The sequence below is a fragment of the Octopus sinensis genome, linkage group LG9 (assembly GCF_006345805.1).
Source record: "Octopus sinensis linkage group LG9, ASM634580v1, whole genome shotgun sequence".
Classification (NCBI taxonomy): domain Eukaryota; kingdom Metazoa; phylum Mollusca; class Cephalopoda; order Octopoda; family Octopodidae; genus Octopus; species Octopus sinensis.
Window position 1 is genome coordinate 30,993,616 of NC_043005.1, and position 71,283 is coordinate 31,064,898.

Genomic DNA, 71,283 nt, shown 5'->3' on the forward strand with positions numbered 1-71,283 from the left:
TGCAGTCCTGAATCTGATAAAAATCGCTGTCAATATCACCTATCTATAGAGAAAAAGTATTCACTTCTAATAGGCGGATTCTTCAGAGCAATGTACTTAAACTTTCATTTCAATTAAATCAAATCAGCAGTCCTGAATCTGATAAAAATCGCTGTCAATATCACCTATCTAAAGAAAAAGAAAATATTCACTTCTAATAGGCGATTCTTCAGAGCAAATAGTATCCCGCCCCGAAAGAACATCTTTGGCTATTAATGAAACGTTTCCATTTTAGAAAGTAAGTATTTAAATGCCTAATAGTTTAGAAACCTTTTAGAACCGTTTCTTATATTTATTCTTTTACTTATTTGACTGCGGCCGTGCCAGAGCACTACCTCAAAGAAATCGACACCAAGTTTTTCAATGTAAGCCTATCGTCTCCTTTTGCCGAACGGGGTGCCAATATACGACTGGTTTCTATCAGTTCCGTCCACCAAATCCATTCAAGGGATATAGAAGTCATTGAAAAATACCAGCTACCGATATTAAATTTTCTAAATTTGTTGAATCTAAGATTCGTTATATTTTCAGTCTGGCTATTATTTTAACAATAACTTTATTAGTGATGCTAAATATAATAGGAGGTTGATTTATTCAAATAACAGGCGGGGGTTTTCAGTTGCGCAACAAACGTCGTTCACTCCGCGGTGTTACGGTAGGAACTCGTTGAGGGGGCGAGCCTTCTTGTATTCATCTCAGGAAGAAAACAGCAGCAGTAGGCGGCTGTAATAAATCAGCGGGTTTATTTTGACTGGAAATGATTTAAAGCAGTTTTATGATTTTAAAAAGAAGCAGTGAACAGCCATTTCTGTATAAAAAAATAAAATAGGGTCCCTAGCACATCGCACGACCACCTGATACCTTCCTCGTTATTTTCTCACTGTAGTTTTCCAATATCTTAAAATTTACAACCCGCTCCTTCGTCGCTGCGGGTTGTCGAACATGCAAATTGAAATTAAATAGACAAAGGATTTGCATCTTACTAGGTTGCCTCAATTTCAAACTTTAAACTTTCTCATTTATTCACCTATACCTTATCTCTCTACACAAAATTATCGAAACGTAGGAGTGACACTTGAAAACTTAGGGGAAGGGTAGATTGAGATGGACAATATAAATTTTTGGGGAAAAAAAAAGCTTTAAAACTTAATTGGGGAGATGAATTAGAAAGGATTCAAAAGACAAAAATCGCAAACAAGAAGCCGAAAGAAAACAATACGCAAAGTGTGAGTGGCCCTGAAAAGGACCGTTGATACGATAAAGCACAAATGCCTCAGTAATAAGTAAGTAATTTACTTGGCTGCCTTCTGAGTCTTCTTGGGGAGAAGGACAGCTTGGATGTTGGGAAGAACACCACCCTGGGCGATGGTCACTCCAGACAAAAGTTTGTTCAATTCTTCGTCGTTACGGATGGCCAACTGCAAGTGACGGGGAATAATTCTCGATTTCTTGTTGTCTCTGGCAGCATTTCCTGCCAATTCCAACACCTCAGCAGCCAAATATTCCATTACAGCGGCCAAGTAGACTGGGGCTCCGGCACCAACACGTTGAGCATAGTTTCCCTTACGGAGAAGACGATGGATACGACCGACGGGGAACTGAAGCCCGGCGCGGGATGAACGGGTCTTGCTCTTTCCCTTTACTTTACCTCCTTTACCACGTCCAGACATATTCAAAGATTGACAGTAGCGTTCAGCAAAATACTCCAAATAATACTTTTTTGAGCTTCTTTTGCCTTTAAATACAAGTTAGGAGGCTCCAGCAGTCACAAGCTGCTAAGCGAAAACGAGCGCGGGATCATGTCACGTGATTAGGCTGCTGTCAAAATCCACCAATGAAATTGAAAGGCGCGCAATGTCAGCTAGTTGCTCCGCTGAGCCTACTTGTCAATTATAAATAGAGTAGGCAAGCAGTTTGACCGTATGTAACTGACATTATGCCACCAACACCAGCAACTGCTTCGAAAGGAGCCAAGAAGGCTTCCAAGGCTAAGGCCTCTCGCCCTACCGGCGACAAGAAGCGAAAGAAGAAGAGGAAGGAAAGTTATTCCATCTACATCTACAAAGTAATGAAACAAGTCCACCCCGACACTGGCATCTCCAGCAAAGCTATGTCCATCATGAACAGTTTTGTCAACGATCTGTTCGAAAGAATAGCCTCTGAATCTAGCCGTTTGGCTCACTACAACAAACGTTCAACCATCAGTAGCCGTGAGGTTCAGACTGCTGTCCGTCTTCTCCTCCCTGGTGAGTTGGCCAAGCACGCAGTCTCTGAGGGTACCAAGGCTGTCACCAAGTACACTAGCAGCAAGTAAATCTTAGTCTTTGCTCTGCGAATAACGGTCCTTTTCAGGACCACCTATGTTCTCATGATTGTTACTTTCGACTTTCTATTGATTTGCGTTTGTATTTGTAAAGTGTCTTAACGTTACCTAAAACTGTATTTATAGCAGAATTCTCCCTGGCGTCCAGGTGTATTTCATGCAAAACTGGTTCTTTCTAAGGATATTTTGGTTTGGCTATGTCTGATTTTATTGAAGTTGGCACTGTCATGCTTTTATGTAAAAATGTTAGGCACGCACTTTATCTCGGCACTACTAGCGAACAGTGCGCACTGGCTAGTCGTAAGTAGTCGGTCCTACAACGACTTGCGCGTATACATGTTTGTATTTCAACGCTGAGTACATATCAGAAAATGGTTTTTTTTATATTTTTCAAACAAAGTAAGTAATTTAAAAAGAAGTTTTTTAACCCTAAACGTAACCTTAGTTGTTTATAAAAAATAATTTATTTACTTAGTTAAAAAACTTATTTACTTTGTTCAAAATTTGTGTAAAATAAATGAGGGATTCAGCCTGTTTCTGACACCACCTTAACAACTCTTCTTTTAGGCACATTCTATAGCACCCTCGTCCTACAAGGTCTTTGGGTCAATGTATCACTCGGGAACAATAGAAAAATTAACCAGCCTGGTGTGGGGAATATGCATGCACGCTGGCGACCCTCTGGGTGGGGAGGAGACTTTCGGAAATTCACATGATCCGGGGATATATATTGATTTTTCTCTAAGGAATCCCGTGTTTTTGGTTACGGAGGATCCGATTCTGAAAAAGCATTTTCAACCCCACCCATCACTTCATTTTTCACTTTATCCGGATTTTTTAGAAAATATTTTGCGAAATACGTAGAAAATGAATTATTTGCAATATTTCAAGAAAAAAGAGTATATATACCCTCAGGCCTTCAAGCAGACTGCTCACTTGCTAGAAATAACAGCTAAATTTCACAAAACTGCGGTAACATAAATGAAATTTCGAAAATGCGATTTTTGAAAATTTTTTCGGAATCGGATCCTCCGTAACCAAAAACGTGGGATTCCGTAGCAAAAAAAATCAATATATATCCATTTTACCCGGAGTTAAAAATTTTCTTTTGTAACATCGTATAGAGACAAAATCACACGTTAGCACTCAGGCGAAATGATTAGCAACATTTTATCCATCTTAACGTTTTGAACTCAACCGAGGTCGACTTTAGTATTCATCCTTTCAAGGTCGATGTGATCGATGAGCCCCCTTCCTACAAAATTTCAGGCCTTGTGAAAAAAAAAAATATTTCTAACAAGCTATTAATTTTTGGATATAGGATCCACAGTAGCCGACTGGTAGGCTAAGTCGATTTAATACGATGTAACTAATGGCTGCATTTTAAACTCTTGATAGTTTGGGTGTAAAATTTATGAGCAACTGGTAAATATTGAGATTTGCGCTCCTTTCACTTGCTTTTGTTTACCATTTCCGGGGCTACAAGTTGATGCAACAGATGACGATTATTTTAATCTGGCGCCTTGTGATTTCATTGGTTAAAATTCAAAAGTCAAGTGACATGGATGCCTAATTAGCAACTACTACGTCATGGAGCCGACTAAAGCTTATTTAAAGGTAAAATAAATATAACCAGCTAAATTTGCTGTTCGCTGCATAATCTGCAACCAATTTGAATAAATTTTAATAAACTGACCGTGGTAAAGGAGGTAAAGTAAAGGGAAAGAGCAAGACCCGCTCATCCCGTGCCGGTCTTCAGTTCCCCGTCGGGGATTGTTATTTTTTCTTTATATGCATGTAATAAGTGGAAACCCGATTCAGTGGACTTGATTTGGTAGCAATTTAAATTTTGAGTAGGTGTTCAAAAATAATACATTACATACTATCAGCTTCTTTTGTCAGTTTGAATATTATTTGCGTATAAAATGGGACCGTTATTTGAAAATTTGATTCTGATCGTCAACGCAAACATTGTACACGTTTTCATTATAATTAAGTCTACTGTCCATTGAACCTGCTAGAAATAGCAGTCAAAATCAACGCATCTAAAGAAAAAATTCCCCTAACAACTGATTCGTCAAAGCAAATCATATCCCGCTCCGAAAGAGAAAATCTTAGCCTACTAACGAAACGTTTTAGAAATAAACGTTTATTTAAATATCCAAGTGTACTTTAACCTCAACATAGCTTTTAAATTTAAATAGGAACAGGCATGGCTGTGAGTTAAAAAGCTTGCTTTTCAACCACATGTGTCTGGCACCTTGGGCAAGTGTCTTCTATATCCCTTGAGTGGATTTGGTAGAAGGAAACTGATAGAAACCCGTCGTATATGTGTCTGTTCCCCGCCACCATCGCTTAGCAGCCGATATTAGTGTTTACGTTCCCCGTTCGGCAAAAGTTGACGATAGAATAAGTACCAGGCTTACATTGAAAGTCCTGGGGTCAATTTCTTTGAGGTAGTGCTCTAGGATGGCCGCAGTCAAATAATAAGTAAAAGAATAAATATAAGAAACGGTTTTAAAGTTTTTTGAAGATAAAGTAAACTATTAGGCATTTAAATACTTATTTTCTAAAATGGAAACGTTTCATTAATAGCCAAAGATGTTCTCTTTCGGGGCGGGATACTATTTGCTCTGAAGAATCGCCTATTAGAAGTGAATATTTTCTTTTTCTTTAGATAGGTGATATTGACAGCGATTTTTATCAGATTCAGGACTGCAGATTTGATTAATTGAAATGAAAATTTAAGTACATGTACCGTATTTCTATATGGTAATATTGCGTTGACGGTCAGAAAAATTTTCAAATAACGGTCCCCTTTTATACACAAGCAATTCATTTACAAATTTTATCAGACCAACTGTTTTCAAACTGACAAAAAAATAAAAAAACGTACGTAACGGGAAAATGACAGGAACAGAACGATGTACGGTTATAATTTTATTAAACTGAGTTTTGACAACCACTACGCAAACAATGCTCAATTCAAAGAGTACTACACGGTGACTGAGTACTTACTACAATACAGTATGTATATTAGGGAGTAATATTTATGTAACCTCTTCAGTGGACAGTAGGCTCAAGAGAAGAAAAAAAAACTTATATTGTAATGGGAAAATGGAAACGGGTTGTTTAATAGAACTTTTACAAAATGTTTACCCGAGTCTTTTCCATCCCCAATAAGGTCGGTTACGCACGGCATTTATAAACCTCTTTTTGAGAGGATTCAAGATTGAAAAAAATAAACTTTAAAATCAATTTACGAAGTCTGGATTAGGGGCATTTTAAAAGTCCGAATTGTTTGCTTAAATCCCAGCAATGTGTTGAAAGATTGAAACAAATAAGAATATGAGACATGCTAAAAATAACAGCTAAAAACCCTTAAATAGTGCAAATTTTATTTTGGTCCTTGCATCGTATGAATTCCTGCGTAGAATACACATTCGCAAAACTTTTTGAAAATTCCAAATTGAGGGGTTATATGCAGTGCATAAAGCAAGATTCAGTCCGAATTTCTAATTCAGTTAAGATACACAATATATTTCAAATACAGAGTAAACTTCTTAAAACCTTTTTCTTTATACATAGACGTAACGAAAGAAACTGAGATATATCGAAATTTGCCCATTAAAATCTAAACGTACGACTTCGTGATAACATCAAAATATCGCGCTCCAGTGTAAGATAAGGACTAAGGAACTTCTCTAATACACATAAAAAGCAGTTACACTCACAAAATGAATGTTAATCAAAACGACCTTAAGACGACTACATACGTGTACCTAAGAGGATTGACCATCACCGTTCGGGTTCCATTCGTTTATGCAAGGTAGTACATTAAGTATAAAGACAGCAGAAACCTGAAAAAATGTAACTAAGCGAAAAGCATATCAACCGAGGGGACTTTCGATATAATATAGGGGCCCTAAAAAGGGCCATTCTACAATGCTAAAAGCAACTTAAGCTCTCTCGCCACGGATACGACGGGCAAGCTGGATGTCCTTGGGCATGATGGTCACTCTCTTAGCGTGGATAGCACACAAGTTGGTATCTTCGAAAAGACCAACCAAATTAGCTTCGCTAGCTTCTTGAAGAGCCATCACAGCAGAACTCTGGAAACGAAGATCAGTCTTGAAGTCCTGAGCGATTTCACGAACAAGTCTCTGGAAAGGAAGCTTCCTGATGAGAAGTTCGGTGGATTTTTGGTAACGTCTGATTTCACGAAGAGCAACGGTACCGGGCCTGTAACGATGAGGTTTTTTCACACCACCAGTAGCTGGGGCACTTTTCCTGACTGCCTTGGTAGCCAGTTGCTTACGTGGAGCCTTTCCACCGGTGGATTTACGAGCAGTTTGCTTAGTACGAGCCATCACGATGTGTCAGCGAACGGAGAATGAATAAATTTCTTTATTACCCATAAGGGGTTTCACAGATGGGGACAATACAATGATTTGGGGTCATGTGGATGAAATGGAATTATTTACAGTGAAATCGAATGAATTATTTATAATGAAATCGAATGAGTTACAAGAACAAACGAACAAAAATGGACATATGAAGTCAAAAGAACAGGATAGCTGACCCCACAAGCCCTGTTATTTTAACTGAAACCTTTGGTAAGTTCATGGCGTGTTCATGCAAGGCCTTTCACACCTAGCATCCGTGCAACACGCATCCATCTTTTTTTGAATACGCGCTCTGACAGACACATTTTCTCCAGCCCCACCTTTCTTTTCAGATGGAACTCGAAAAAGTTCGTTAGGGCGGTGCCAGAGATCATGGTGTCTGTCATTATACCTTTCACTCTAGTCTTCCATATAACCCCTTTCGCAACTGCTACTATCACGAGAAAGCAATGCTTACCTTCGTTCGTCATGAAACCAGGCGGGTCGATTTTTAAGATTGACTCAGACGACCGCTGTACTCTTCTTCCGTCCAACAATAGGTGTTCGGCATAAGCCCACACGTCTGAAATATCCGGACACTGACCAATAGCGTGCAGGATTGTTTCCACGTCTCGCTCGCATTTTGGACAGACCGATGGTCTTCTGTGACCATGTCTTGTGAGTTTATCTCGAACGGGTAAGGCTCTTCTGTAACATTGCCAGGCCAAGGACTTCTGAAGATTATCCAGTGTCCCTGGTCCGAATGTCCTTTGGAACAGGCTGTCTAACTGATTACCATCGAGACCCAGGGTCCTTCCCAGGGTATCATCATTTCCGGCCTCTACCAACCTGCTATAGAACGCTGCAGTGGTACCAAAGCCGCCGGCATTGCCCGAGCTGCGGAAGCGTAAGAGAGCTCTACGGCACTCCGAATACCACATACTTAATCTTAGTCTGCGACGGAACCAGGTTTCTCTACCACCAAAACTGGCTAAGCTGGGGAACAACTGTTTTGCGAGCGGGGACCACACCTGTTCACCTTCCAGGTAGAGCCAAAGATGCCTCAACCTCAGTGCATGCTTGCGCATCAACAGCTAAGGCATCTCTAACCCACCCTTTAACGGCTTTTGACAACAAATAGAACGTCTCACAAGAGGAGTGGAACCCTTCCACAAAAAGCGAAAGATTTGCCTCTCCATCTTGCTCAACCACGAATCCGGACAAGGGACGACGGTTAGGCGGTATATGATGACCGATGCCATGAACACATTGGCCACCTTCGCCTCCCTTTCAAGGATAGCCACCGCCAAGACCAAGTCTTGACCACGTGAGCCACCTTGCTCGCGACCTCATACCAGTTCTTTTCTATCTGGAGACCTGGACCAAACCAGATCCCTAGCAATTTAACCGGGCCCTCTGTCCAGCATCCCATGATGCTATTCGAAGGCATCGACTTGCCAACCCAGGTGCAGAGTTGCAAGCCGACTGACTTTTCCCGGTTGATTTTTGCTCCTGTCACCGTCTCGTACTCCTTGATGTTGTCTCCTACATTCTGTAGGAGTTCCACCTTGGTCACGATGTTGGTGATGTCGTCCGCATACGCTGTAACAGATCCTCCTCCTGGATTCGTCGGGATGACGCTCTTCTTTCGCAGTAACGGCTCTAGAGCCATCACGTATAAGAGCGGGGAGAGCGGACACCCTTGACGAACTGACCGTTTGATGCGGAACGGCCTAGAAAGTAGAGCGTTCACCCGAACGATCGAGTCAATGCTGTCGTACAACTGTATAATCCACCTGAGGAAACCAATACCCAGCCCGAACTGTGCGAGCACAGACACCAAGTAACGATGGTTCACCCTATCGAAAGCTTTACTCTGGTCTAAATGGACCAGTGCCCCACCCTTGCCAGAGTTATTCCCGAATTCTTCTTCGGTGTAACGTATATGTTGAAGATTATCCTGAATAGTTCTTCTGGGGACTGCACAAGTTTGTGCCTCCCCGATCAGGCCATCCGCGACATGCGTCAACCTTTTCGCTAACACCTTGGCCAAAATCTTCACCTCTGCGTTCAGCAGAGTGATGGGCCTAAAGTTATCTATTCTATCCCCCTTGCCCGGGTCCTTCCTGATCAGCGTCACCACTCCCCAGCATACAGACCTGGGAATCCTCCCATACTGATTCCAGTTCGCGAAAACGCTGGCCAGTATTGGCCGGAACAAGTCAGGCATACTTTTATATATTTCGGAGGGTAAACCATCGAGTCCCGGCCCCTTACCTCTGCCGCAGTCGGCTATGGCCTCAGTCACCTCCTCAGGCGTGATTGACCCTTCACAGCTCTCCGCATCCCGCCCCGAGAGGCGCGGCAGCCAGGCGAGGAAGACCGTAAGGTCTCCCCTCTCATCCGGTCCACCTTCACCCCCGAAAAGCTGGGCGAAGTGCTCCTGAAAAGTCCGACACATCTCCTCGGGTTCGTTTACCACATCGCCCTTCTCGTTCGTCACAGACTTAATTGTGGAATCGTTTCCGCATTGAGCCTCCACAACTCGTGCCCATCCGGCGGCCTTAATTCCTTCGCACCCCATTGCGCGAACTCTAGCTTTAACGATACAACCTATGTGCTTGGCTTTGAGGTGCTGGTTTAATTCCAGTGTCTTCGCCCTCACCTGAGTCCCGTCGCCAGATCTAAGGGCTTCCTCTAGGGCCTTAACTAGCCCCTCTTCTTTCTTACGCCTTTTATTTGCTAGTCCTATACTATATCTAATGGACTCGTATTTTATGGCTCTTTTGAACGCTAACCACCATTTGTTGTTAAGAATGGAACCGGTTAACGCCCTCTGAATTAGTAACGTAATCCGGCTTCTGTACTCCTCAATCGTCAAAAGGGACTTATTGAGTTTCCAGTAACCGGATCCTTTTCTACATAACTTATCTAGGTACAGCTTACCGGTGACCATCTTGTGATCACTGTAACTGACCAAGTGAAACTGTGGACACTTAACTATGTCTTTATCTAGTTCTCTAATAAAAATCCTGTCTATGTAAGATTTGGAAGACCCGTCACTATTTGACCACGACCACAGTGGAGCGTCCGGGAATTCCAGTATGTAAGGATCTACTAGCTGAAAGCGACTCAGTAGATCTCGGAAGCCACTGTTCGGTTTCCTATCATTTTTGGAGCCAACACTATCGACACGCGCATTGACAATAGTGTTAAAGTCCCCTAGCATCACTATGAATTTTAACGTCCCTAGAAATTTCTCCAGGTCTCGAAAGTAATCAGTCTGATGTGAATGGGGTGCGTACACCGCCACCAGCCTGATCTCCTTACCACAACTGAAAGTCAGATCTAAGACGACCAGCCTGCCCTCTGGGTCAACAAAAATTACCTTTTTCTCTGAAACTCTATTCCTTTTAAGTAGGACCAAGACCCCACTTCCGCCCTCCTGCCGACATGGAGAAATAAATTTCTCGTAGCCATCCAGGAGCGGGAGTAGATCTCTTGGCCCTTTCAACCGAGTTTTAGTAGCTACAACAACATCCAAATCGTGTGACCTGGTGTCATTTAGGAAACGCCCCTGTTTCCAGTTCGTCATCAGGCCACGCACATTTAAACACCCTACTTGAACAGCCATAAATCACTTACTTTGTTTCTTCTGAGTCCGGGGGGCGGGGGAGAACCGCCTCCTCTTTGTCTGGGGCCCGTGGAGTCGGCTGGATCAGGCCTTCGTACAGGCGATTCGAAACCTCCATCTGCAGAGGGCCCACGTCCTTCCTGAAATTGTTTGCCAACACATTTTACGTCCTTTGGCTTATTTTATAAACTTTTATCTGTCTTTTTTTCATCTTGTCAGCCACCTCTATCTCCTGCAGGTGCTGTGTTTCGATGCGCCTCGTCACCTCACCGTCCACCGTTCGAAACGCGACGAAGGCATTGTTCTCCGGCTTTTTTGCCTTCTTGATCTCTCGCTTTTTTCCTTCCTTTCTTCCTTTTTCCGGGGAGGGATTCCTATGTTTTCTTTTTGTTGTTGCTGCTATCCATCCCTCCCCTTCTTTCTCCTCTGGTATTGATGTTGCTGGTTCTGCCGTCACTGGTACTGCAGAGGCCTCAGCGGAGGCTGGAGGTTCGACCGTTTTGCCCTTCTCTGCCGGCTCGCAATTTTTTCTGAGGTGTTCCTTTTTGCCGCATAGGAAGCACCTATGTTGGCGGCGCTCTACCATTACTGGTAGACGGTTGTCGCCAATTTCTATTATTTCTGCGATTTCTTCCAATGTGGCTGGTTCGGCCTGTAAGGTAATCATTACTTTTTGGCCGACTCAGAATTTCGTCTTCTCCACCACTGCATCGATGATGTTGATTTTTGCCTCGAGGCCCAAAGTCACAGCCGCCACCAGCTTCTCAAACTCCATCTCAGGCGGCACCTTCGTTATAGTAATTTTCGAGGTCCTTCTGCCCATATATAAGGGCAGAAGCAGTGCCTTGTCCGTCTTTAATGGTTCCACCGAATGGAACCTCGCTTCCTCCTCCGTGCTAAACCTCACCTCAACCGTGGCAAACCTCTTTCCTGTAGTTATAAATTTTACTTTATCCCTTATGGGATTTAGACATTTCTCGATCTGATCCTCTTTTGTGAATCCGATCGTTTTTTCCTTAATGTTGAACGTTTTGAAAGTTAATGTTGAACGTTCAACGCTCTCTTGTGACTCCTTGGATTGCTCCACCTTGGTTTCGGATCCAACTCTCGTAATATTTTGCTTTAACTCATCCAGATTTTCTAGATTTATATTTATTCTTTTCCCGCTAGCTGCTGCAGCAAAATTTAGTTCTTTCTCGCGCCACCCACCTCAAGGCTGGGTGCCTCTATACTTCTCCTTGCTATCGGCTTTTTCTGTTTATTTTGTATATCCTCCTCCGAGTCCGACGACAATCTTAGGTTTCGGATTTCTTCCATTCCGACCAGTCTTCCTCTCTGGGCTAGCCATTATTTTTGCCACCCTTACGGGCAAAATTCTCACAAGAGCGCTAGTAACAATTCAACGTCAAGCACGGGTTGAGTTTACACAGTTACACAGATGTCAACTAACGATGTCAGATGACAACTAACAATCACAATCAAAACAGGGGTGGGGTAGCTGTCGTTTTCTAAATCTAAAGAAGCTATCTTCCCGCCCAATCTTTCTTTCTCTAACGGTCACACTGTATAAACTGTGACCATTTCTCACTAATTTTCGTTCGCTGACATATCGTGATGGCTCGTACTAAGCAAACTGCTCGTAAATCCACCGGTGGAAAGGCTCCACGTAAGCAACTGGCTACCGAGGCAACCAGGAAAAGTGCCCCAGCTACTGGCGGTGTGAAAAAACCTCATCGTTACAGGCCCGGTACCGTTGCTCTTCGTGAAATCAGACGTTACCAAAAATCCACCGAACTTCTCATAAGGAAGCTTCCTTTCCAGAGACTTGTTCGTGAAATCGCTCAGGACTTCAAGACTGATCTTCGTTTCCAGAGTTCTGCTGTGATGGCTCTTCAAGAAGCTAGCGAAGCTTACTTGGTTGGTCTTTTCGAAGATACCAACTTGTGTGCTATCCACGCTAAGAGAGTGACCATCATGCCCAAGGACATCCAGCTTGCCCGTCGTATCCGTGGCGAGAGATCTTGAGTCGTTGCTTTGTCAGCATCTTTTTAGGGCCCCTATATTATATCCTAAGTATTCTCTTTCGATCATTTGATATGCTATACGTTTTTGTTTACTCTTTTCTTTAGCTGTATTATATAAGTTTAATATAGATTGGCTATGATGGATTCGTGGGCCATACTGGAGCACCGCCTTTAGTCGAGGAAATCGACCCAGGACTTATTCTTTGTAAGCCTAGTTTTTATCGGTCTCTAGCCTTACTGCTGGTTATGTGGACGTAAACACCAGCATAGATATTGTCAAGCGATGTTACAAACACACATACGGCGGGCTTCTTACAGTTTCCGTCTACCAAATCCACTCTGTTATATAATCATCACAACAAACATGAACAATCAACGTCGCCCATTGTCTCCTTTGATAAAAGGACTTTCACTTTGTTTCCCGCGAAAACAATTAACTTGTACAACAACGGCAGTCGAATAAAGTATCTCGTATCGTTAACACGTTGTTTCAGTCTCTCTCATTTTCTTAATCTTTCATACTAAATACTCACTACTTCCTTTAATACTCAATACATTATATATATATAACAACAACATGGTGTCAGAATACTAAAAGAACCCAAAATACAGAAACCAAAGGAAAAAAGAAGTTGAAATCATACTTCAAAGACGAAATGGAAAATTTACCGCATCCAAAAGACCTAGACTTTAATCAGGAAAATCTAGCCGCAGCATGGAAAAAGTGGAAAAAAGAATTCAATCTCTTTTTGATAGCAACAGAAAGTGACATGAAGCCAGACAAAGTAAAAACTTCAATGTTTTTAACTTGCATCGGTTCCAAAGGCCGAGATATCCATTCCACTCTGGATTTCGATTCACCCGACGAAGAAATGAACCTTCAGACAGTAATCGAAAAATTCGATGCATATTGTGAACCCAGGAAAAACATAACTTTCCTAAGACACAAATTCTTCACATGTGGACAAGCGGAACATCAAAAATTCGATGAGTACGTAGTAGAGTTGCGCCAAAAGGCACAACAGTGCGAATTCGGCAACCTCACAGACAGTCTCACCAAAGATATTCTGATATGTGGAATCAGAGACATGAGATTAAGAGAAAGATTATTGAGAGAACCAAATTTAGACCTACAAAAAACAATTCAAGCAGGTCAGAGTGCAGAGCAAACACGACTCCAATCAAGGATGCTAAATGCCACATCCGAAACAAGAGATAACGAAATCTCGAGGGTATATAGTCAACACGACAGAAAAGGCGCCAAAACTCAAATAACCCGCCATATGCAATCCAGACATCAAAACGAACAAGGCGGAAGTGACAGAAAGCCCGCGAAGTTTCAAGCGCCAAGTCAACACTACGTCACTAACTGTCACTATTGTGGTTATAATCACAAAAGAAATAAATGCCCAGCATTTCACAAGACATGTGAAAAATGCAAGAAACAAGGACACTATGCAAAAATGTGCAAATCAAGAAAATTTGTACATAAAGTAGAGATACATACCGACGATGAATCAGATGACGATACACATGCACTCGAAATGATCACTGCAAATAATTCCCGCGTGCACAAAATCGAAAAGTTCAAGACTCCAAAAGACATTTGGACGGTCGAACTAAAAGTGAACAACTCGAATGTAACATTCAAAATAGATACAGGAGCAGACGTAGCCGTACTGCCATTCAGAGAATATAGAAATATAATTCCAAAACCACAACTGCAAAAAACCTCAACTCGATTATCAGCTTATAATAACACAGCTATAAAAGTGCTAGGAAAATGCACAGCAGTCATTAAATACAAAGAATTATCAAAGCAAATAAAATTCATTGTTGCAAAAACAAACTCGCACGCAGTTATAGATGCAAAGACAGCTAAAGATCTGAACCTAATTCAGAGAATTTCAAAAATAAATTCGTCGAACACAAACGACATATTAGAAAAATATGAAGACTGTTTCGGAGAAATCGGCACTTTGTCAATAACACATCATATCACAGTGGATCCACAAATAACTCCTGTAATTCATCCACCAAGATCGGTTCCTTTTTCTATAAAAGAAAAACTCAACAAAGAATTAAAAAGAATGACAGAATTAGATATCATAAAACCTGTTAGTGAACCTACAGACTGGGTAAATTCCCTAGTCATCGTTGAAAAAGCCAACGGAAAATTCCGACTCTGTTTAGACCCCAAGAATCTAAACAAAGCCATAAAAAGGCAACATTTCAAACTCCCTACAGCGGAGGACATTTTTGCACAAATGCATAACCCTAAATATTTTTCAAAACTCGATGCATCTAATGGATACTGGCAAATTCCAGTTGACGAAGAAAGCTCCCATCTTTTAACGTTCAACACACCTTTTGGAAGGTATCGCTTCACACGACTACCCTTTGGAATTCACAGCGCCAGTGAAGTTTTCCAAAAAGAAATTTCAAAAATAATAGAGGGCATAGAAGGAGCAAGAAATTCACAGGATGATATCATAATCTGGTCCAACACTTTAGAAGAACACACAAATAGACTACAACAAGTTTTCGATCGAATCCGAAAGCACGGATTAAAGTTAAATAAATCAAAGTGTATCTTCTATGAATCACAAATCAAGTACCTTGGGCATATATTAACCAGCGAAGGGATAAAACAAGATCCAACCAAGGTACAAGCAATCATTCACATGCCACTGCCAACAAGTAAAAAAGAATTACAAAGATTCCTAGGTATGACAAATTACCTATGTAAATTTTTATCTAATTCCTCCGAAGTCACAGCACCATTGCGCCAGCTTCTACAGAGTGACACGTTATGGTCATTCGACAAACCACAAATCGAAGCAATAAAAAAGCTAAAAGAAATGATTACCAGAAAACCAGTGCTACAATTTTATGATCCAGATCTACCAATAAAAATAACTACAGATGCTAGTAAGCATGGGCTCGGAGCGATACTTGAGCAGAAACACAACGAAAGATGGCTACCTGTTTCGTTTGCATCTCGTGCAACAACTCAAGCGGAACAAAACTCCTGTCCGATAGAGAGCGAAGCTCTCAGTATAGTTTTCGCATGCAAGAAATTTCATCACTTTATATACGGAACTCATTTCAGAATCGAAAATGACCATAAACCGTTGAAGCAAATATTCAAAAAATCGATCACTAAATGCCCCCCCAGAATCCAAAGATTTCTACTAACATTACAAAGATATGATTTTGACCTAAACCACATACCTGGTAAAGAATCAATTGTTGCAGATACCCTATCACGTGCATACCTTGAGCAAAATACTCCAGAAGTATCAGACGAAGATATGAAATCGCACATTCATGCAGTAATAAAAAATTACCCCATAACCGACACTAAATTAAAAGAGTATAAAGAAGCCACTGCAGACGACCCGTCTCTACAGACACTCGTCACATATACAAGAACAGAATGGCCCCCAAAAGACAAAATACCAATAAACATCAAACCATTCGTATCCGTTCGTGATGAAATATCAATCGTCAATGGTCTCGTTCTAAAAGGTTCAAGAATAATTGTACCTAAGTCATTACGTAGAGAAGCTCTACAGGAAATACATACCGGACACATGGGTATCGAAAAATGCATAGAGAGAGCGAAGGAATGTATATACTGGCCCGGCATTAACGCTCAAATCAAAGACATGATTAACACATGCTCATACTGCATTGACTACAAAAATCAACAAGCAGCCGAACCACTAATAAATCATGAAATACCTACTACACCATGGACCAAAGTGGGTACAGACGTATTTCACCTGTCTGGAAATTCGTATGTCACAATTATTGACTATACAACAAGATTTTTTGATCTACACGAAATAAATGATTGCCAGTCAAAAACCGTAATCAAAAAATTAAAAGAAACTTTTGCTAAATTCGGAATTCCGCAAACAGTTGTAAGTGACAACGGTCCAGAATTCAATTCGGCTGAATTAAAAAAATTTGCAAAAAATTGGCATTTTCATCACACGAAGACAAGCCCGCATTATCATCAAGCGAATGGCATGGTTGAGAGAAATATACAGACAATAAAAAAGACGCTAAAAAAGGCATTCAAAAGTGACGAAGAACCTCAGTTAGCGCTCTTAGCATTACGCACGACTAAATTACAAAATGGTGCACCATCCCCTGCAAATCAAATAATGAATAGAACATTGCGAACAAATCTCCCAAACATATTACACGACAAAATTGGTATCAGGCCTCACGAAAAGAAGAAATCAAACATAACAACAGAACTCCCAGAGTTAAAACCACACGACACGGTTAGAATTAAGTTTAACAACAATTGGTTTAGAAGGGGCAAAATAATTAAAAAACTAGAGCAACCTCGTTCATACTTAGTAATAACAGAGGAAGGTAATACAGTCAAACGAAATAGACAACATATTCTTAAAACAAACGAACACGTTCGCATAACAGAAGAATTAGATTATGAAAATATATTTCCAAAGTCAACAAACACGCATGAAAAAACAAAAACAGCACAACTACAGAATTCAACACTACAAAATAATAAAACCACAAAAAGTGGACGACGAATAATTATTCCCTGTAGATACAGATGATATAAAAAAAAAATTTAAAAAAAAAAAAAAAGGAAGATGTTATATAATCATCACAACAAACATGAACAATCAACGTCGCCCATTGTCTCCCTTGATAAAAGGACTTTCATTTTGTTTCCCGCCAAAACAATTAACTTGTACAACAACGGCAGTCGAATAAAGTATCTCGTATCGTTAACACGTTGTTTCAGTCTCTCTCATTTTCTTAATCTTTCATACTAAATACTCACTACTTCCTTTAATACTCAATACATTATATATATATAACAACAACACACTCAAGGCTTTGGTAGGCCCGAGGCTGTTAGACAGTGTGACTGAACCTCGTTACATGTTATTCTGTTCATTGTGAGGTTCTTTAAAATGGAATTGTCGAAAAACACCAGATACCTAAATTAAATTTTCTAAATTTGTTGAATCTAAGATTCGGTATCTTTCAAACCCACATACGGTAGGGGTCGTAGACAGTCGGCTATTTCTAGTAAGGCGGTCCTTCGGACATCCTATGTGGTGATATCACCGTAAAGAACATTTCTGAGAAGCATTACAATGATGCTGCCCGCGCTAGCATCATTGTTAGGAAGGTATCGGGTAGTCGTAAGATGTGCTATACAAGTAACAACTAAATGGCCCTTAGATCTCTTTTTTTATTAATGGTCTTACTTAAACCAGAATTCCGCCTATAAAGTGTACAAAATGGCTATTATTATAACAATAACTTTACTAGTGATGCTATAATAGGAGGTTGATTTATTCTCAAAACAGGCAGGGTTTTTCAGTTGCACAACAAACATCATTCACTCCAGCAACGCGGTGTTACGTTAGGAACTCGTTGACGGGGCGAGCCTTCTAGTATTCATCTCGAGAAAAAACAGCAGCAGGAGGCGGTTGTAATAATTCAGCGGGGTTTGTTTTGACTGGAAATGATTTAAGGCAGTTTTATGATTTTAAAAAGAAGCAGTGAGCAGCCTTTTCGGCATAAAAAAGAAAAATTGGTCTCTAGCACATCGCATGACCACCTGATACCTTCCACGTTATTTCTCACTGTATTGTTTTCCAATATCTTAAAAGTTACAACCCACTCCTTCGTCGCTGCGGGTTGACGAACGTATGCAAATTGAAATTAAATAGACAAAAAACAAAGGATTTGCATCTCACTAATTTGCCTCAATTTCAAATTTAAACTTTTTCATTTATTTACTCATACCCTATCTCTCTACACGGAACCCATCTTCTAAAATGAATCCGAAGGAAAAAAAAAGTATCGAAAACGTAGGAGTGACACTTGAAATCTTAGGGGAAGGGTAGATTGAGGTGGACAATATAAATTTATTTTTTGGGGGGGAGGGAGCTTTAAAACTTAATCGGGGAGATGAATTAGAAGGGATTTAAAAGACAATCGGGCAATCTTTCGTCTCTAGTAGACCTTTCCGTCGATTTCCGTAAAAAACTTCTTTTTTTTTTTACATATGGGCTTGCGGGAACTTTTGAAGTAATGAGAGCGAAAGAGACTAAGAGAAAGCGATTGTATGACGAGGGAAGTTCTTTTGAAGTTACCGTTCAGGGGAAGCATTGATGTACATGTGTGTGTGTTTGATGGGGTGTGGGAGACAGACAGTATGTTGTGTAAGTGAAGTGCTTCTGTTAGTGTGTGTGAAGAGACAGAGAGAGTAATGTGTGAAAGAGAGATAACTGAAATTTTTTACTCGGTGTATGTGTATATGTATGTATGTGTGTGTGTATGTATGTATGTATATGTGTGTGTATGTATGTGTGTGTGTATGTATGGCCGAGAATATCTATTGAGAAGAATATCTCCTCATTTTATAATTCTCCCGTCTTTTTCTTACCATTTCACCATCGTCACATCAACAGACATTAAGGCTGCACAGTAGCAGTCGACAAGGCATGTATAACGATTAAATAAAAAAAAGTTTGTCTATATCTTCGATCAGTCATTATTCCAGTGAGTCAACCTCACTATTTTCTACATAGCAGACCGTTACATAAACAGCAAAGGTAATCTTTCGTTTTAACTCGAAATAATGTAAACACTGAATCGGCCATACATACATATACACACACATACATAGATACATACACACACACCGAGTAAAAAATTTCAGTTATCTCTCTCTTTCACACACACTAACAGAAGCACTTCACTTACACAACTTACAGTCTGTCTCCCACACCCCATCAAACACACACAGATGTACATCAACGCTTCCCCTGGACGGTAACTTCAAAAGAACCTCCCTCGTCATAAAATCGCTTTCTCTTAGTCTCTTTCGCTCTCATTACTTCAAAAGTTCCCGCAAGCCCGTATGTAAAAAAAAAAAGAAGTTTTTTTACGGAAATCGACGGAAAGGTCTACTAGAGACGCGCAAACAAGAAGTCGAAAGAAAACAATACGCAAAGTGTGAGAGGTCCTGAAAAGGACCGTTGATACGATAAAGCACAATAACTTTACTAGTGATGCTATAATAGGAGGTTGATTTATTCTCATAACAGGCAGGGTTTTTCAGTTGCGCAACAAACGTCGTTCACTCCAGCAACGCGGTGTTACGTTAGGAACTCGTTGAGGGGGCGAGCCTTCTAGTATTCATCTCGGGAAGAAAACAGCAGCAGGAGGCAGCTGTAATAATTCAGCGGAGTTTGTTTTGACTGGAAATGATTTAAGGCAGTTTTATGATTTTAAACAGCAGTGCACAGCCTTTTCGGTATAAAAAAATAAAATAGGGTCTCTAGCACATCGCACGACCACCTGATACCTTCCTCGTTATTTCTCACTGTAGTTTTCCAATATCTTAAAATTTACAACCCGCTCCTTCGTCGCTGCGGGTTGTCGAACACGCAAATTGAAATTAAATAGACAAAAAACAAAGGATTTGTATCTCACCAGTTTGCCTCAATTTCAAATTTTCTCATTTATTTACTTATACCTTATCTATCTACACGGAACCCATCTTCTAAAATGAATCCGAAGGAAAAAAAAAAGCATTGAAAACGTAGGAGTGACACTTGAAAACTTAGGGGAAGGGTAGATTGAGGTGGACAATATAAAAAGCTTTAAAACTTAATTGGGGAGATGAATTAGAAAGGATTTAAAAGAAAAAAATCGCAAACAAGAAGTCGAAAGAAAACAATACGCAAAGTGTGAGAGGCCCTGAAAAGGACCGTTGATACGATAAAGCACAAATGCTTCAGTAATAAGTAATTTACTTGGCTGCCTTCTGAGTCTTCTTGGGGAGAAGGACAGCTTGGATGTTGGGAAGAACACCACCCTGGGCGATGGTCACTCCAGACAAAAGTTTGTTCAATTCTTCGTCGTTACGGATGGCCAACTGCAAGTGACGGGGAATAATTCTCGATTTCTTGTTGTCTCTGGCAGCATTTCCTGCCAATTCCAACACCTCAGCAGCCAAATATTCCATCACAGCGGCCAAGTAGACTGGGGCTCCGGCACCAACACGTTGAGCATAGTTTCCCTTACGGAGAAGACGATGGATACGACCGACGGGGAACTGAAGCCCGGCGCGGGATGAGCGGGTCTTGCTCTTTCCCTTTACTTTACCTCCTTTACCACGTCCAGACATATTCAAAGATTGACAGTAGCTTTCACAAAATACTCCAAATAATACTTTTTTGAGTTTCTTTTGCCTTTAAGTACAAGTTAGGAGGCTCCAGCAGTCACAAGCTGCTAAGCGAAAACGAGCGCGGTCTCATGTCACGTGATTAGGCTGCTGTCAAAATCCACCAATGAAATTGAAAGGCGCGCAGTGTCAGCTAGTTGCTCCGCTGAGCCTACTTGTCCCTTATAAATAGAGTAGGCAAGCAGTTGGACAGTACGTAACTGACATTATGCCACCAGCACCAGCAACTGCTTCGAAAGGAGCCAAGAAGGCTTCCAAGGCTAAGGCCTCTCGCCCTACCGGCGACAAGAAGCGAAAGAAGAAGAGGAAGGAAAGTTATTCCATCTACATCTACAAAGTAATGAAACAAGTCCACCCCGACACTGGCATCTCCAGCAAAGCTATGTCCATCATGAACAGTTTTGTCAACGATCTGTTCGAAAGAATAGCCTCTGAATCTAGCCGTTTGGCTCACTACAACAAACGTTCAACCATCAGTAGCCGTGAGGTTCAGACTGCTGTCCGTCTTCTCCTCCCTGGTGAGTTGGCCAAGCACGCAGTCTCTGAGGGTACCAAGGCTGTCACCAAGTACACTAGCAGCAAGTAAATCTACTTAGTGTTTGCTCTGCGAATAACGGTCCTTTTCAGGACCACCCATATTCTCATGATTGTTACTTTCGACTTTCTATTGATTTGCGTTGTCTTTGTAAAATGTCTTGACGATACCTAAAACTGTATTTATAGCAGAATTCTCCCTGACGTTCAGGTGTATTTCATGCAAAGCTGGTTCTTTTTAAGGATACTTTGGTTTGGCTATGTCTTTAATTTTATTGAAGTTGGCACTCATGCTTTTATGCAAAAATGTTAGGCACGCACTTTATCTCGGCACTACTAGCGAACAGTGCGCACTAGCTAGTCGGTCCTACAACGACTTGTGCGTATACATGTTTGTATTTCAACGCTGAATACATATCAAAGAAAATGGGTTATTTATATTTTTCGAACAAAGTAAATAATTTTTTAAAAGGTTTTTTAACTCTAAACCTAACCTTAGTTTGTTTATAAAAAATAATTTATTTACTTAGTTTATATGTAGATAAAACGCAAAGAAAAAACATTTTCAAAATTTCAACCCCACCCACACTTCATTTTTCACTTTATTCGGATTTTTGTTTTTGCGAAATACGATTATTTTGAAAAAAAAAATATTTGCAATATTTCAAGAAAAAAAAAGTATATATGCCCTCAGGCCTTCAAGCAGACTGTTCACTTGCTAGAAATAACAGCTAAATTTCACAAAACTGCGGTAACATAAATGAAATTTCAAAAATGAGATTTTTGAAAATTTCCTCCGTAACCAAAAACGTGGAATTCCGTAACAAAAAAAAATCAAAATATATCCATTTTACCCGAAGTAATGACGGAAAAATCGCATCTTGTGAATTTTCCGAAATTCCCCTTTCCCTACCCCCAGGGTCGTCAGCGCGTATTTTTGTTTTCATGTTCGTTTTCCACACACTTGTTAACACCCCAGGCTGGTTTAATTTTTTTTTTCCTGTGTGAGGATCTTTATATTAACCGATCTTTGAGGTTTGCAACAACCTCATCAATTTTACTGCAATCAGATATTGCAGTATTCTCTTAAATAGAATTTCCTGATAACACCATTACGGCTCATATACAGTATATGCAAAATTTTGTTTTGTAACAGTATAGAGAGACAAAAATCACACGTTAGCACACCAGGCGAAATAATTAGCAACATTTTATCCATCTTAACGTTTTGAACTCAACCGAGGTCGATGCGATCGACGAGCCCCCTTCCTACAAAATTTCAGGCCTTGTGAAAAAAAAAATGATATTTCTAACAAGCTATTAATTTTTGGATATAGGATCCACAGTAGCCGACTGGTAGGCTAAGTCGACTTAAAACGATGTAACTAATGGCTGCATTTTAAACTCTTGATAGTTTGGGTGTAAAATTTATGAGCAACTGGTAAATTTTGAGATTTGAATTCCTTTCACTTGCTTTTGTTTACCATTTCCTCCGGGGCTACAAGTTGATGCAACAGATGACGATTATTTTAATCTGGCGCCTTGTGATTTCATTGGTTAAAATTTAAAAGTCAAGTGACATGGATGCCTAATTAGCAACTACTGCGTCATGGAGCCGACTAAAGCTTATTTAAAGGTAAAGTAAATATAACCAGCTAAATTTGCTGTTCGCTGCATAATCTACAACCAATTTGAATAATGTCTGGCCGTGGTAAAGGAGGTAAAGTAAAGGGAAAGAGCAAGACCCGCTCATCCCGTGCCGGGCTTCAGTTCCCCGTCAGCCGTATCCACCGTCTTCTCCGTAAAGGATGGTGAACGTATTGGTGCCGGGGCCCCAGTCTACCTTGCTGCTGTAATGGAATATTTGGCTGCTGAGGTGTTGGAATTGGCAGGAAATGCTGCCAGAGACAACAAGAAATCAAGAATTATTCCCCGTCACTTGCAGTTGGCCATCCGTAACGACGAAGAATTGAACAAACTTTTGTCTGGAGTGACCATCGCCCAGGGTGGTGTCCTTCTCCCCAAGAAGGCCAACAAGCCAGCTAAGTAAATGAACTGATTTTCAACAAGAAACCGCCCTTTTTAGGGCCACTATATCTTATGTAAAGTTATCTCTTGACTTAAATTTCATGCGATAAGTGGTTTAATTTCCATTAATTTGTTTAGATTTAGCTTTCACGTTTAGGTAAATGGAGTAGATAGATTGACGTTAAGATAGGATGCACCAGTGACCAAAATGCGCGGAAAAGTTGAATAGATGTCTTCTATAAATTGAATTTGCGGAAACGGTCGTATTCAAAAACTGTGTTAATTAAGTTGAAAGTGAACTTAGATATCTAAATGTTTATTTTCTAGTTTCGTTAGTAGCCAAGGATTTTCTCTTTCGGGGCGGGACATTATTAGCTTTGCAGAATCTGTTGTTACAAGGGAATGTTTTTTCTTTATATGCATGTAATTAATGGAAACCCGATTCAGTGGACTTGATTTGGAAGCAATTTAAATTTTGTGTAGGTGTTCAAAAATAATACATTACATACTATCAGCTTCTTTTGTCAAGTTGAATATTATTTGCGTATAAAATGTACACGTAGTTTTCATTATAATTAAGTCTACTGTCCACTGAACCTGCTAGAAATAGCAGTCAAAATCAACTCATCTAAAGAAAAATTTCCTCTAACAACTGATTCTTCAAAGCAAATCATATCCCGCTCCGAAAGAGAAAATCTTAGGCTACTAACGAAACGTTTTAGAAATTAACATTTATTTAAATATCCAAGTTAACTTTAACCTCAACATAGCTTTTAAATTTAAATAGGAGCAGGCATGGCTGTGAGGTAAAAAGCTTGCTTTTCAACCACATGATTCTGGCACCTTGGGCAAGTGTCTTCTATATACCTTGAGTGGATATGGTTGACGGAAACTGATAGAAACCCGTCGTATATGTGTGTCTGTTCCCCGCCACCATCGCTTGGCAACCGATATTGGTGTTTACATCCCCGTTCGGCAAAAGGTGACGATAGAATAAGTACCAGGTTTACATTGAAAGTTTTGGGGTCGATTTCTTTGAGGTAGTGCTCTGGCATGGCCGCAGTCAAATAACAAGTAAAAGAATAAATATAAGAAACGGTTTTAAAGTTTTAAAAGGTTTCTCTGTGTTTGTTGAAGATAAAGTAAACTACAGTGAAATCGAATGAATTATTTACAATGAAATCGAATGAGTTACAAGAACAAACGAACAAAAAGGGACATATGAAGTCAAAAGAACAGGATAGCTGACCCCATGAGCCCTGTTATTTTAACTGAAACTTTTGGTAAGTGATCATGGCGTGTTCATGCAAGGCCTTTCACTCCTAGCATCCGTGCAACACGCATCCATCTTTTTTTGAATACGCGCTCTGACAGACACATTTTCTCCAGCCCCACCTTTCTTTTCAGATGGAACTTGAAAAAGTTCGTTAGGGCGGTGCCAGAGATCATGGCGTCTGTCATTATACATTTCACTCTAGTCTTCCATATAACCCCTTTCGCAACTGCTACTATCACGAGAAAGCAATGCTTACCTTCGTTCGTCATGAAACCAGGCGGGTCAATTTTTAAGATTGACTCAGACGACAGCTGTACTCTTCTTCCGTCTGACAATAGGTGTTCGGCCTAAGCCCACACGTCCGAAATATCCGGACACTGAACAATAGCGTGCAGGATTGTTTCCACATCTCGCCCGCATCTTGAACAGACTGATGGTCCTCTGTGACCATGCCTTGTGAGTTTATCTCGAACGGGTAAGGCTCCTCTGTAACATTGCCAGGCCAAGGACTTCTGAAGATTATCCAGTGTCCCTGGTCCGAATGTCCTTTGGAACAGGCTGTCTAACTGATTACCATCGAGACCCAGGGTCCTTCCCAGGGTATCATCATTTCCGGCCTCTACCAACCTGCTATAGAACGCTGCAGTGGTACCAAAGCCGCCGGCATTGCCCGAGCTGCGGAAGCGTAAGAGAGCCCTACGGCACTCCGAATACCACATACTTAATCTTAGTCTGCGACGGAACCAGGTTTCTCTACCACCAAAACTGGCTAAGCTGGGGAACATCTGTTTTGCGAGCGGGGACCACACCCGTTCACCTTCCAGGTAAAGCCAAAGATGCCTCAACCTCAGTGCATGCTTGCGCATCAACAGCCAAGGCATCTCTAACCCACCCTTTAACGGCTTTTGACAACAAATAGAACGTCTCACAAAAAGCGAAAGATTTGCCTCTCCATCTTGCTCAACCACGAATCCGGACAAGGGACGACGGTTAGGCGGTATATGATGACCGATGCCATGAACACATTGGCCACCTCCGCCCTCCCTTTCAAGGATAGCCACCGCCAAGACCAAGTCTTGACCACGTGAGCCACCTTGCTCGCGACCTCAAACCAGTTCTTTTCTATCTGGAGACCTGGACCAAACCAGATCCCTAGCAATTTAACCGGGCCCTCCGTCCAGCATCCCACGATGCTATTCGAAGGCATCGACTTGCCAACCCAGGTGCCGAGTTGCAAGCCGACTGACTTTTCCCGGTTGATTTTTGCTCCTGTCACCGTCTCGTACTCCTTGATGTTGTCTCCTACATTCTGTAGGAGTTCCACCTTGATCACGATGATGGTGATGTCGTCCGCATACACTGTAACAGATCCTCCTCCTCCTGGATTCGTCGGGATGACGCTCTTCTTTCGCAGTAACGGCTCGAGAGCCATCACGTATAAAAGTGGGGAGAGCGGACACCCTTGACGAACTGACCGTTTGATGCGGAACGGCCTAGAAAGTAGAGCGTTCCCCCGAACGATCGAGTCGATGTCGAACAACTGTATAGTGTGATGACAATCCCTCAAGGATGATGGTCTTCGCGCAAATTTACTGGTAAGTCTGTAGGTGACCGATAAGACCAATTCTTGCTTGAAAAGATCGGTCGCAGTGCGGACATCTAGTGTCGGAAGGGAGAGTCGCACGTGGTTGTTGTTGGCGCTCCTTCCGTCGTCGTCTTTTCTCCTCCAGCTCTGCAGACCTTTTCGACTCGAAAGTCGCCGTTCTCTCGTGGATGGTGGTTTTCCAGAGTGGTCTGTTTTTTGCCGTTTCCTCCCAAGTTAGTGAAGTCGATGTCACACTTTTTGATGTTCGTTTTCAGGGAGTCCTTGTAGCGTTTCTTCTGGCCTCCTTTTGTACGCTTGCCGTCTTTGAGTTGGGAGTAGAAGATCTGTTTGGGAAGTCGTTCGTCAGTCATTCTAACCACGTGGCCGCTCCATCTTAGTTGGCCTTTGATGACATAGGCTTCGATGCTGGTTATTTTTGCTTCTTGTAGCACGCTGACGTTTGTTCTTCTGTCTTCCCAGTTGATGTTAAGGATCTTCCGAAGACAGCGTGGGTGAAATTTCTCGAGCGTTTTCAGGTGGTGACTATACGGGGTCCAGGTTTCGGATGCGTAAAGGAGGGTTGGAATAATGACTGCCCTGTACACCATGAGTTTGGTTTCGGTTCGGATGTCCCGATCAGCAAAATCTCTTGTTCGAAGCTTGCCGAAAGCTGTTCCTGCACACTTCAGACGGTGTTGGATTTCATCGCTGAGGTCTACCTTTGCGGACAGATGGCTTCCAAGGTAGCAGAAATGGTTCACATTTTCCAATGGAATTCCTTCGAGTTGAATCGATGGCGTGTTGTCAACACGGGTATTGGGAGGAGGTTGGTAGAGTAAGTGAGTCCTCTTGATGTTGATGCTCAGTCCAAGTTTAGTATATGCATGATGAAAAGCATTTAGGATCTGTTAGAGGTGATCCTCTCTGTGAGCTGCTACACTGTTGTCGTCGGCATATTGGAACTCTAGCAAGCTTCGCGCCATTGTCTTTGACGTACTTTTGAGGCGAGCGAGGTTGAAAAGCTTGCCGTCCATTCTGTACGAGATCTCGATGCCAGGTGGAAGGTCATCTCGTATGATGTGCAACACTGTCGCGATAAAGATGGTAAAGAGAGTTGGCGCTATCACGCAGCCTTGATTCACTCCGGAGGTGACTTTAAAGGGCTCAGAACTGCCTCCGTCGGTCTGGACTCTGGCGTGCATATTGTCGTGGAGGAGTTTGAGGATCCATACTGGGCGAGAATATCTCAGAGGAGCTCTCGCAAGACACGATCAAAGGCTTTGGATAGGTCGATAAAGGCCAAATAGAGCGGTTGGTGTTGTTCACGACATTTTTCTTGTAACTGTCGCAGTGTGAAAATCATGTCGGTTGTGCTTCGTGATGGCCTAAAGCCGGTCTGCGTCTCAGGAAGGATCCTCTCTGACAGCGTTTTGAGGCGGTTGTTCAGGATGCGTGCAAGAATCTTCCCAGCAGTTGCTAATAAGGAATTACCCCGGTAATTTCCACACTCAGAACGATCGCCCTTTCGTTTGTAAATGGTAATGATGTTAGCATCCCTGAAGTCGGATGGTACAACTTCATTTGTTCAGATTTTGACCAAGAGTTGGTGGAGCTGGTGTTGGACAAAATCACCTCCCACTTTGTAGACCTCAGCTGGGATTCCATCAGGACCCGCGGCTTTGTTGTTCTTCATCGCTGTGATAGCAATTTTGACCTCTTCGAGGGATGGAATTCGAGCGAGAGAGTAATCTTTGGCCTCTTTAGGAATCATGTCAAGTATGCTTTTGTCGATGGTAGCCTTGTGATTGAGGAGGTCTCCTATTTCGGTGTTGCTTTTCAGGATAGTCGGTCCGTCTTTACTCTTCAGATAGCCTGTCCATGTGTGGAAGGTCCGTATATTTCTTTCGTGGCTTTGAAGAACCCTCTGGTGTCGTTTACATCTGCTAGCTGCTGGATTTCACGAGATTTGTGTCTCCACCACTGGGTCTTCAGGGTATGGGTTGTCCTTTGAACTGCGGCTTTGCACTTTTTGTGTTGCTCACCAGAGCCGCCACTGGAACAACTGTATAATCCACCCGAGGAAACCAATACCCAGCCCGAACTGTGCGAGCACAGACACCAAGTAACGATGGTTCACCCTATCGAAAGCTTTACTCTGGTCTAAATGGACCAGTGCCCCATCCTTGCCAGAGTTATTCCTGAACCCTTCTACGGTGTAACGTATAAGGTGAAGATTATCCTGAATAGTTCTTCTGGGGACTGCACAAGTTTGTGCCTCCCCGATCAGACCATCCGCGACATGCGTCAACCTTTTCGCTAACACCTTGGCCAAAATCTTCACCTCTGCGTTCAGCAGGGTGATGGGCCTAAAGTGATCTATTCTATCCCCCTTGCCCGGGTCTTCCTGATCAGCGTCACCACTCCCCGGCATGCAGACCTGGGAATCCTCCCATTCTGATTCCAGTTCGCGAAAACGCTGGCCAGTATTGGCCCGAACAATTCTGGCATACTTTTATATATTTCGTAGGGTAAACCATCGAGTCCCGGCGCCTTACCTCTGCCGCAGTCGGCTATGGCCTCAGTCACCTCCTCAGGCGTGATTGACCCTTCACAGCTCTCCGCATCCCGCCTCGAGAGGCGCGGCAGCCCGGCGAGGAAGCCCGTAAGGTCCACCCCCTTATCCGGTCCACCTTCGCCCCCGAAAAGCTGGGCGAAGTGCTCCTGAAAAGTCCGATACATCTCCTCGGGTTCGTTTACCACATCGCCCTTCTCGTTCGTCACAGACTTAATTGTGGAATCGTTTCCGCGTTGAGCCTTCACAACTCGTGCCCATCCGGCGGCCTTAATTCCCTCGCACCCCATTGCGCGAACCCTAGCTCTTACGATACAACCCATGTGCTTGGCTTCGAGGTGCTGGTTTAATTCCAGTCTCTTCGCCCTCACCTGAGTCCCGTCGCCAGATCTAAGGGCTTCCTCTAGGGTCTTAACTAGCCCCTCTTCTTTCTTACGCCTTTTATTTGCTAGTCCTATGCTATATCTAATGGACTCGTATTTTATGGCTCTTTTGAGCGCTAACCACCATTTGTTGTTAAGAATGGAACCGGTTAACGCCCTCTGAATTAGTAACGTAATCCGGCTTCTGTACTCCTCAATCGCCAAAAGGGACATATTGAGTTTCCAGTAACCGGATCCTTTTCTACATGACTTATCTTTTTTGCCTTCTTGATCTCTCGCTTTTTTCCTTCGTTTCTTCCTTTTTCCGGGGAGAGGTTCCTATGTTTTCTTTTTGTTGTTGCTGCTATCCATCCCTCCCCTTCTTTCTCCTCTGGTATTGATGTTGCTGGTTCTGCCGTCACTGGTACTGCAGAGGCTGGAGGTTCGACCGTTCTCCCCTTCTCTGCCGGCTCGCAATTTTTCCTGAGGTGTCCCTTTTTGCCGCATAGGAAGCACCTACTGGTAGACGGTTGTCGCCAATTTCTATTATTTCTGCGATTTCTTCCAATATAGCTGGTTCGGCCTGTAATGTAATCATTACTTTTTGGTCGACCCAGAATTTCGTCTAGTCCACCACTGCATCGATGATGTTGATTTTTGCCTCGAGGCCCAAAGTCACAGCCGCTACCAGCTTCTCAGACTCCATCTCAGGCGGCACCTTCGTTATAGTATTTTTCGAGGTCCTCCTGCCCATATATAAGGGCAGAAGCAGTACCTCGTCCGTCTTTAATGGTTCCACCGAATGGAACCTCGCTTCCTCCTCCGTGCTAAACCTCACCTCAACCGTGGCAAACCTCTTTCCTGTCGTTATAAATTTTACTTTATCCCTTATGGGATTTAGACATTTCTCGATATGATCCTCTTTTGTGAATCCGATCGTTTTCTCCTTAATGTTGAACGTTTTGAAAATTACTGTTTTTCGTTCAACGCTCTCTTGTGACTCCTTGGATTGCTCCACATTGGCTTCGAGACAACTCTCGTAATATTTTGCTTTAACTCATCCAGATTTTCTAGATTTATATTTCTTCTTTGCCCGCTAGCTGCTGTTGCAAAATTTAGTTCTTTCTCGCGCCACCCACCTCAAGACTAGGTGCCTCTATACTTCTCCTTGCTATCGGCTTTTTCTGTTTATTTTGTATATCCTCCTCCGAGTTCGACGACAATCTTAGGTTTCGGATTTCTTCCATTCCGACCATTGTCTTCCTCTCTGGGCTAGCCATTATTTTGGCCACCCTTACGGGCAAAAATTGTTACAAGAGCACTAGTAACAATTCAACGTCAAGCACGGGTTGAGTTTACACAGTTACACAGATGTCAGATGACAACTAACAATTACAATGAAAACAGGGGTGGGGTAGCTGTCGTTTTCTAAATCTAAAGAAGCTATCTTCCCGCCCAATCTTTCTTTCTCTAACGGTCACACTGTATAAACTGTGACCATTTCTCACTAATTTTCGTTCGCTGACATATCGAGATGGCTCGTACTAAGCAAACTGCTCGTAAATCCACCGGTGGAAAGGCTCCACGTAAGCAACTGGCTACCGAGGCAACCAGGAAAAGTGCCCCAGCTACTGGCGGTGTGAAAATACCTTTCCAGAGACTTGTTCGTGAAATCGCTCAGGACTTCAAGACCGATCTTCGTTTCCAGAGTTCTGCTGTGATGGCTCTTCAAGAAGCTAGCGAAGCTTACTTGGTTGGTCTTTTCGAAGATACCAACTTGTGTGCTATCCACGCTAAGAGAGTGACCATCATGCCCAAGGACATCCAGCTTGCCCGTCGTATCCGTGGCGAGAGATCTTAAGTCGTTGCTTTGTCAGCATCTTTTTAGGGCCCCTATATTATATCCTAAGTATTCTCTTTCGATCATTTGATATGCTATACGTTTTTGTTTACCCTTTTCTTTAGCTGTATTATATAAGTTTAATATAGATTGGCTATGATGGATTCGTGGACCATACTGGAGCACCGCCTTTAGTCGAGGAAATCGACCCCAGGACTTATTCTTTGTAAGCCTAGTTTTTATCGGTCTCTAGCCGAACTGCTGGTTATGGGGACGTAAACACCAGCATAGATATTGTCAAGCGATGTTACAAACATACATACGGCGGGCTTCTTACAGTTTCCGTCTACCAAATCCACTCAAGGCTTTGGTCGGTTCGAGGCTGTTAGACAGTGGGACTGAACCTCGTTACATGTTATTCTGTTCATTGTGAGGTTCTTTAACATGGAATTGTCGAAAAACACCAGCTACCTATATTAAATTTTCTAAATTTGTTGAATCTAAGATTCGGTATATTTTCAGTTTTTACATTTAGAAAATTGTCTCGGAATCTTTCCAACCCACACACGGTAGGGGTCTTAGATAGTAGGCTATTTCTAGTAAGGCGGTCCTTCGGACATCCTATGTAGTCATATCACCGTAAAGAACATTTCTGAGAAGAATTACAATGATGCTGCCCGCGCCAGCATTATTGTTAGGAAGGTATCGGGTAGTCGTAAGATGTGCAATACAAGTAACAACTAAATGGCCTTTAGATCTTTACCCTTTTGGTAAAATTACAGAGTAACACCCGCACGATTTTCACTAAAAAAAAAAAATCGGATTTTTTGCGTGGAATCAAGTACCCTGACCTCGTAATATGCTGTAAATCCCATATTTTGGTTAGTAAGGGAGGGCAGCCCCCTCCCCCCCGGGAATTTTCACTAAGGAAAAATTTTTTTTTTTAAATTCGGATTTTTTGCGTTGAATCAAGTACTCAGACCTCCTTACCCTAATATGCTGCAAATCCCTTATTTTGTTTTCGGACGTTGTGTTATGTTTAAATGCATTGATTGTTTATTTTGGTAACTTTTGTTTTTGTTTTTTCTTAAAACGCTGGCATGAAGCTGTAAAACTTTGAGAAAGAGAGGGGACAGAGAGAATGTTGAGAGAGATCAGAAACAAAAATTAGAACGCGACATTTGCTGACCTGTCGTAATTGCTTAATTGCAATTCCAGGGGTGCTAATGTAGATCTGCACCTCTCCTAGAAAAAATGCATTTTTCTGAAAAAGTTTATTTAGAGTCCTAGGTTTTATATGTCAGAATAAACTTTTTCAGAAAAATACATTTCTGAAGGGGAGGTGTGAATTTGCATTAGTCCCATTCCTAAATCTTTTAGTGGGTGCATCAAATAGCTTTTCCGTCATCCTCAATAACTTCACGGATGCGAAAATGAAGGACATATATAACAGGTATGTAGAACATATATTTCTGTACTTTCTGTTTATTCGTATAAATCATTGAAATTGTTGTGCGCGCGCACACAGACACGAATACACCAATTATACACAATTTCTATATATATTTAATAACGAACCATGTAATTCACACCCAGGAAATTTTATTTCTGTAAAATGTTGGGAGTGGGTGAAACATCCGAGGCTTTCCACCTCACCCCACTCCATTTTTCGAACCGCAAAAAGGGTTTTCTACCTTGTTGGGATGGGTTATGTTAGCTTGTCAAGGGAATTCATTCAACGAAAAAAAAAAAATCCAATTCGCCACCCCCTTTTACAAACCAAAATAAGGGATTTGCAACACATTAGGGTAAGGAGGTCAGAGTACTTGATTCAACACAAAAAATCCGAATTTTAGAAAAAATATTTTTCCTTAGTGAAAATTCGGGGGGGGGGCGTCCCTTCCGAACCAAAATATGGGATTTACAGCATATTACGAGGTCAGGGTACTTGATTCCACGCAAAAAATCTGAGTTTTGTTTTTTCTTTAGTGAAAATTCCGGGTGGGGGTGGGGATCCCCCCCACTTGCGGACCAAAATATGGGATTTGCAGCATATTAGGAGGTCAGGATACTTGATTCCACGCAAAAAATCCGATTTCTTTTTTTGTTTTTTTTAGTGAAAATCGTGCGAGTGTTACTCTTTTATTTTACCGATCTTTTTTATTAATGGTCTTGCTTAAACCAGAATTCCGCCTAAAGTCTACAAAATGGCTATTATTTTAACAATAATTTTACTAGTGATGCTATAAAAGGAGGTTGTTGATTTATTCTCATAACAGGCAGGGTTTTTCAGTTGCGCAACAAACAACATTCACTCCAGCAACGCGGTGTTACGTTAGGAACTCGTTGAGGGGGCGAGCCTTCCATTATTCATCTCGAGAAGAAAACAGCAGCAGGAGGCAGCTGTAATAATTCAGCGGAGTTTGTTTTGACTGGAAATGATTTAAGGCAGTTTTATGATTTTAAAAAGAAGCAGTGAGCAGCCTTTTCGGTATAATAAAAAAAAAAAAAAGGGTCTCTAGCGCACATCGCACGACCACCTGATACCTTCCTCGTTATTTCTCACTGTAGTTTTCCAATATCTTAAAATTTACAACCCGCTCCTTCGTCGCTGCGGGTTGTCGAACATATGCAAATTGAAATTAAATAGACAAAAAACAAAGGATTTGCACCTCACTAGTTTGCCTCAATTTCAAATTTTAAACTTTCTCATTTATTTACTTATACCTTATCTCTCTACACCGGAACCCATCTTCTAAAATGAATCCGAAGGAAAAAAAAAGTATCGAAAACGCAGGAGTGACACTTGGAAAGTTAGGGGGAAGGGTAGATTGAGGTGGACAATATAAATTTGGAGGGGAAAAAAGCTTTAAAACTTAATTGGGGAGATGAATTAAAAAGGATTTAAGACAAAAATCGCAAACAAGAAGCCGAAAGAAAACAACACGCAAAGTGTGAGAGGCCCTGAAAAGGACCGTTGATACGATAAAGCACAAATGCCTCAGTATTAAGTAATTTACTTGGCTGCCTTCTGAGTCTTCTTGGGGAGAAGGACAGCTTGGATGTTGGGAAGAACACCACCCTGGGCGATGGTCACTCCAGACAAAAGTTTGTTCAATTCTTCGTCGTTACGGATGGCCAACTGCAAGTGACGGGGAATAATTCTCGATTTCTTGTTGTCTCTGGCAGCATTTCCTGCCAATTCCAACACCTCAGCAGCCAAATATTCCATCACAGCGGCCAAGTAGACTGGGGCTCCGGCACCAACACGTTGAGCATAGTTTCCCTTACGGAGAAGACGGTGGATACGACCGACGGGGAACTGAAGCCCGGCGCGGGATGAGCGGGTCTTGCTCTTTCCCTTTACTTTACCTCCTTTACCACGTCCAGACATATTCAAAGATTGACAGAAGCTTTCAGCAAAATACACCAAATAATATTTTTTTGAGCTTCTTTTGCCTTTAAATACAAGTTAGGAGGCTCCAGCAGTCACAAGCTGCTGAGCGAAAACGAGCGCGGTCTCATGTCACGTGATTAGGCTGCTGTCAAAATCCACCAATGAAATTGAAAGGCGCGCAATGTCAGCTAGTTGCTCCGCTGAGCCTACTTGTCAATTATAAATAGAGTAGGCAAGCAGTTTGACCGTATGTAACTGACATTATGCCACCAACACCAGCAACTGCTTCGAAAGGAGCCAAGAAGGCTTCCAAGGCTAAGGCCTCTCGCCCTACCGGCGACAAGAAGCGAAAGAAGAAGAGGAAGGAAAGTTATTCCATCTACATCTACAAAGTAATGAAACAAGTCCACCCCGACACTGGCATCTCCAGCAAAGCTATGTCCATCATGAACAGTTTTGTCAACGATCTGTTCGAAAGAATAGCCTCTGAATCTAGCCGTTTGGCTCACTACAACAAACGTTCAACCATCAGTAGCCGTGAGGTTCAGACTGCTGTCCGTCTTCTCCTCCCTGGTGAGTTGGCCAAGCACGCAGTCTCTGAGGGTACCAAGGCTGTCACCAAGTACACTAGCAGCAAGTAAATCTACTTAGTGTTTGCTCTGCGAATAACGGTCCTTTTCAGGACCACCCATATTCTCATGATTGTTACTTTCGACTTTCTATTGATTTGCGTTGTCTTTGTAAAATGTCTTGACGATACCTAAAACTGTATTTATAGCAGAATTCTCCCTGACGTCCAGGTGTATTTCATGCAAAGCTGGTTCTTTCTAAGGATACTTTGGTTTGGCTATGTCTTTAATTTTATTGAAGTTGGCACTGTCATGCTTTTATGCAAACATGTTAGGCACGCACTTTATCTCGGCACTACTAGCGAACAGTGCGCACTAGCTAGTCGTAAGTAGTCGGTCCTACAACGACTTGCGCGTATACATGTTTGTATTTCAACGCTGAATACATATAAAAAAAATGGGTTATTTATATTTTTCGAACAAAGTAAATAATTTTTTAAAAGTTTTTTAACTCTAAACCTAACCTTATTTTGTTTATAAAAAATAATTTATTTACTTAGTTTATATTTTTCGAACAAAGTAGATAAAACGCAAAGAAAAAACATTTTCAAAATTTCAACCCCACCCACCACTTCATTTTTCACTTTATTCAGATTTTTTTTTTGCGAAATACGATTATTTTGAAAAATAAAAATATTTGCAATATTTCAAGAAAAAAAAAGTATATGTACCCTCAGGCCTTCAAGCAGACTGTTCACTTGCTAGAAATAGCAGCTAAATTTCACAAAACTGCGGTAACATAAATGAAATTTCGAAAATACGATTTTTAAAAATTTTATCGGAATCGGATCCTCCGTAACCATAAACGTGGAATTCCGTAACAAAAAAAAATCAAAATATATCCATTTTACCCGAAGTAATGACGGAAAAATCGCATCTTGTGAATTTTCCGAAAGTCCCCTTTCCCTACCCCCATGGTCGCCAGCGCGTATTTTTGTTTTCATATTCGTTTTCCACACACTTGTTGACACCCCAGGCTGGTTTAATTTTTTTTTCCTGGGTGAGGATCTTTATATTAACCGATCTTTGAGGTTTGCAACAACCTCATCAATTTTACTGCAATCAAATATTGCAGTATTCTCTTAAATAGAATTTCCTGATAACACCATTACGGCTCATATACAATATATGCAAAATTTTGATTTGTAACATAGTACAGACAGACAAAATCACACGTTAGCACACAAGGCGAAATGATTAGCAACATTTTATCCATCTTAACGTTTTGAACTCAACCGAGGACGATGTGATCGATGAGCCCCCTTCCTACAAAATTTCAGGCCTTGTGAAGAAAAAAAATATTTCTAACAAGCTATTAATTTTTGGATATAGGATCCACAGTAGCCGACTGGTAGGCTAAGTCGATTTAGAACGATGTAACTAATGGCTGCATTTTAAACTCTTGATAGTTCGGGTGTAAAATTTATGAGCAACTGGTACAATTTGAGATTTGAATTCCTTTCACTTGCTTTTGTTTACCATTTCCTCCGGGGCTACAAGTTGATGCAACAGATGACGATTATTTTAATCTGGCGCCTTGTGATTTCATTGGTTAAAATTCAAAAGTCAAGTGACATGGATGCCTAATTAGCAACTACTACGTCATGGAGCCGACTAAAGCTTATTTAAAGGTAAAGTAAATATAACCAGCTAAATTTGCTGTTCGCTGCATAATCTGCAACCAATTTGAATAATGTCTGGACGTGGTAAAGGAGGTAAAGTAAAGGGAAAGAGCAAGACCCGCTCATCCCGTGCCGGTCTTCAGTTCCCCGTCGGCCGTATCCACCGTCTTCTCCGTAAGGGAAACTATGGTGAACGTATTGGTGCCGGGGCCCCAGTCTACCTTGCTGCTGTAATGGAATATTTGGCTGCTGAGGTGTTGGAATTGGCAGGAAATGCTGCCAGAGACAACAAGAAATCAAGAATTATTCCCCGTCACTTGCAGTTGGCCATCCGTAACGACGAAGAATTGAACAAACTTTTGTCTGGAGTGACCATCGCCCAGGGTGGTGTCCTTCCCAACATCCAAGCTGTCCTTCTCCCCAAGAAGGCCAACAAGCCAGCTAAGTAAATGAACTGATTTTCAACAAGAAACGGCCCTTTTTAGGGCCACTATATCTTATGTAAAGTTATCTCTTGACTTAAATTTCATGCGATAAGTGGTTTAATTTCCATTAATTTGTTTAGATTTAGCTTTCACGTTTAGGTAAATGGAGTAGATAGATTGACGTTAAAATAGGATGCACCAGTGACCAAAATGCGCGGAAAAGTTGAATAGATGTCTTCTATAAATTGAATTTGTGGAAACGGTCGTATTTAAAAACTGTGTTTATTAAGTTGAAAGTGAACTTAGATATCCAAATGTTTATTTTCTAGTTTCGTTAGTAGCCAAGGATTTTCTCTTCCGGGGCGGGATATGATTTGCTTTGCAGAATCTGTTGTTACAGGGGAATGTTGTTTTTTCTTTATATGCATGTAATAAGTGAAAACCCGATCCAGTGGACATGATTTGGAAGCAATTTAAATTTTGAGTAGGTGTTCAAAAATAATACATTACATACTATCAGCTTCTTTTGTCAGTTTGAATATTATTTGCGTATAAAATGGGACCGTTATTTGAAAATTTAATTCTGATCGTCAACGCAAACATTGTACACGTAGTTTTCATTATAATTAAGTCTACTGTCCACTGAACCTGCTAGAAATAGCAGTCAAAATCAACTCATCTAAAGAAAAAATTCCTCTGACAACTGATTCGTCAAAGCAAATATCTCGCTCCGAAAGAGAAAATCTTAGGCTACTAACGAAACGTTTTAGAAATTAACATTTATTTAAATATCCAAGTTTACTTTAACCTCAACAAACATAGCTTTTAAATCTAAATAGGAGCAGGCACGGCTGCGAGGTAAAAAGCTTGCTTTTCAACCACATGATTCTGGCACCTTGGGCAAGTGTCTTCTATATCCCTTGAGTGGATTTGGTAGACGTATATGTGTCTGTTCCCCGCCACCATCGCTTGGCAACCGATATTGATGTTTACGTCTCCGGCAAAAGGAGACGATAGAATAAGTACCAGGCTTACATTGAAAGTCCTGGGGTCGATTTCTTTGAGGTAGTGCTCTGGCATGGCCGCAGTCAAAATTCAAGTAAAAGAATAAATATAAGAAACGGTTTTAAAGTTTTAAAAGGTTTCTCTGTGTTTGTTGAAGATAAAGTAAACTATTAGGTATTTAAATACTTATTTTCTAAAATGGAAACGTTTCATTAATAGTTAAAGATGTTCTCTTTCGGGGCGGAATACCATTTGCTCTGAAGAATCGCCTATTAGAAGTGAATATTTTCTTTTCCTTTAGATAGGTGATATTGACAGCGATTTTTATCAGATTTGACTAATTGAAATGAAAATTTAAGTACATGTACCGCATTTCTCTATGGTAATATTGCGTTGACGGTCAGAAAAAATTTCAAATAACGGTTCCCTTTTATACACGAGCAAGTCATTTTCAAATTTTATCAGACTAACTGTTTTCAAACTGACAAAAAAAACGTACGTAACGGGAAAATGACAGGAACAGAACGATGTACGGTTATAATTTTTTAAAACTGAGTTTTGACAACCACTACGCAAACAATGCCCAATTCAAAGAGTACTACACGGTGACTGAGTACTTACTACAATACAGTATGTATATTAGGGAGTAATATTTATGTAACCTCTTCACTATTGTAGACTTAAAAGAAAAAAAAAACTCAGATTGTAATGGGAAAATGGAAACGGGTTGTTTAATAGAACTTTTACAAAATGCTTATCCGGGTCTTTTCCATCCCCAATAAGGTCGGTTATGCGGGGGAATCCTGCCTTACGCACGGCATTTATAAACCTATTTTTGAGAGGATTTAAGATTGAAAAAAATAAACTTTAAAATCAATTTACGAAGTCTGGATTAGGGGCATTTTAAAAATCCGAATTGTTTGCTTAAAACCCAGCAATGCGTTGAAAGATTGAAACAAATAAGAGTATGAGACATGCTAAAAACCCTTAAACAGTGCAAATTTTATTTTGGTCCTTGCATCGTATAAATTCCTGCGTCGAATACACATTCGCAAAACCTTTTGAAAATTCCAAATTGAGGGGTTATATGCAGTGCATAAAGCAAGATTCAGTCCGAATTTCTAATTCAGTTAAGATACGCAAGATATTTCAAATACAGAGTTAACTTCTAAAAACTTTTTTCTTTATACATAGACGTAACGAAAGAAACTGAGAAATATCGAAATTTGCCCATTAAAATCTAAGCGTACGACTTCGTGATAACATTAAAATATCGCGCTCCAGTGTAAGATAAGAACTAAGGACCTTCTCTAATACACACATAAAATGCAGTTACACCCACAAAATGAATGTTAATGAAAACGACGACTACATACGTGTACCTAAGAGGATTGACCATCACCGTTCGGGTTCCATTCGTTTATGCAAGGTAATACAGTAAGTATAAAGACAGCAGAAACCTGAAAAATGTAACTAAGCGAAAAGCATATCAACCGAGGGGACTTTCGATATAATATAGGGGCCCTAAAAAGGGCCATTCTACAGTGCTAAAAGCAACTTAAGCTCTCTCGCCACGGATACGACGGGCAAGCTGGATGTCCTTGGGCATGATGGTCACTCTCTTAGCGTGGATAGCACACAAGTTGGTATCTTCGAAAAGACCAACCAAGTAAGCTTCGCTAGCTTCTTGAAGAGCCATCACAGCAGAACTCTGGAAACGAAGATCAGTCTTGAAGTCCTGAGCGATTTCACGAACAAGTCTCTGGAAAGGAAGCTTCCTGATGAGAAGTTCGGTGGATTTTTGGTAACGTCTGATTTCACGAAGAGCAACGGTACCGGGCCTGTAACGATGAGGTTTTTTCACACCGCCAGTAGCTGGGGCACTTTTCCTGGCTGCCTTGGTAGCCAGTTGCTTACGTGGAGCCTTTCCACCGGTGGATTTACGAGCAGTTTGCTTAGTACGAGCCATCACGATATGTCAGCGAACGGAGAATGAATAAATAACGTGAGCAACGGTCACTCTTTATATAGTAACCGTTAGAGAAAGAAAGACTGGGCGGGAAGATAGCTTCCTTAGATTTTACAAACGACAGCTGCCCGCCAAAGCGGCTGCTGCTGATATCACACTGTTCATTCGCTATCCTATCTTCCTAAGTGCTAGATTATAGTAGTTTTTATTTTTGTTAAAAATGTATTCATTAGATGATAATAGATTACTTCTTTCTAATGTTAATTGTCAGATTTTTTATAATGTTATAAGGATGGTTAATTTGAGGGTTTATGTATGTGATATTGTTGTTAGGCTTACGGTAAGGTTGATATGAGGAAGTATTACGGTTAAAGTTAACGTCTAGGAAGTTCACGGGGTTGTTACCTGTTTCAATAGTGATGGATAGTCCTCGGTTTTTGAAGAAATTGTGTAGTCTTTTTTTTTTTTAGTAGAGTTCAAGTTTCCTATTGGTGGTATTTCTAAGAATAGTTCGTCGTCGCGGTAAAGACCACCTTCCAGTTCAGGGAATTCTTTAAATAGGTGTAGAAGTTAAATTCCGACTAAATTGGTTACTTCAGCGGTGTCTTGCGCGCCCATGGGTACATCGAAACAGTCTGGTGTATCCTTCTTTGTCCAATATTTACCTTGATAAAATATTATAGTTTTTCTAGCTTCAAGTATGATTTTAATTTCTTTCATTGATAATTTAATCATATTCTTGGCAAAGATAAGTGCTTAATTGATTAATATAGGGTTGATAGATTGGTAATAGTTGGATGAATTTACATTTTTTCTTATCTTGTATGTTGTATCTAGTGGGTTTTTTTTTTTTTTACCACAGGTTGAGTATTATTTTGGATTTCAATAAATGTATAGATTTCCTGTTTATCGGACAATACGATTATACCTTTTAATTTTGAGAGTTCATTAACTTTATGCTTCAAATAACGTAGATGATTATTCCTTAGAACGCTTTTAAAAACTTAATATTTCTTAGTAGTCTTCTAATTTTTCTAATATCCTATTTGCTGGTGGGATTTTCTGGGATGTAAAATTTCTTCTAATATTCATTAGTTCTTCGTTTGTTTTGCTGTCTAATTTTTCTTCTGTACTATTTTGTTTGTCAAAGAAAAGAGCTTTCCATTTCATTCTTCTGGTGATATGGAATTTAGCTATTATATATTTAATGTACTCCTTACGGGTAGGTGAAGAGACGTCTTTAAGAGATGTTTCAATATTAATCTTCTCCATTTTCATTTTTATTAGAAATCGGTTTCTTATTAACATTTGGTTTATTAATAATGTTAATAGTAATATATATGTGAAAAGGTTGATAAAGAGCTATAAAGATTCCCATAGAAACTCAACAATTTTTTTTAAAATGGAGGAAAGGATATGTTAAAACTCAAAAGAATTTTAATACATGCAAATGATCGATTATTTTCCTTTATTAGATTTTTATATATGAATTATTTTCGTATATGTCAGTATACTTATGTGCACCCACTACTCCATAAATAAATTTTTAAATTCTGATGTTCACAATGCACCTTATATTAGTTAAACACTCATTACAATATACTTCTCTCTCACTTTATGCCTAGCTAGACTCTTAACTCACATTTTTATTCATACACAAACACAGTCAACCTACTAAATATAGATAATTATAATTAAAAAAAAAATTACTACTTTGTCCTAGCTTTATTAGATGAGATGCCGGTTTTGTGCCGGGTAGAAGCACCACTGATGCTATATTCCTGGTCCGACAACTGCAGGAGAAGTACCTAGCTAAAGATAAACCCCTCTACATAGCTTTTGTGGACTTGGAGAAAGCCTTTGACAGGGTTCCCTGATCCCTTATCTGGTGGTCGATGCGGAAACTGGAGATTGACGAATGGCTAATAAGGGCTGTACAGGCTCTATACAGAGAGGCTGTCAGCAAGGTTAGGATTGGCAATGAATATAGTGAAGAATTCCGGGTAGAAGTAGGTGTACACCAAGGCTCAGCCCTCAGTCCCCTTTTATTCATCATAGTCCTCCAGGCAATAACAGAGGAATTCAAAACAGGATGCCTCTGGGAGCTCCTCTATGCTGATGACCTGGCTCTCATAGCAGAATCACTACCGGAACTAGAAAAGAAATTCAAGGTGTGGAAGCAAGGGTTAGAATCAAAGGGCCTTAGAGTAAATGTAGCAAAGACCAAAGTTATAGTAAGCAGAAAGGCGAACTCAGCACACACACCCTCGGGCAGGTGGCCCTGCACAATCTGTAGGAAAGGGGTAGGTAGAAACTCCATAAGATGCACCCAATGTAAGCTATGGACGCATAAGAGGTGCAGCAACATCAAAGGGAAATTAACTGATAAGATAGCTTTAATGTGCGGCAGATGCACAGGGACAATAGACACCACAGACATTCAGAAAACAGATTCCATCACACTCCAGGGGAAGAAACTAGAAGTAGTTGATAGTTTCCGCTACCTGGGTGACCAAGTTAGTAGTGGAGGTGTATGCTCAGAGAGTATCACCACTAGAATACGAATAGCCTGGGCAAAGTTCAGAAAGCTCCTACCCCTACTGGCGACAAAGGGTCTCTCGCTCAGAGTGAAAGGTAGATTGTATGGTGCATGTGTGCGAACTGCCATGCTTCACGGTAGTGAAACATGGGCTGTGACTGCAGAGGACATGCGTAGACTTGAAAGAAATGAAGCTAGCATGATCCACTGGATGTGTAATGTCAGTGTGCACGTACAACAGAGTGTAAGCATCCTGAGAGAAATGCTGGACATAAGAAGCATCAGATGTGGTGTGCAAGAGCGACGCTTGCGATGGTATGGTCATGTACTGTGGATGGATGAGGAGAGATGTGTGAAGAAGTGCCACTCCCAAACAGTTGAAGGTATCAGGGGGAGAGGTAGACCCAGGAAGACAAGGGATGAGGTTGTCAAGCATGACCTCAGAGCGTTGGGCCTCACTGAGGCAATGGCGAAGGACCGAGATCTCTGGAGATATGCTGTGACTGCAAAGACCCGGGCTTCTTCCTGCACCAGTTCCGCATAGCCCCTGCCCATTCAAAGTACCCTGGATTCCAGAACGTCCCGCTGTGCTTGAGGAGACCTGTTGAGTCAAGTACATGAACATGAAGATCGAAATAAATATCAATGGAAATAGTAGTTGTGATACCTGTGCCGGTGGCACATAAAAAGCACCATCTGAACGTGGCTGTTGCCAGCGCCGCCTTGGCTGGCACGTTAAAAGCTCCAACCGATCGTGGCCAATGCCGGACCCCCCTGGTACCTGTGCAGGTGGCACGTAAAAAGCACCCACTACACTTGTGGAGTGGTTGGTGTTAGGAAGGGCATCCAGCTGTAGAAACTCTGCCAGATCAGACTGGAGCTTGGTGCAGCCCCTGGCTTCCCAGACCCCGGTCGAACCGTCCAACCCGTGCTAGCGTGGAAAACGGACGTTAAACGATGATGATGATGAAATATATATAATATAAATATATACATATATAATCATCATTATCATTTAACGTCTGTTTTAAATGCTGGCATGGGATGGACGGTTCGACTGGGGTCTGAGAAGCCAGGAGGTTGCACCAGGCTCCATTCTGATGTTGTAGTGTTTCTACAGCTGGATGCCCTTCTTAACGCCAACCACTCTAAGAGTGTAGTCGGTGCTTTTTTTACATGCTATTGGCACGGGTCAGAGGGGACTGGCATCGACCATGATCGGATGGTCCTTTTTACGTGACACCGGCACGCGAGTCAGTCAAGGCAGCGCTGGCATCGGCCACGTTTGGATGGTGCTTTTTACGTGCCACCGGCACGGGGACCCCAACTACAATTTCCATTTGATTGATTTGATTTGATTTTGATGTACTTGACTCAATAGGTTTCCTCAAGCACGGCATGCCGCCCTACGATCAAAGGTACTTTTGAGTGGGCTGGTTATACGACACTGGTGTAGGTTACAGCTGTGAACTCACTTTATTTGCCGGGTCTTCTCAATCACGGCATATCCCTGCATTTCTCACATCTATTTTCATTCCTCTACCTCACTCTCTATTTCCTATCTTATGTAAATTAACTATTGCTTAACAATCCTCTTACACCGTCTCTGATGAAGAAATATAATAAATATCCTAGAAACAGCTGTAAGACCTTATATTTATAAATGTTCTAAAATCTACACAGCCTTGGTTTTTTTATCTCATTACGAAAAAAAATTTTTTTTATATACACACGCTGGTATATGACCTAAGTTGGACTCCTTATTCGCATAATTACCGAATCTGGAACTTAAATATGGTCTATCCATAGCACTTATTCAGCATTACCTGACACCGTTACCTCTCATAACCTATATATATATATGCATATATATATACATGAATATATATATATACATACATATACACATATATATACAGATTTTGGACAAAATAATGGAAACGCCTTAAAATTTTAAACAAATTTATTTTAACATGGGGCAGGACCACCTTTGGCAGTAATTACAGCTTGAATTCTATGAGGTATGGACTCATACAAAGTTTGAATTGTTTCCAAAGGAATTTTTGTCCATTCTTCAGCTAATACAATATCCAGTTCTTGTAGTGATGATGGTGGAGGATATCGAATCCTTAATTGTTTTAAAATGCACTCTAAATGTTCAATAATATTGAGATCTGGGGACTGTGGTGGTCAGATAAGATGTTCAACTTCACTGGAATGCTCCACAACCATAGTATGAATTTGATCTGATAAAATGCTTAAACAGTCTTGACTATTAATTCTGCCATGAAGGGAAAATTGAGATGAAGTTTGGGTTTGTACCTGAATAGGGTATAACCAATGCCCTTCGCCCAGTAAGCATTGCAGTTGTTCTTAGCTAAAAAATAGGTATCACTATGAATTTTTGAAAATATTTAAATGTAATTTCTACTGTTCTGTATCTTGGAGACCATCCAAAAACAACACTTTGATACCTCATTTGTGAAATTTGGATATTTTAAGAAACACTAGTAATGCACCCGTGTTGCCTACATTTTATGACCTATAGTTACAGTGTATTATTTGTTCCTTTCTTATGGATAGAATCAGCACACGAGGAGCATGAAGCAAAAAACTATTCTTTATAAACATGTTTTTCCGTCATTTTCTGATGAACAACACAGCAGTTTCCATCTATCAAATTCAGTCGCAAGTCTGTGGTTGGCCTAAAGCTATAGTAGAAAACACTTGCCCATGCAGAGGGACTGAATGTGGAACTCTGTTGTTGGGAAGCAAACTTCTCAACCACACAGTCATTCTTTCACCTAATATGTGTGTGTGTGTTTACATTTGTTGTTAAATCAAGCATTGTGCCTCACTATGTCTCAAAGTTAGCAGTTCATCAAGCAGAGATCTATATAATATATGCCAGATTGAAATACATACTGAGATCAGTATGATCAATTAAATTTTTGAAGGTGATACCTCATCATGGTGAGTCAGACTTAATGGCTTTCAATTTAAGGTAATGGATTACTAACTACAAGATAATGAGTTCAAAACTTTGTATTGAGCTTCAACTCTATATGATAACACTATTTGTATATCTCAGTCTATTTGACTTCCAACAATTAACAATTGTAATTTGAAGTTGAATGGTTAGCAATAAGAAAGATGTCCAGATTTCTTTAAAAATTATTGTGTAAAATATTCTGAGAAAAGGTATTTTTTTCACAACAAAATACACACACAGAGTTAAAGCCTGTCTGATTACCTCCTTTGTAAAGCCGAAAATCATCATGACAATTGGTCTAGCTGCTTGACTGTGAAGAGGATACAAACAGACAGACAAACATAACACCCGTACACCCATTATAGTAAGATGCTGTGCTGGAGAAGACCATTCAACCCATGCAAATATGGAGAACGGATGTAAAAATGAGAATGATATAAGCAGTTCAGAGCACAACTTGAAAAGTAGAGTTCTGGAATTGTTTCCTGCATTTAGTTTTGTTCATATAATTTTTGACTAATTACTGCCATCGTCTACTGAGATTTTCATTTAGTTGGGTTAATAAACATTTAATGTCATGTTATAAATGAATCCCACCACCTATCTTCTATAAATATATTACTGAACTGAACTGAAAAGATAAATCATGTCTATTGATTTGAGTACGCAATGAATCTGTTGGTCAAAACATAATAACATTCTTTACATGTCATGGTATATTGGATTACTATTCTCAACAAGGAAACTTAAAGAAATACCTAACTTTGCTTAGTATATCAAAAGTATTTCAGGTAACCTCAATACTACTTATATTTATTTCACCTTAATATAAATAATGAATTCCAATATAGTTCTTTACAGTTGTATACATTAGGATGCACACTACCTTACTGAAAAATGTTTACATTGTAAAAATATTTGGAAAATTATCTTTCACTTTACTCCCAAAGTAGGTGGTATTACCCCCCTCCCTCCCCGAGTAGTGGAAAATGACAAGGGGCATTGAAGAAAAGTAAGGCGATTCATGTAAAAACAACAAAATGATAGGTTTGTTAGGTAAAATTTTATTTGTAAAATACGGTTGCATTGAATTTGCTTCAGAAAGAGGTCTATGGTGGTTAGTTGGGGTGGGATGCTAGGAATGTGGCCTGGGTGTCAAGTGGGCAGCAGCCCGAAAAAGCTTGGGAATATTGCTGTAAAGCAATATTCCCCAAAACTGCAGACAAGATTGGCATCAATAATTATACCACTTTATAAAAATTTCAATACCTTATATGCAATTAATGTGTTGCTGTGTTGTTTGTTCTAGAAATCATAAATAACAAAATATCACACATGTAAGTTTTATACATGTATGTAATTTTAAACAGTATCAGTGAATTGGGAAATATGTTTTTCTTAGAATGCTTCTCACTTGGCTAACCTCAACAGACTGACTACATTATGTATTCAATGACCATTACCACCACTATTTAATGTACAAAGTTATCCTATTGTTTATTTCTCATTCCCTGCATAACCTTTGGTAGCTGGTATTGAGTATCAAATAACATTATTAAATTACAGTTTCAAAGTTAACAGTTAATGAAGACCAGTTTGGAGAAATTTGCATCTTTTATCACACATTGCCCAAGTTTTTGGCTAGTTCTGTGTATAAAATGATAGGTGAATAATTTAATAATGAACCAGCTTTATTTCAATTTCAGGTTATTAAGGATTATTTACAATGAATAATGAGATCAGAAGTTAGGATTCTGGGTTTTACAGAAAAGATGCCAAAAGATTCATACTATATGTAACATTATGTATAACAGACATGTTCAACACACTCCAGCATGTAGAATGTACATTTAGATTATGATAATTCACAAATTATACGATCTACTTTGCATAAATAAAAGAAGTGATAAAATTACATAAAACTAAACCAACAACAGAAGCATTCTTTTGATGGGATATATACTTAACAAAATTCTCATGGTATATGATGAAAGAATGTATATATGATCCAGAATATTTGTAATGTATCATGCATATATTCTAAAAGGAAGGTTTTACAAAAAAATTATCACAGTGACAAGGTATTTCATCAATGTAGGTATAGTTGAAGATATATAAAATTTAGAACTAGCAATCCAAATTTGATGTTTAAGACATTTTTTCAGAGACGTATTTTTGATAAAGATGCAGTTACTCTACTGTATGAATACATATATGTGTAGTTAAGTGACATTTTTGAGAGAATGATTTATCACAGACTTCACAGTGACATGGCTTCTCTCCAGTATGAATGCGTTTGTGATTAGTTAAGTGATCATTTCGGGAGAATGACTTACCACATATACCACAGTGGTATGGCTTCTCTCCTGTATGAATGCGTTTGTGTTCAGTCAAATGATGGTTTCGAGAGAATGATTTACCACAGATATCACAGTGATATGGCTTCTCTCCTGTATGAATGCGTTTGTGAGTTGTTAAGGTAAGTCCGTGAGAGAATGCTTTACCACAGATATCACAATGATATGGCTTCTCTCCTGTATGAATCCGTTTGTGAGATGTTAACTCACAATTCTGAGAGAATGAGTTACCACAAATCTCACAGCGATATGGTTTTTCTCCTGTATGGATGCGTTTGTGAGTAATTAAGTAATCATTTCGAGAGAATGATTTACCACAGATATCACAATGATATGGCTTTTCTCCTCTATGAATACGTTTGTGAGTTGTTAAATGACTTGTTTGTGAGAATAATTTACCACAGATATCACAGTGGTATGGTTCTTCTCCTGTATGAACACGTTTATGAGTGGTTAAGTGGCTTGTTTGAGAAAACAATTTCCCACAGATATCACAATGGTATGGCTTCTCTCCTGTATGAATGTGTTTGTGAGTAGTTAAATGATAATTTCGAGAAAATGATTTACCACAAATATCACAGTGATATGGTTTCTCTCCTGTATGAATGCGTTTATGATTAGTTAAGGTAATTCCATGAGAGAAAGATTTACCACAAATGTCACAGTGGTATGGTTTCTCTCCTGTATGAATACGTTTGTGTGTAGTTAAGTGGCCCTTTTCAGAAAATGATTTCCCACAGATGTCACAGTGATATGGTTTTTCTCCAGTCTGAATGTGCTTGTGATTTGTTAAGTGGCTTTTGTGAGAGAATGATGTATTACAGATATCACAGTGATATGGCTCATCCCCTGTATGAATGCTTCTGTGAGTAGTAAAGTTGCCTTCTCTACAGAATGATTTACCACAGATATCACAATGGTATGATGGTTTCCTTTTCTCTTTTCTTATATCATAAGGTAAACCAATCTTTTTAGATTGTATTTTACATTTAACCTTGTTCTCACAATTCATTTTCTATAATCTCACTACAAATCATAGATGTCTTTTTTTGTTTTTATAATTTATCCTATGGAAACTTTCTGATGCTATATTCTCAACAACAAGATCAGAAGATGCAATAAACTTCCTAATGATCCATGTTTAATTAGAAAGTAAAATAATTTTCCAGACATTCACATTCAGTTACAGGAAATGTTTCACAGCAATTTACAATATATTCAACAAAACAAAGTAATAACTTTTCTCTAGTGTCTTCCTTTAGTCTTTAAAAGATGATAGATATCGATGATGCTTCTCAAGCAAAAACTTCTGTTATGCCAATGCCATCTGATATTCTGAAATAATACAGAAACAGTATAAGATGCAGAAGATATTTAAAATGTAAAGATTAAACAGTGGAAATCTTACATTTCTAAATTTATAAACTGCTGATATAAACATCTACCTTAATATTGGTTTCAAATTTTGGCACAAGGCCAGTAAAATTATATCAACCTCAGTGCTCAACTGGTACTTATTTTATCAACTCAAGAAGGATGAAAAGCAAAGTCAATTTTGGTGGAATTTGAACTCAAAACATAAAAACAGAGGAAATGCAACTAAGCATTTGGCCCATTATGCTAATGATTCTGCCAGCTTGCCACTTTAAATATCCACTTTAATATCAAACTTTATGTTTTAATTTGTTGTACAAATTACATCATACAACATATACAAGGGTCGTATAATGTAACTACTGATTTCAGCCACATCTTCAAATTGTGTAGCATTATATATACTAGTGTGAATATGTTATTTTTAAGATAGCAAGTTTTACAATAATTTGATATCATTGTATCATATATTCCTATAGTGTCTATAGCATGCATGTTGGAAGAGCACTGGCAAGACATACAACATGAAGGAAGCTTGAATGTCAACAGTGGAAAACATAAAGTAGAGTATTGATATTAAAAGAACATGCATTTATAAAAGCAATGAAAAATTATTGCCAATTAATTTTAATATATATATATATATAATATATATATATATATATATATATATATATATATAAAGTTAAAATGAGGGTGAAAAAATTGGATATTAATTTAATAACATCATTTTAACACCAGTGGTTTAGCGCATAAAAAACTGAGATTCAGTAAATATTATTAATACATATATGAGAGGGAATCCACTATATGGATGCCCTTAAGCTAAAAAGAGATCCGCATGAGTCTCAACCACTAAGAATTGTTCTCAAGAAAAATTTAGCACACTATGAACGTAGTCCTGCTCGCTTACGTTCATAGAGTGCTAAATTTTTCTTGAGAACAATTCTTAGTGGTTGAGACTCATGTGGATCTCTTTTTAGCGTAAGGGCATCCATATAGTGGATTCTTTCTCATATATATATACACACACACACAGACTTTGGCACATTTTTAGTACAGTTTGTAGTTGTTACTAAACACAATATAATTGTAAATACCATTAACCTATCTACATTTATGTGTAGAGAAAAATCAAGCCTATCACATTCACATTGTTGTAACTCTTGATGTAAACCAAACAAAAGAAGCGTATTGTTTGTTTATATTTAACATGCAGTTATGTAATCAAATACTGTTACATACAAAATGAAAGTGAAGTGAAGCAAGCTGATATGTAGATATTTAATCTTAGTATTACTTATGTTGAAAAGGAAAATACTAAAAGTGTATTTACCATTGATAAAACAATGAAAGCTTGTGACAGTTGAAAATGCAAAATTTAAAGCAAACAGCTATAAGATGAAATATTGCAAAGCAGTTGTTAACATAAATTATATTTAATATTAAAAAAACAGTGATCAACAAATGAAGAATATTAACTATAAAAAGACAGTGAAACATAAGCTGCAATAATAAGAACATATCTTACTACTGCAAAGATTTCAACATCAAAATAGCAACTGAAATGGGCTTAAAACAAAATATTATTATTAGTAAAGAAGCAGGAAAAAACACATAACAATAATAAATTTGTAAGTAAAGAGCAATGGAAATTTTTCTATAGCTTATATGACACACAAATAGCAAAGTGATGTAGATATTCAAATATACAATGTTTGCCAAGAAGAAATTCAAATGAGAGGTTAGCTATGTTTATGCTCGAGCATAAACTGTGGTTTAGTCATGAACACTTCACTTTGACTGGGCATAGTATTAGAAGAGGTTACTGTCTTTCATTCCACATGGGTACTAGAAGGCCAGAATAAACATGTACTTTTTAAAATAATATCAAGGATACATATATATATATATATATTTCATGTCTTTGGAGAGTCATTATACCAATATGTGCTGACTAACACCACTTCTTTTGAATACCTAACCAACTAATCAATTAATTGTTTAATGTGCTGCTTAAACAATACAAAAATGAAGTACACATATATTAATATGTATATATATATATTGTATACATATGAGAGAGAAACCACTATGTGGATGCCCTTATGCTAGAAGTAAGTCCGCTATGGTCGCACCACTAAGAAATGTTCTCAAATAAATTCAGCAAATAACCAAAACGTAATCGAGCTAGACAAAAAAAAAAGCCATAAAAATATGGATTATTCACATACGTTTCACTATCACCATATTACGTAATTTAACTACAAAAACAAAGCTATATTTATGTATAATGGTGTGCCTTCTCCTCCTACCCTAATAGCTTTGAAGTACAAGAACGCGATGCCACCATGAAAGTGAGCAAAGCTTACCTCTAAAACTTCGTGCAAACGACAAAATGCGGCAAAGGCATTCACAGGTATGTCATGCTTAAGCGAAGATTGATTTCTTTACTAAGTTTAATTGACTAAAGTCAATGAAGAATTTCAGTAATCTGTTTTTATTCTCCTCCTGTATATCCCCGTAAGTTGTCTTTCATATTATCCTATATTACTCACATAAGCATCACCAAAATGAACAAACTTTTAAAAACTCATATGCTTAAATGGTTACTCACAAGTAAAATTAATTAGCATTTATTTTATTTCATCAGGAAATGGCTACAGAGAGAGAAGCTTGCCTAACTGCAGATAGAACAGCCCATCAAAGAGCAAGGCAAGCAGAGATAGCAACAGACAGAGAAGCTTGCCTAACTGCAGATAGAACAGCCCATCAAAGAGCAAGGCAAGCAGAGATAGCAACAGACAGAGAAGCTTGCCTAACTGCAGATAGAACAGCCCATCAAAGAGCAAGGCAAGCAGAGATAGCAACAGACAGAGAAGCTTGCCTAACTGCAGATAGACAGTCACACCAACACATGAGAAAAGCTGAAAACGCACCTGCAAGAAGGCTAAGACAGATATTTTACAGAAGTGCATGAGCAGCAGCCAAAGCAACTAGGAACATTGTCTGGCTCAAGGCTGTCTTCAGCTTTGACCTTACTAATGATTATGGCAGCAATTCGAAGGTCTCCATTGGGAGAATAGATAATGTCTGCACATTCTGCAGGGCTATTAAGTGGCCAGGTGAGCCACCAGCCATGTATTGTACAGGAGAAAAAGTGAGACTGGAAGCATTGCAAGCTCCACCAGACATACTGAGGCAGTTGCTTCCAGATGACACCCCAAAAGCCAAGAACTTTCATAGTAAAATCTGGAAGTACAATGCATCATTTATAATGACATCCTTTGGTGTAGACAATGGCTTGATGGACCGAGGTTTCTTCACAATCTATAAGATCCAAGGGCAGTGCTATCACTGCTTGGGTAGCCTGCAACCACTGTCAGATGAAGAACCCAAGTAAATTCAGATGTTTTTCATGGGTGGTGCCAATGATGAAATTAACCAGCGCTGCAAGCTCAGCTCAGGTGTCGACAGATAATAGCAGACCTCCAGACTATGCTACATGCAACTCACCCCTATGTCCACAGCTTCAAGTATGTTTTGGAGTGAACGGAGATCATGCCTGATCTCAAAGTGATTATCAAGGCTGACAGGCGACCAGCTGGCGAACATGACCAGCAGTTCAATACACCTGCAACAAATGAGGTTGCAATCATTCTGGTTGGAGAAGAGCATGGTAAATGTGACATAATCCTGAAGCACCACGACAACCACTTACCATCCATTAACGAGACATACAGATCATATGATTGCTTGCAATAGCCTTTGATGTTTCCACATGGAGAGGATGGGTATAATTTTGAGCTGCACCAAGTAGACCCAGTAAATGGACAGGAGACCAACAAACATATTTCTTGCAAGGATTTTTAGGCCTGTGATTTGTTGCAGAAATGTGAAAACATGATCTATTTTGAAGAGAACTGTGACAGGTGATGAAAGGTGGATCATCCATAAAAATGTGAAGTGCAAACGATCATGGGGGAAGCATGGTGAACCACCACTAACAATCTCCAAATCAGGGGGCTTCACCCAAAGAATGTTATGCTTTCAATTTGGTGGTATTGTCTTCCCACAGACAAGGCCATCAATTTGGATGTGTACTATGACCAGCTAGACAAATTAAATGCAGTGATCAACCAGAAGTGTCCAGCACTTGCTAATTGTTAGGGCATTGTCTTTCAACACAATGCCAGACCACACACTTCTTTGCAGACATGGCAGAAATTATTGTGTGACACCCTCCATCTAGAACCTTCAAATTTCCACCTGTTTTGGTCTCTTTAAAATTTGATGAATGAACAAACCTTCAACTTTGAAAAGGATGTAAAAATTGGGGGAGTTTTCGTCAGTAAACACAGGAAGTCCTTTGAGCAGGGAATGTCGTATTTTCACTTCATTAGTATGGTGGAAACTGTAGAAATACTCAGTATAAATAACTGAAACAGTATTAAATTAAAATCACCATTTGTGCACAAGCCTCAGTCACATAATTACTGCAGCAACAATGTTCAGCTCACTTCAGTATATATTGTGCTTTAACACAAACCTATGAAGAGATTTTATCTCAAACAATTCTACAGTAGAAGGCCTTCAAACTGTGTGTATAAATTTAGTATGATACACAGATGAAGATTTTAATTTAATGCTATTTTATAGATCTGCTTTAACATGTATATGTTTAAGGTGGTGAGCTAGCAGGGCCATTAGCATGCTAAGTAAAATGTTTAGTAGCATTTCATCTGCTTTTACATTCTGAGTTCAAATTCCACTGAGGTCAACTTTGTCTTTCATCCTTTCAGAGTTGATAAAATATGTACAAGTTGAGTACTAGGGTCAATGTAATCAACTTACCTTCTCCCACAAAATTGCTGGCCTTGTGCCCAAATTTGAAATCAACACCAAATTACGTTTAAGGTGATAAGCTGGTAGAATTGTTAGGACGCTGGGGAAAATGTTTGGCAGCGTATGGTCTGTCTTTACATTCTGAGTTCAAATTTTCAAAGGTCAACCTTGCCTTACATCCTTTTGAGGGTCAATAAAACAAGTGGAATTCTGGTTTAAGCACACCATATAACCCATAAGAGCTTATATTATTTTTTGGAATTTTCAGAAAATTTTTCGGATTTGTTCTACACATGGGAATTCATACAATTTTGCAAGAAAAACAAAAGAGTTTTAAAAATGTTTTCCCTGCCTAAACTCTAAAATTTCATGTTTTTGAGATTTTTTTATTTTTAATCAAAGTTTTAAAATACAGACAGTCTGAATCTGCTATTTGTTTCTGCTTATAATTTCAAAATAATTTTCAGATGAAAAAGTGTTAAGGGATATTTGGCTGCTATTTTTAGCACATCCCATGAAAACTTGGTACTTTTTTCATTTCTTAGTCATTCTGAAGACATGTACTGTTTTTCAGTATTTTTCTCCCATAAACATATTTAATGGAATGATGAAGTACACAAGGTTGGTCTATTGCTTGGATTTAAGCAAATTCTTCAAGTGGTGAGTAACTTTGCCAGAATTTTTGATTTAGAAATTATTTCAAGAAGAAAAAAAAATTTGCAAATTCGTAATTCCCGCTTTTCAAAAAAAAAAACAACATAAAATTCAATTAAAATTTTAATTATCTTTCTAGAAGTGTAATCTTCCATGTTTAAATCAGAAATCTAAAGAAATTGTCAGCAAAAATTAAAATATATAAATGTTGCGGTCAGTTAAGAGTGCTTATTCTGAAATTCTGCAAACTTGCAAGTAAAATAATACTAACTACTGATTAACTGATGTCTTAAATTCAATATCATCAATTTTTAATTCGAACTGCTATTTCAGAGATACCTTGACAAAACTGAACACAGAGCATGAAACTAAATTGATTCAACTATAATCTTAAAAAGACAAGATAATAACAACTACAATATCTTTGATGTTTCCTCAATCAGGAACTAAACATGAAATTTGAGGAACTGACCAGCACAAGGTTGAACACTAAATATTTTTGAATTGTTTGATTCAGACCTTTTAAGTAATATTAGCCTTTCACTAATGAAGTTTTCTTTCTCTCATTTATTTCTTAATAACTTTCAAATTGTTTTCTGTTTAAGATGGAGTTTGAATTATTTAATATGTAAACAATTCTATATTCAGACATCAATAGATGTAGATAACTGCATCATAATCCATTCATCACTACTTGGGTATGTAAAGAGAAGCCTAAATATTTAACTATACAATATACTATATATATATATATATATATATATATATATATATATATACATACATACATACACACATGTTAGAAGTAAATAGACACCCCATAAAACATCGTTTTCTGTTTATTCTAACTTGTAAAGGTTTATATTTTGTATTAATTGACATTTTTATGTTTCAATTTCTATATGTGACTCTTGAATCATGCCAAGTACAAAAGAAGCCTTGGAACTGTCTGAATTTCAAAGAGGCCATATTGTGGGTCATTCTGAAGGCGGATATAGTCAGTGTAAAATTGCAGAAAACCTTGGGATCCTGCTTTCTACAGTTAATAGAGTGATTGTGCAATTCACCAGAGAAGGGAAGAAGTCCACATCAACCAGAGCCCTCTGACAGCACCCTTCTCTTTGCTAAGAGAAGTGTGGAGGATAATCCTCGTTGCAAGACCTCTGACATAGCAGAGCAAGTTGATGTCAGTCCCAGAACATCTGTCAGGTATCTCCACAAACTTGGTTACTATGGCAGAGTAGGAAGAAGGAAGCCACATCTTTGACCAGCCAATATAAAGCAGAGAAAAGATTGGGCCAGTGAGATGGTGGAGAGGCCATTAGCATTTTGGGACACTGTCATATTTTCTGATGAGTCCAGATTTGCTGTGTTTCTAGTGGTCGAGTGTGGGTCTGGAGACTCTGTGATCAAGAATTTGATGTGAAAAGATTGCAACCAGCAATGAAACACACCAGCTATTCTGTGATGGTCTGGGGAACAATTTGGAGCAATGGTTGAACAGAGCTGGTGGAGTGTGAGGGAAAGATAAACTCAAATAAATATGTGTCCATATTGCAGAAAGAACTCCTTCCAAACATCTCCAGTGGTGAAATGATTAAAGACTCTCTATTTATGGAAGATGGGATTCCTTGTCACACGGTTAAAATGACCCAAGATTTGTTAGAAAAGAATGGCATTAGAAAGTTTCCATAGCCAAGCCAGTCACCAGATATGAACCCTTTAGAACACCTCTGGGGAATAATGGACAGGACATTTCACAAACAGAACAAGAAAGCATCTTCAAAGCCAGATCTTTTGAGATTATTGCTTAAAACTTAGCAAGAAATTCTGCAAGAGAATATTCACCATCTGATCAGTAACATGCCTAATGTACAAAATATGATCTTTAACTTCAATTAAGTAAATTCATTATATTACTCTTCATACCAAAATATATTAAAAAACATATTTCACACGGCATGTAAATTACCATGATAATAAAAAAAAACTGGATTTATGATAAAGATGAATCTATATAACAGTGAAAGTATGAAACTGAAATAATTATAAGCAAAGATAATTTGCATTATGATACACATATGAGAATTAAACAAATTATTACTAAATTATTTTTGATTGATAACTTGTAAATTTATAAAAATTATCATTCATAGATTGAATTATTGCATAAAGACATTAGTATTGGGTCATCCCATAAATAATGTGATTTTGTAATACTTCTTTTATTTTTCAAAATTAAGATAAACAAAGTTCTTTTTTAATCTAAATGTACTCTCCTTCATTTTCTACAACACTCTTCCATCTATCCGGTAGATCTGTAAGGCCCCTCTTCTAAAATTCATTTGTCCATGATGGAAAATACTCCTCCAGACCTCATCTACAGAATTCATATTTTTTCTGTCCAAATGATTTTGAAGACTGCAGAATAAATGATAATCAGATGGGGCAATGTCCAGCAAATATGGTGGGTGGGACATCCTTTCCCATTCAAACTACTCCAGCCTTTAGAATGTCATCCTCGCTGCATGCAGCTGATCATTATCCTGATGGAAGAACACCTTTCGTCTTGAAACCAAAGATGGTCTTTTTCTTCTAGTGCTGGCATTGATGAATGGTTGAATGATCAAATACAAGCTTCTCTGCTAGTTCCTCAACAGTTATGATGAGATTTTGTTCCACCAGGGTTTGCAGGACATCCTCATTGACCTTCCAGGACAAGGCTCATCTTCAGAATTTCTGGAACCACTGTTGACAATGGCTTACACTTATTATCTGATTTCCAAATACTTCTTTAACCCTTTAGAGTTTAGATTAATTTGTCAAATGTAATGCTTATCTGTTCACATTAATTTTGATTTATTCAGGTTCAAGTGGGGTGTCCACAATATTTGCTTGTAACTTTGTTCATTTTCTACATACAGAGTTGAAATTTTGCAAATGGGTGCTTATATGTCAGTGATTTATAGTTACGTAATTTTAGCAGATGTTTCTGATTAAATTTGACTTTTATGGGCAGGTAAATTTAATTAACAGGTGTAAAAACAATAACATTATGAATAAACACTAAAATTCATATTCTTAATAAATCTTACCTGTTTGATTTGTTACTAAAATTATCCCAGATGTCAACCACCAACAATTTTACATTTTTCAAGATGAGATACATTAATTTGAATTAATTAAAATATAGGTGTAATCAGTACAAAATTTTATTCTTTTTCTATATTTCATTCAAATGTTTTCATTGAAAATAAAGTACAAAACTCTTTTACTAATCAATATATCATTGGCTATGTACTCTTACACAATTTAACAAATTCATTTACATAACAGAATGTATCTAATAAAAAAATCTCATTAACAGGTGAGACAAAGGTGAATACAGGTGTATAACATACTGAAAATTAATATGTATTTCTCACTTTCACATATTATTTATAATAAAACGAAAAGGAATATACAAAATAATATAGTTATGACATATTTCTGTCATGAAACTGCCCAAAGCACCCGTTACACAAGGGCACTTTGCAAAAGGAACACATAAATGAAGTCTCAATCTGATACCCTTTTGCAGTTTTTCTTCCATTTATCTTTTTGACTTTATGAAAGTCAATATTTTCTGTTGACATCCACCTCAGTTAATTTTGCTTTCTAGAAAAAAAGCCCTCACATAACTGAGATGCAATGTCAACCCAAAATTTCAAGTGGTCGTAGTCCTTTGGTGGCGGAGGTAACTTGTGGCTTTTTACATATACAATATATCAATTTACTATAGTTAAATTAACTAAAAACCACAAAAAGTACCTCCACCATTTCTTCCCAGGTCGACCAACTGGGTAATATGCCTGATATTGGTTGGATTTAAACAAAAATTCATTAGGGGTTTCCCCTCAGTGCCAACACCAGGTTGTTCATTAGAAGACAGAAATAAAATCTGTCTTTTGTCTTTGAAAGCAGTAGCTAATAAATTTTCATTTTGCATTTGTAAAATGCCCCCACTTTTTAAAATTTTGTTTTCATTTCATGGGGTAAACCTTTACGGTTTTCCACCACTGATGGAAAAAAAATAGTCAAAATAGAGGTGTCGGTGCTGATGGTGAAATGGTTCAGTAAGAGACCATACCACATCATGTCCTAATCCATATGGTCTGTTTCCATTATATTTTTTACCTGTGTAAACATCAAAGTTTACACAATACCCAGTCTCTGATTCACAAACTTCCCATACTTTGATCCCCCATTTAGTAAGTTTGGCAGGCATGTACTGCCGAAAATGTACTCTGCCCTTATAGCCTATCATGGCTTCATCTACACTGAGATTTTTCCCAGGTAGATACACAGTTTTATAATCATTAACAAGTAAATCAATTACAGGACGTACTTTGGGTTGTTTTTGCCGGAGGCATTAGCAGAATCAGTTAAATGTAAATACTAAGATATTTTCGAATACCTCATCTTCGACATTATACTTGAGATATATGGATCACCATACCTTATATGAGGACTCCAGTAGTTCCACAGTCAAGGAAGCTGTTTAACACCAAACATAATATTAATTGTGAAAAACACTCTCATTTCTGCAGTGTAAGTTGGCTGCCATAGTGGATCGTTTCTTCCACAAATAGAAATTAAACATTGGGCATATTTGTTTGCTTCCTCCACAACATTTTCAAAAAACTTTCTGGTAAAAATAAAAATAGATAGTCCAATGGTTGAGCATCAGGAGGTAAATTGTGTTGTGGACCAGTGTTTTCTGTGAAATCAGGAATAGTGATTGGTGTTGTAATCTTTGACCACGATATTATTTTCATCACTTTCATTCTCAAAATCTTCCTTGTCTGATGAATACTCATTAATATCGATATCAGATTCATCCAAAGACAAAATACTCTTGTTTTCATTTATATTTTCTATATCATCAAGAGTAAAATTTTCAAAGTCAGAATCGCTACTTGCTGATGCCATTTTTTAAAAACTAAGGTACAGACTTCTCTTCAAATGTTGAAAAAACCACGTGGGCTAAACAATTTCACAATATTTATACTTGCATTATTCATCTCGCATTATCTCAAAGCTATGAGAATTCAAAAACGTGATTTGTTTATTTTTTTAGCGATTTTGTAGAGCAGTCGGATATGGATGGCTTGAACAAATAAAGGGGAATTAATTTTGGCCGGCTACAGCTGGTTTGAACACTAAAGGGTTGATATTCCTTGCACTTTCCATTGCATTGTTGCCATTAAGCAAAATATGCCGAATATACTCCTTTGTCACTCCATTATAACTTTGAAAAAATAACTGTTATAATCGAACTGCATTCTTCAAAACTTGCACTAAGAATAAGTACAAGTTAATATTACCACCTGCTTTTATAGCAAGTTGATGCAGATAGTTTATCCTGTCCCTCTCCAACTTTTCATGCAACTGAAAAAACCGCATTATCTATGGGATGACCCAATATTTGTAAACAACTGTTTTGTTGAAATTGAGTGTACGATAATTTAACTTGATTAATATAACTTAATTTCGATGAACTAAAATTTCTTGTGATAAAAGCATGCCACAGAATGTACAACATATTCCAATATTTTTGAGCAACAATGCTGGTTTCATACTTTTTAGGGTTTATTATAACAGTCTATAACCCTTTTGAGCATGCACATTTTTCAATTCTAGTTTCATACTTTTTAAGGCAACGCTTGTAATACTTTATATATGTACCATATTTCTCCTAATGGTGTAGCAGCCTCTAATAAACTGACACCTGAACACTGATCAATTGAAATAGTGAGACTGTCACAATATTAAAAAATGTACAATAAAATCGATAACAATTGTCATATTTGTTTATTATCATACGGAGAGATAAAATGCTTACAAGAATCTGATCAAGTGACATGACTTTCCAATATTATAACAACAATCGTCATAGAAGCTGCAAACCTCATAAAAGTCAAAACAATGGCAAGACCAGATTCGTATTATCCTAACAAATTCAGAAATGTGTTTAAGCTATTCAAATAAAGCACTATATAGAGATAAAAAGTTAATCTCGCCACCTCTGTCACATTTCCTGTCTGAATGTCAAGTCCTTCATCAAATAATGCTTGTTGCTTTATATCGGCCATGAAAATTAATTTCATTTCAATTTAATTTGATTTTTCCAAGAACAACATGTAGTTTAGACGGGAAAGCTATACACTGCTTGGAAAAGACAGCATTGTCAATGATGACCCATTTGTCCAGGTTGCAAATGATGCTGGTGTAGTGGCCAGAGTCTGCACTAGCCAATATGTGCAACACTGAACCAATCAATCAGATTCTCTGGCCATAAATATTCTACTTATGAGAATAATTCATCAACTCCGAATTAATCCTGACCATCTGATTGTCTATATATTTGAATCTGTTCAAATAAACAACCAGGTAACACATAGCTTTTGGGAACACATGGCTCACGATACCAGTGTGCCACACAGACTGATAATTGAAGCCTCATTTTTGAGCAAGCACTTGTGTACATGAACATCTGTTTAACATTTTCAGGCATCAAATGATAAATGTACTTCCAAAAATCCTGCACACACTGCTGAGTACCATCTTTAAACCTGCCACTGATATTTCTCAAGTTGGCTACCGATTTAGTTCCAGATGAAGATGTGAATTTCACAAATGACAATATCATTACTGGACTGCATGTCTTTGGCCAACAAAGGCAGCTGGCAGATAACCTGTATCGTGTTCTTCACAAAACAAGCATTTCTCTTGTTGATCAGCAAAATGTAGGCTTTGCAACCACATTGTCAAATCCAACCTTTTTCAATTTCAGCAAGTTGATGATTTCACTGTCCATATTGATGGCAACTTTACTCTTCTTAGCCATCTTTTTAGCCAGTTTAATAATTTTAGGCCTCATGTTACACAATGGAAGTGGCTCCATATCAATGTGCTCTCTCAAATAGTTATATTCTTTCCAAGTGCTGAAATCACACATGATCAAATTCAATGGCTCAAGATCAATCAAGTGAACATTGCACAGTTTGCGAGCCCTGGATAAGGACACAAGCCATACCGTCGGAGAAAATGCCATTACTCAAATCAACAATGACACCATTGACACTTATTCCCTGTGATTTGTGGATAGAAATTGCATATGCAATACACAAGGGAAATTGATCTCTAGTGATGAACACACAAGGTAACAATTTGTAAAAAAGGCGTTGACAGTTTTGACGGAAAAAACTTTGTTTAAACTATAAAAAAAAATGCCAATGGAAGTAATCTTTCCAAATTCGTAGTTGTGTTTCTTGACAGTTCCCATTGCATCATTGCACAAACTACTGTCCACATCCATGTTGTGCTTAAGCATTATTCAAACATTAATGCCAGCTTTAAGGATGCTTTCAAGACCAGCAGTATCAGATGATTTTTTTCACCTTGGAGGTCAACTTCTTGCTTTTAGTTTTCTTTTTCTGACCTTTGATTTGCCATATACTGGAATCAACAGCCGCAATCTCGACAGTACTAATGCCAAGTTTATCAAGCATAACATTGTTAAGCTCCAATACTGACTCGTTCAGAGGCATAATACAAACAATACTGAAATCAGTTGTCTGAGTCAGCTCACACATTTTGTAAGCAACCTGTTCAAGAGAAGCTTCGCTGTTGGGTTCAATTCTAAGCTCATTAAGAACTTGGATGTCAGAGTCAAGTGGTGAACCCAATTTGATTCGGCCAAGCATGTTTGTATAATTCTCCATATTGTCTTTCAGATGCATGTTAACTGTCAACTCATCATAGTCAAAGAATCTCCACAAGTGGTGGCTGCTAATGTCTAAGCACGCTCTTTGGGTATCGTGGTGACTGATTCTTTTAAACACCATTTAACAGGTGGTAATTGAAATAAATCACCAAAGACAACCACGTTTATGTGTCTGAAAGGCGAACTCTGTCGTATAGATTCAAACAGTTGGCACAATCTCAAGTGAATAAAAGCCAGCTGTGACAGACCATGCAAACCACATCAATTATAATCAGTCTCATATACTGAAGCATCATCCACAACAGTTTTAGATTGTCTTCTGATAGTTCCTCATACACAGGAGTTATGACATGCTGCACTTTGAGTTTTAGCAATCAATAAACAGTCGTTCTATTTAGTTGGAAAGCAGCCATTCCTGTTGGTACTCGAGCCATTGTCATTTGGGTACTGAATTTTATCGGCCAGTGCATTTATCAAAAAAACTTTTGTCCATGCCACCAACACCAGAAACAAATTTCAAAACTTGTGCGTAGTCATCACAATGACATCGCAGATAAGGTCTGTTGTTGTCCCAGTGATTGTTTTGGCTCAAACTTTAATCACATGACCACAATAGTACCAACTATAAGCACACATGCACAGAAGGCATCCAAAAATTCATGCAGATCCGGCCAAAAGTACTGCACAAGACAAAGTTAGGAACAAGTGGGCCAGGCAATATTTTTCGTCTATAGCCATCAAGTCTGAACATTTTGTAGACCAAAATTGTTTGGAAACACAGACATTGGCTATCATCATATTCAACCTTCCCTCTAGTTGCCTGTCATTATCATCAAGCTGCCTTTTAAAACTTGCTTATAGTCATGTGGTTGTTTTTGGTGGTCTTCATAATGGCATATATACTAGATTCAATACCTCACCTATCAGCCTTATCAACAGAAAACATAAGATATTGTATATCTTGCCAAAATCTAGAGTCTGTATGATTCTGTCTGTTTCTCAGCAACATGTAAGGTTTTACAGAGCTGAACGGTCAGTTATCCATGGACATGCCAAATTGACCAGTTTAGTCACTTGCTCAGCACTTATGTTTGTGTCCTTCATTCCAAAATAATAAAAACTTTAAAATTAAGCAGGACAAAAAAGTGATAAACAATTGCAATTTTGAAAAACATTTTATTTGTAGAATTATAATATCTGGTATTTAAAGTGGAGAAGTACACGCGCACACACACACACACACATATATTGATTTTGAACTGGTACCCAAAAGAAGATGTTTTATAAGTTTTGGAGGCTCAATTATTGGTAAATGGACTTTACCTTTAGAACAAAACATACCTAATGATTCTTTGTCCCACTTTCTAGCACCACACTTTTCACATGTTTTGCATATAGAGCCCAGGGAGACAATTTTTTCAGATGCATAATTACAATTAGGATCATAATTGAATGCTACCTACTGATTTTCTCTGGAAAGCTTTCACCATTTTAGTTGTATTTTTCAGTTGCTTTCACTTTCTTGTTTTCTATTTATTCTACCTTTTTCTCTCCATTTTTTTGCAATCATATTACTTCATCTTTTTTACTTTCTTGTACTTTTTTTTATTTCTATAATTTTCTTTCTTTCTCTCCAATCTTATTTCCCTATCTTTATCATCACCTTGTTCTCTTGTCCTCATCTTATATTTCCTCATTTTTTGCAACCTAACTTTCCAATGGTTTTTACTTTCTTCTACAATTTTCATATAAAGTGCTTGAATTCTCATTCTTTAGTCTTTTTTTACTGTGATGTGATATTTTATTTTCTTCTACATTTCTTTCATGCTCATGATTATTTATGGCAGAGCATCATAGTGGCCGTTGTCAAATTTGCCACTATATAACACTGAAATCTTCTTTTCTGTAAATGTTCAACCAAAAAACGGTGAACAGAGGAAGAATAATTTCACCCTCATTTTTATGATGAACCTGAATTGCAACATTGTACAATTCATTAATGGCAGCTAATTCAACATTACCACCATATGTTCCATCCTTAATCATGTATGCTTGATGTTCCTGCATTGTACTATTTGGAATAAAAGAATGAAGATACTTCCAATTATTGTATATGTATCATACAAACTCTTCCCAAAGAGTTTGATAATTTCTGTTGTTTTTGAGCTAGAGTGAAACATCTCTGAACATACAGTTACCATCACCCATGACTTTATTAAAGGGATGAATTAATAAATTAATGTAATTGTTGAATATTTTTCAATAAATTCAATAAGGGACTTCACCTTCAGTTTAAAATTTAGATGGTTTTGTGAACAGAATGTGACAGAAAAATACAACACCAAAAGGGATAAGATACTAAATGATAGCAATTTCTCCTTCAGAAATCTGTCTTTCTAACTTTGAGATGGATAAATGAGTGATTATAATTTTGTAAATAATAAAAACAAATTTAATAAGGTACTTCACCTTCAATGTTGACTTCAAACATCATCCTCGTGAAAAGAAAATTGATTTGACTCTGAGCATTTAACAGACAATAACTTCATTATCATCTGTTCATAAATGGAAAAAAAGAAAACTTTGGTTATTTCCAGATAATTTCAGTTTAAACGTTGTCAAATACTTGTCTATAGATTTGTGAATGTGTATATTACAGAGAGAGAGACAGACAGACAGACAGAGAGCGAGAAACAGAGAGAAGAATGCGAGCGAGATAGAAAGAGACTGAAAACGCACGCAGGTGTATCTCTGAATGACAACTATATTAACATTACTATCCCACTGCCACTCCATATTTGTTGCTTATACAACTCTATCCTCCACTTCCCTGATATCAGTTACACTCCGTGCCACTGTTTTCCCTTACACTATTGCTAAGGATGACGAAAATGATACCACAAAATTCTCCATCAAAGACAGCTACATGCCAAACTAAAACAATCACTCATTGGTTGATTGAATTGAAAATTAACCAATAAAATGTTATCATCATGCAAACCTTAACGGCCCCCTTACACTTTTATAGGTAAGCTAGGCGTATATTGTCAGGACACAGTGAGATTTGACTATAGCATTTTGTTGTCAGTCACTGCATGCTTGACAGATGGAATAATATAACTATTGGCTTACTCTAATTTATTTACTTCTGTAAAACTAAGTAAAATTCTGATACTTCTTTCATTTATATTTTATTATCTTTTTATCTAAGAAACAATATAGTTTTTAATAATAGTAGCTTTACGCATTTGTTTATTTGATTTACGGCGGTATTTCCTCTGATAAACTAAATTTGTGTTTTTTACTTGTTATTTACTTAGTATATTGTTTATATTAGTATGAATAAATAAATAAATACGAATAACTATTATATATTATACTAGCAGTATCGCCCGGCGTTGCTCGGGTTTGTAAGGGAAATAACTATATAAGCATTTTTAGAGAGTTACTTCCCTTATAGATGCCAATTCGGGCTTTCTTAGCCATTTCTGTTTTGGTGTCTTCAAGCCATGAAGTCGTTCTAAAAGAACGCTGGTCTCCTTGACAACGCTTTATGACGTTGATTTCCTTACACTCCCGTCCCCACAGCTTCAGAAGGGAGGGAAGAAGGGGGAGAAGCAAACAGGTGCAGGTGTGACCATGGACGCCAACTCCGCCGCCATCGACACACGAAAAATTATGCATTAAAATGGAATAAAAAAATGATGTTAAATTATTTTTAAAATCGTAGACTCATCATAGACGCGCGCTCATACCCGGACGGGCTCGATATGAATCACGACTATAAGATACCCGAATTTGGTTAAACTGCACCGCAAAATGTGGGAGTAGTTAGGAATCTAAATCGAAGGGGACAGACACTCACACAACTACAGTTTTATATATATAGATATAATTATATATCTTTTTGAATAATTATGCATATATGAATATTTTTTGTAGTACCTATAATATTTAGTAGATATAATCATTGTTTTTTTTTTAACTTGTATACACATACAAATTTATAGAATAAAAATATTGGATTACCTTAATTTATTTCCTTCTGTAAAACTAAGTAAAATTCTGATACTTAATTTACATATATATAATTATCATTATTATGTAAGAAATGGTATAGTTTATAATAATCGTAACTTTATACACTTGTTTAACATTGGCGTATTTGGTAATAATTTTTGAATGAATGTATTATTGATTAAGAATTTTTTAATGAATTTAGTGTCTGAATTAAATATATCCTTATTTATTTATCATTTTTCATCATAATATATAGTAATTTTAAATAGAGTGTATTTCCAACTCTACCATAATTTTTTAATATAGTACATATAATATAGGTATAAATATTATATAATAAGATGGCCAGTGATTATTTTCAATTAACATTATTGGAGATCCATGACTGTTGTAAATTTTCTTTACTTAGTTATTTTATCCATTTTGAAGATAACCCTGAAACTCCAATGCTCATGCTTATAGACAAAAGTATATTTTGTATCAGTCAATTTTATAATTTAGGAATCCTTGCTTGGAATTTTTGTCTGTTTCTTTTAACAAATGCCCTGAGGAGACTTATGTGCATAAATGTGATTTTTTTAATAAATTCACAAGTAGATATGAGTTGAAACAAATTGTTGGTTTTATATTTGTTTCAATTATTTGTTATATTATGTTATATGATATTATACTATGTATTCTTATATTATATTATATTATATTATATTATAATGCAAATAAATTTTTGTATATTGAAATTATACTCTTTCATTTCTGGAATTCAACTGAGGTACCAGTGAAAATTGGATGTTTACCATCCCTTTGAAGGAATTGTTTTATGTTTCGCTTGATTTAGAATTATATATATATTAAATACATATATTATATATTTAAAAACACCATCCAAGCGTGGCCGTTCGCCAGCCTCATCTGGCACCTGTGTCGGTGGCACATAAAAAACACCATCCGAGCGTGGCCGTCTGCCAGCCTCGTCTGGCACCTGTGTCGGTGGCACATAAAAAACCACCATCTGAGCGTGGCCGTTCGCCAGCCTTGTCTGGCACCTGTGTCGGTGGCACATAAAATCACCCACTACACTCTCGGAGTGGTTGGCGTTAGGAAGGGCATCCAGCTGTAGAAACACTGCCAGATCTGACTGGCCTGGTGCAGCCTTCGGGCTCCCCAGACCCCAGTTGAACCGTCCAACCCATGCTAGCATGGAAAGCGGACGTTAAACGATGATGATGATGATGATATATATATATATATCATCATCATTTAACGTCCGCTTTCCATGCTAGCATGGGTTGGACGATTTGACCGAGGACTGGAGAACCAGATGGCTGCGCCAGGCTCCAATCTGATCTGGCAGAGTTTCTACAGCTGGATGCCCTTCCTAACGCTAACCACTCCAAGAGTGTAGTGGGTGCTTTTACATGCCACTGGCACAACGGCCACACTCGAAATGGTGTTTTATACGTGCCACCTGCACAGGAATCAGTCCAGTGGCACTAGCAACAACCTCGCTTGAATGTTTTGTTCATGTGCCACCAGCACAAGTGCCAGTAAGGTGACGCTGGTAACGATCACACTCAAATGGTGGTTTTGACATGCCACCGGCACGGAAGCCAGACAGCTACTCTGGCAGTGATCCCGCTCGGATGGAGCTGTTATCGCTCCACTGGCACGGGTGCCAGTCATCGAATTTGGTTCAATTTCGATTTCACTTGCCCCAACAGGTCTTTGCAAGCAGTTTTGTGTCCAAAGAAGGAAAGGTATATATATATATACACACACAAATATTCTTTTATTCTTTAATTTGAATCAGTCATTTGACAGCATCCATGCTGGAGCACTGCCTTAAGTCCAACAAATCAACCCCAGGATTTATTCTTTGTAAACCTAATATTTATTCTATCGGTATCATCATTCCCAAACCGTTTACTTATAGGGACGTAACTACACCAACATTGGTCAAGCGATAGTGAGGGAACAAACACAGACACACAAACATATATATAAATATTTATATATATATATATATATATATATATACATATACATATATATATATATACACATATATATATACATATAAATATATGAGTAATTGAATGAATTATCTTATTAAGGATAATTCGAAAGATAACCGATACCTGGGTAGCAAATTCACATCAGAAAGAACACGGTTGATGTCGACATCAAAATGCACAAAAAACTTTTAGCAGACCGCTCTCAAGGAGCCCATGGCGGTAATGAGTGTCTCTTTATAATGAGTGACGTCAGAGTGGCTGAATGTAGAAGAATCTAGAAGTTTCTAAAGGTTCAAGAGTTCAAACGAAGTAGGAGGAGGGAGGCATAAGAATAGTAAGGTGAGAGAGTGCAGGTCAAAAGAATGGTGGGTTTAAATGATTTCTTTTGTGAATGAGTGCCTGTGTGTGTGACTATATAACTGTCTTAATGTGTATATGTGTGTGTCTGAATGCGTGATTGTGTTTGTGGATGGGTAGATGTCAGAAAACTGACAGCTGTGAGGTGAAAGATCTGTGTCTGTGTGTTCGATTATGTTTACTGTATAGAAAGGAAAGTGGATAGCGAAAGGGAGAAAGAATCGGGCGAGGTGAGAGGCAACGCAAGAATGGATAGTAGTAGTTGGGAATATAAGAAAATCTTTATGACTATTGGGGTGAAATATAGGAAAAAATTTATTTTGGAAATCGAGGGGTTATCTATATTAGTCACTATTTATATGAATGAAAGGTGTGTCTTTTCCAGTGTAAGCACCTGTAGGATCTTTCGACGATTGTGTTTATTAAAGGGCCTTTGGCGAACAAAATATGAAAAAGTTCGGAATTACAGATGCCACAAAATTTTCTGCCTTTATCAAACGGGAAGGACACCGACAAAATGGACCATTCGAGCTTGAACATAGTGTTATTGTTCTTCAGACGCCAGACTAATTTGCTTAGCCCCGTGCTGTGTTACTTTCTCTTATCTCTGAAAGTGGAATAATGGTTGGAGACCCTTTGGGCTAATTTAGAAGAGGTTGCACCAATATAGAAGTAGACATCGGTTCCAGAAGAGATTTTGCATTGGTAAGTGGTGTTTCTAATTTTGGAATTTTTGGATAAGAACTTTAATCTGTTGGGGTTGGTTTCCGATACTAAGACAGAGTTTTTATTGTTGTGATAGGTGTACAAATTGTTGCTGGCTTTGGCCACGATACTATTCATCTTATTATCATTACTATTAGTTGTAATATCGTCGGCAAATTCCCTGGCTATAGGAATGCTGCGATTGTTATCATCAATAATGTAACTGTTATTAAGAATGCTGGTACTATTACGACTAACACCACCACTGTTAATAATCTGGTTAATCTGCCTCCCTCCTCCTACTTCGTTTGAACTCTTGAACCTTTAGAAACTTCTAGATTCTTCTACATTCAGCCACTCTGACGTCACTCATTATCGCCATGGGCTCCTTGAGAGCGGTCAGCTAAAAGTTTTTTGTGCATTTTGATGTCGACATAAGTTCCTTGATTTTCCTGATGAGAAATCTGCATAATGTACTCCTTATTCCTTCGGAATTAGGAATATGCAGCCTTCGAAACATATGTCGAGAATAAAGGATATTTGTTAACTAGTCGTTCAACTCCATTCTTTCATATACTTATATATATATATGAGTGAAATATACACACACGTACATATGAGTGAAATTTTCACTCCCTTATGACAACCCATAGTTCTATCTCTAAGGAACTATTTTTGTAATATGCATGGTAAAATTTTGGAGGGAAAATTGCGGATTCAATTGTCTATATAGGTTTGGCCTATGCTTACTTTCTCCCACTATTCCGACGTTGCCTTCGCGGGAAGTAGAGGTACGTAGCATCTGAAAAATCTATTTAAATGGAGGGTCACGCTGATGAAAGACATGGAGTTTATATTCCTAATCTAGAAACACATTCATAAATAACCATTAGACTTTGCTTTCGTTATTTCTTCCTTTTGGTTTGTATATGTGAATTACAGGGATATGTCATATGTGGAGTCTCATTTGTAGAAAATAGAAATAAAGAGTCTTTGACTGCTTTTTCTAATTTTTCGGTATGTGGCTAAGCAACCTATTGCCTGCCTCTTTTATTTATATACAAAAATATAAATTGAATTTATATATATATATATATACATATATACGACGGGCTTCTTTCAGTTTCCATCTACCAAATCCACTCACAAGGCTATGGTCGGCCTGAGGCTGTAGTAGAAGCCACTTACCCAAGGTGCCACGCAGTGGGACTGAACCCGGAACCATGTGATTGGTAAGCAAGCTACTTACCACACAGCCGCTCCTATGTGATATATATATATATATATATATTATGTAATTCTGTTTATATAAAATGTTTAAAATAATAGCATGAAATTCAATATTTTGAAATGCTAGCACAAAATTCATTTATAGTAACGATATCAAAATAAGGAAATAATTATGAATAGATTGGTAGATAAAGTAATTAAAATATTTTTTATTATAAACATATTTATACGACATATATTACACATTAAATGATTGATTAATTAGTTTTCTTAGAATTTGAACTTGTACACATTAACCTAAAATAAATAGACCTTTACAGTTGTAGTGAAAAAACAACTTTTTAAAATTTAAATTGGTATCTTCCAGTTATACAAATAATAATTAAATACTAATACTTTTGACCACCAAAATGAACCTTCTACATCACAAATATGAAATGCAGGATAAGGTACTGTTTACACAAAATTGTCATTGATTACCAAGATGAATGAATTTAACAAGGATATATATATACAAACAATAA

At 38.5% G+C, this 71,283-nt stretch overlaps 12 protein-coding genes, 1 long non-coding RNA gene and 1 pseudogene across 13 annotated transcripts in view; 7 read left to right on the plus strand and 7 right to left on the minus strand.

The window, feature by feature from the left end:
* LOC115215397 overlaps positions 1–12,406 on the plus strand; it is a 14,117-nt gene extending 1,711 nt beyond the window's left edge. The window contains exons 2-4 of the mRNA XM_029784555.2: positions 1,505–1,724; positions 1,992–2,285; positions 11,988–12,406. Of these exons, the coding sequence (XP_029640415.1) occupies positions 1,505–1,724; positions 1,992–2,285; positions 11,988–12,406 (933 nt within the window). The remainder of the gene's footprint in view (positions 1–1,504; positions 1,725–1,991; positions 2,286–11,987) is intronic.
* LOC115215531 (histone H2A) lies at positions 1,318–1,729 on the minus strand. The gene has a single exon (XM_029784712.2). The coding sequence runs from the start codon at positions 1,707–1,709 to the stop codon at positions 1,332–1,334; it is 378 nt and encodes a 125-aa protein (XP_029640572.1). The 5' UTR covers positions 1,710–1,729; the 3' UTR covers positions 1,318–1,331.
* On the plus strand, positions 1,976–2,462 carry LOC115215528 (histone H2B, gonadal-like). The gene has a single exon (XM_029784710.2). It carries the CDS (start codon positions 1,976–1,978, stop codon positions 2,351–2,353), a length of 378 nt encoding a protein of 125 aa, XP_029640570.1. The 3' UTR covers positions 2,354–2,462.
* Positions 6,218–6,732, minus strand: LOC115215525 (histone H3-like). Its single transcript, XM_029784707.2, has one exon. The coding sequence runs from the start codon at positions 6,730–6,732 to the stop codon at positions 6,322–6,324; it is 411 nt and encodes a 136-aa protein (XP_029640567.1). The 3' UTR covers positions 6,218–6,321.
* A 7,790-nt stretch (positions 12,407–20,196) lies between the features above and the next one.
* On the minus strand, positions 20,197–20,613 carry LOC115215536 (histone H2A). The gene has a single exon (XM_029784717.2). It carries the CDS (start codon positions 20,603–20,605, stop codon positions 20,228–20,230), a length of 378 nt encoding a protein of 125 aa, XP_029640577.1. The 5' UTR covers positions 20,606–20,613; the 3' UTR covers positions 20,197–20,227.
* A 255-nt stretch (positions 20,614–20,868) lies between these two features.
* LOC115215527 (histone H2B, gonadal-like) lies at positions 20,869–21,272 on the plus strand. Its single transcript, XM_029784709.2, has one exon. It carries the CDS (start codon positions 20,871–20,873, stop codon positions 21,246–21,248), a length of 378 nt encoding a protein of 125 aa, XP_029640569.1. The 5' UTR covers positions 20,869–20,870; the 3' UTR covers positions 21,249–21,272.
* Positions 21,273–22,635: 1,363 nt separating this feature from the next.
* On the plus strand, positions 22,636–23,246 carry LOC115215534 (annotated as a pseudogene).
* A 7,307-nt stretch (positions 23,247–30,553) lies between these two features.
* On the plus strand, positions 30,554–30,880 carry LOC115215535 (histone H3.3-like). The gene has a single exon (XM_029784716.1). It carries the CDS (start codon positions 30,554–30,556, stop codon positions 30,878–30,880), a length of 327 nt encoding a protein of 108 aa, XP_029640576.1.
* A 2,968-nt stretch (positions 30,881–33,848) lies between these two features.
* LOC115215532 (histone H2A) lies at positions 33,849–34,260 on the minus strand. The gene has a single exon (XM_029784713.2). The coding sequence runs from the start codon at positions 34,251–34,253 to the stop codon at positions 33,876–33,878; it is 378 nt and encodes a 125-aa protein (XP_029640573.1). The 5' UTR covers positions 34,254–34,260; the 3' UTR covers positions 33,849–33,875.
* Positions 34,261–34,519: 259 nt separating this feature from the next.
* On the plus strand, positions 34,520–34,927 carry LOC115215529 (histone H2B, gonadal-like). The gene has a single exon (XM_029784711.2). It carries the CDS (start codon positions 34,520–34,522, stop codon positions 34,895–34,897), a length of 378 nt encoding a protein of 125 aa, XP_029640571.1. The 3' UTR covers positions 34,898–34,927.
* A 1,617-nt stretch (positions 34,928–36,544) lies between these two features.
* Positions 36,545–36,977, plus strand: LOC115215533 (histone H2A-like). The gene has a single exon (XM_029784714.2). It carries the CDS (start codon positions 36,579–36,581, stop codon positions 36,954–36,956), a length of 378 nt encoding a protein of 125 aa, XP_029640574.1. The 5' UTR covers positions 36,545–36,578; the 3' UTR covers positions 36,957–36,977.
* A 2,518-nt stretch (positions 36,978–39,495) lies between these two features.
* LOC115215526 (histone H3) lies at positions 39,496–40,030 on the minus strand. Its single transcript, XM_029784708.2, has one exon. It carries the CDS (start codon positions 39,904–39,906, stop codon positions 39,496–39,498), a length of 411 nt encoding a protein of 136 aa, XP_029640568.1. The 5' UTR covers positions 39,907–40,030.
* A 6,677-nt stretch (positions 40,031–46,707) lies between these two features.
* LOC118764667 (zinc finger protein 253-like) lies at positions 46,708–50,538 on the minus strand. The gene is made up of 3 exons (XM_036505666.1): positions 50,505–50,538; positions 48,404–49,129; positions 46,708–46,742 (listed from the first exon to the last, which is right to left on the minus strand). The coding sequence occupies exons 2-3, from the start codon at positions 48,804–48,806 to the stop codon at positions 46,708–46,710; spliced, it is 438 nt and encodes a 145-aa protein (XP_036361559.1). The 5' UTR covers positions 48,807–49,129; positions 50,505–50,538.
* A 13,064-nt stretch (positions 50,539–63,602) lies between these two features.
* Positions 63,603–71,283, minus strand: part of LOC118764815 — a 9,083-nt gene continuing 1,402 nt past the window's right edge. The window contains exon 2 of the long non-coding RNA XR_005000627.1: positions 63,603–64,990. This is a non-coding gene — a long non-coding RNA (uncharacterized LOC118764815). The remainder of the gene's footprint in view (positions 64,991–71,283) is intronic.

Coding starts and splice junctions, on each gene's coding strand:
- LOC115215536 (XM_029784717.2), bottom strand. CDS start 20,605: ATGTCTGGACGTGGTAAAGGAGGTAAAGTAAAGGGAAAGAGCAAGACC.
- LOC118764667 (XM_036505666.1), bottom strand. CDS start 48,806: ATGAATTGTGAGAACAAGGTTAAATGTAAAATACAATCTAAAAAGATT. Junction 46,743..48,403: donor TACCTTAACTAATCATAAAC/GCATTCATACAG, acceptor TATGATTTCTAG/AACAAACAACACAGCAACAC.
- LOC115215535 (XM_029784716.1), top strand. CDS start 30,554: ATGGCTCGTACTAAGCAAACTGCTCGTAAATCCACCGGTGGAAAGGCT.
- LOC115215531 (XM_029784712.2), bottom strand. CDS start 1,709: ATGTCTGGACGTGGTAAAGGAGGTAAAGTAAAGGGAAAGAGCAAGACC.
- LOC115215532 (XM_029784713.2), bottom strand. CDS start 34,253: ATGTCTGGACGTGGTAAAGGAGGTAAAGTAAAGGGAAAGAGCAAGACC.
- LOC115215526 (XM_029784708.2), bottom strand. CDS start 39,906: ATGGCTCGTACTAAGCAAACTGCTCGTAAATCCACCGGTGGAAAGGCT.
- LOC115215525 (XM_029784707.2), bottom strand. CDS start 6,732: ATGGCTCGTACTAAGCAAACTGCTCGTAAATCCACCGGTGGAAAGGCT.
- LOC115215528 (XM_029784710.2), top strand. CDS start 1,976: ATGCCACCAACACCAGCAACTGCTTCGAAAGGAGCCAAGAAGGCTTCC.
- LOC115215527 (XM_029784709.2), top strand. CDS start 20,871: ATGCCACCAGCACCAGCAACTGCTTCGAAAGGAGCCAAGAAGGCTTCC.
- LOC115215529 (XM_029784711.2), top strand. CDS start 34,520: ATGCCACCAACACCAGCAACTGCTTCGAAAGGAGCCAAGAAGGCTTCC.
- LOC115215533 (XM_029784714.2), top strand. CDS start 36,579: ATGTCTGGACGTGGTAAAGGAGGTAAAGTAAAGGGAAAGAGCAAGACC.